This window comes from Myotis nattereri (genome assembly GCF_964212035.1).
Source record: "Myotis nattereri genome assembly, chromosome: 5".
In the NCBI taxonomy this organism is placed as follows: domain Eukaryota; kingdom Metazoa; phylum Chordata; class Mammalia; order Chiroptera; family Vespertilionidae; genus Myotis; species Myotis nattereri.
In genome coordinates this window covers 90027034-90091658 of record NC_138080.1, presented here as the reverse complement: position 1 = coordinate 90091658, position 64625 = coordinate 90027034, and the positions used below count along the sequence as shown (strand labels likewise).

Below are 64625 nucleotides of genomic sequence, written 5' to 3'. Positions count from 1 at the left end.
TCCTATTTGGTGACCATCAGATTTTTCTGTAGCTATGAGTTTGTTTTGTTTTGTTTGTCCATTTACTTTGTTTTTTTTAGATTCCACACATAAGTGAAATCATCTGGTATTTGTCTTTGTCTGTCTGATTTATTTCACTTAGCTTGGGTCGATCCACCCATTGTTGCAAATGGCAAGATTTCCTTCTTTTTTTATGGCTGAATAATATTCTGTTGTATATATGCACCACCTCTTTATTCACTTCTCTATTGATGGACACTTAGGTTGTTTCCATATCTTGGCTATTGTAAATAATGCTGCAGTGAACATAAAGTTGCATATATCTTTTTTTTAAAATATTTTATTGATTTTTACAGAGAGGAAGGGAGAGGGATAGAGAGTCAGAAACATCAATGAGAGAGAAACATCGATCAGCTGCCTCCTGCACACTCCCCACTGGGGATGTGCCCGCAACCAAGGCACATGCCCTCGACCGGAATCGAACCCGGGACCCTTGAGTCCGCAGGCTGACGCTCTATCCACTGAGCCAAACCGGTCAGGGCTGCATATATCTTTTTGAATTTGTGTTTTGGATTTCTTTGGATATATACCCAAGAAGTGGAATTGCTGGATTAAACGGTAGTTCTATTTTTAATTGAGGAGCCTCCATACTACTTTCCAAAGTGTCTCTACCATTTTATAATTTCACCAACAGTGTATGAGAGTAGAACACATTTCTTTTTAAAAAAATATATCTTTATTGATTTCAGGGAGAGAGAGAAACATCAATGATGAGAGAGAATGATTGGTCAGCCGCCTATTGCACGCCTCCCACCGAGGATTGAGTCTGCAACGCAGGCATGTGTCCTGACCGGGAATAGTACCATGACCTCCTGGTTCATAGGTCGACGCTCAACCACTGAGCACAATTGGCTGGATAGAACACATTTCTTTGGGATTGTATTGGACTGATTTATCCTTTTCCACTTCTTTATTTTATTTCTGTGTTATGTTTTTAGGAGTGCTGCTTGTGAACAGCATGGAGCTGGAATTACTTATTATCTGATCTGTGAATCTGTCTTTAAACTGGTGAGTCCTATACATCTATATCTGTTGTGATAACTGATATGGTCGAATGTATTTATATCACTTTATTTTATTTGTCTTTGCTTCTTTTGCATCCTTTCTGCTGCCTGTGGAATTGATTTCTCTGCTTACTGTTGCTTCTTAAATTCTATGCTTTCTTTCTGGATCCTCCCCAAAATAAGGTTCTTTTGTAGTTCTTACAGGGGTAACTGGAAAACTCTTTAATATTTATTTGTCTGAAAATTTATTTATTTGGCTCTTCTTGAAGATTTTGTTTTCATCTAAGTGTTGTTCTTTTGTAGGTAATCTAACTTTTTTGTCTGGTGCCTTTGTCATTTCTCTGTGACTTTGGAGTTGTATAATTTTAGTATAGTGTTTCTGAAATACGGATTTAATTTATCCTCCTCATACAGGGTGAGGACTATGTGAGTTTATGTTTTTCATCAAGTCTGAGAAACCCTCAGTCATTTTTACAGTTCTTCTGGAACTCCTGGTGGTAGTGTTGAACATTTTAATTTTATTTTCCATGTCTTTTAACTTTTTTCTCTCATGTTTTCCATTTCTTTACTTCTCTGTGATACATTATGGGCACTTTTATTTTTTTATTTTTTAAAATCTTTATTGTTGAAAGTATGACATATGTCCCCTTTTTCCCCCATTGACCCCACTTATCCCACTCTGCCCCAGGCCTTCACCACCCTATTGGCTGTGTCCATGGGTTATGCATATATGCATACAAGTTCAGATGTATCATTGCCAAATATGTTCTACCATACTGTGGGCTCCCTTTTCATTTTCTTTTTCTGTGCAGAAGCTTTTTATTTTGATGTAGTCCCATTTGTTTATTTTCTCCTTAGTTTTCTTTGCCCTAGGAGATAGATCCATAAACATATTGCTACAAGAGATGCCTGAGATTTTGTTGCCTATGGTTTCTTCTGGGATTTTTATGGTTTCACCACTTACATTTAAGTCTTTTATCCATTTTGAGTTTACTCTTGTGTATAGTGTTAGTTGGTGATCTAGTTTCATTTTTTTTGCATGTGTCTGTTCAATTTTCCCAACACCATTTATTGAAGAGACTATCTTGACTCCATTGTATGTTCTTGTCTCCTTTGTCAAATATTAATTGAGTGTAATGCCTTGGGTTGATTTCTGGGGTCTCTCCAGGGGGGAGCAGGCCTAAGCCGGCAGGCGGACATCCCTCTCGCAGTCTGGGACCCCTCGCTCCTTACTGCCCGCCTGCTTGCTGCTCCTTACTGCTTGGCTCACTGCTCCTTAGTGCTGCTGTGGAGGCTGGAGAGGCTCCTGCCTCCGCCACAGTGAGCTGGCTTCTGGCTGAGCAGCGCTCCCCCTGTGGGAGCACACTGACCACCATAGTGACCGGTTGTTCTGGTTGTTCCGCCGTAAGGGTTGCTTAGGCTTTTATTATATAGACTATAGGCCTGGTGCACAAAAATTTGTGCACTCGGGGGGGGGAGGGTCCCTCAGCCCGGCCTGTGCCCTCTTGCAGTCTGGGACCCCTCGGGGGATGACCACCTGCTGGCTTAGGCCTGCTCCCCAGGGGATTGGGCCTAAGCTGGCAGTCAGACATCCTTCTGGCAGCCCGGCAACCCTCGGGGGATGTCCACTTGCCAGCAGGGAGCAGGCCTAAGCTGCAGTCGGACTTCCTTAGCACTGCTGAGGAGGCGGGAGAGGCTCCCACCACCACCACTGTACTGGCAGCCATCAGCCTGGTTTGTGGCTGAGTAGAGCTCCCCCTGTAGGAGCTCACTGACCACTAGGGGGCAGCTCCTGCATTGAGCGTCTGGGCCCTGGTGGTCAGTGTGTCATAGTGACCAGTCATTCCCAGTCACTCTGCTGTTAGGGTCAATTTGCATATTACTCTTTTATTATATAGGATAGAGGCCTGGTGCACGGGTGGGGGCCGGCTGGTTTGCCCTAAAGTGTGTCCCGGATCAGGGTGGGGTATCCCGCTGGGGTGCCTGGCCAGCCTGGGTGAGGGGCTGATGGGTGTTTGCAGGCTGGTCACACCCCCTTCAGGGTGGGGGTCCCCACTGGGGTGCCTGGCCAGCCTGGGTGAGGGGCTGATGGGTGTTTGCAGGCTGGTCACACCCCCTTCAGGGAGGGGGTCCCTACTGGCGTGCCTGGCCAGCCTGGGTGAGGGACTGATAGCTGTTTGCAGGTTGGCCACACTTTTAGGATGGGGGTCACCACTGGGGTGCCTGGCCAGTTTGGGTGAGGGGCTGAGGGCTGTTTTCAGGCTGGCCAAGCCCTCCCGGCAATGGAAGCTCCCAGCCTCTCCTTTTTTTCTTTTTTATTCTGGGATTTATTTACCTTCTATAATTGAAACTTTGTAGCCTGAAGTGGAGCTCAGAACTGGCCAGGGCAGGCAGGAGGGAAGCTTGGCTTCCTCCATCGCCAGGGGCAACCCAAGGCTCCAGCTCCGTGGCCACGACCCGCTGAAAGCAGGTATCTGGGGTTTATTTATCTTCTATAATTGAAACTTTGTTGCTTTGAGTGGAGCTCAGAGCTGGCAGAGGCAGGTGGGAAGCTTGGCTTCCTACATCATCGGGGCAACCAAGCCTCCTGCTTGCTCCAGCTCCGTGGCTGCTGGCCGCCATCTTGGTTGGGTTAATTTGCATATAGTTGCTCTGATTTGCTGGTGGGCGTGGCTTAAGGTGTAGTGAAGGTATGGTCAATTTGCATGTTTGTCTTTTATTAGTGTAGATATGCCTGTCCTTGTGCCAGTACCAGGCTGTTTTGATTATGGTGGCTTTGTAGTAAAACTTGATTATCTGGTATTGTGATTCCTCCAACTTTGTTCTTTCTCAAGATTGCTGCAGCTATTCAGGGTCTTTTTTGGTTCCATATAAATTTTTGGAGTATTTGTTCTAGCAAATATGTTGTTTGTATTTTAATGGGGATTACATATAATCTGTAGATTGCCTTGGGTAGTATGGATACTTTAATGATGTCAATTCTACCAATCCATGAACACCATAAATTCTTACACTTGTTTATATCTTCCTCTATCTCTTTTTCAACAAAGTCCTGTAGTTTTTCAAGTACAAGTCTTTTACCTCCTTGGTTAAGTTTATTTCTAAGTATCTTAATTTTTTTTTTTTTTTGCAATGGTAAATGGGATTGTTTGTTTAGCTTCTCTTTCTGAGAATTCATTATTGGTGTATAAAAAAAAACTATCAATTTTTGGGTGTTGATTTTGTATCCTGCTACATTGGCGAATTCATTTCTTAAATCTAGTAGTTTTTTGGTGGAGTCTTTGGGGTTTTCTATATACAATATCATGTCATTGGCGAATAATGAGAGTTTTACTTCCTCCTTTCCAATTTGGATGCCTTTTATTTCTTCTTCTTATCTGATCGTTGTGGCTAGAACTTCTAGTACTATGTTGAATAAGAGTGGTGAAGCAGACATCCCTGTCTTGTTCTTGTTCTTAGGGGAAATGGTTTTAGTTTTTGCCCATGATGTTGGCTGTAGTTTTGTCATATATGGCCTTTATTATGATGAGATATGTTCCCTCTGTTCCCACTTTGCTGAGCGTTTTTATCAAAATGGGTGTTGGATTTTGTCAAATGCTTTTTTTGCATCTATTGATATGATCATGTGATTTTTGTCTTTCAGTTTGTTCATGTGATGTATCACCTTTATTGATTTTCGAATATTGTACCAGCCTTGCATCCTGGAATAAATCCCCTTTGGTCCTGGTGTATGATCTTTTTAATATATTGCTGGATCCAATTTGCTAATATTTTGTTGAGGATTTTAGCATCTATGTTCATCAGGGATATTGGCCTGTAATTCTCTTTCTTTGTGTAGTGTTTTTATCTGGTTTTGAAAGTAGGATAATGCTGGCTTCATAAAAAGCTTGGAAGTGTTCCCCCCTCTTGGATTTTTTGGAATAGTTTGAGGAGGATAGGTGTTAGTTCTTTGAATGTTTGGTAAAACTCCTCTGTGAATGCATCCAGACCAGGGCTTTTGTTTGCTGGGACTTTTTTGATTACTGCTTCTATTTCATCAGTTGTTATTGGCATATTCAGGTTTTCTGATTCTTCCTGATTTGATTTGGGAGATTGTATTTTTCTAAGAATTTGTCCATTTCATCCCATTGTGGGGGTTTGCAAATTCTTCAAGTATATTTAATGCTGATTTTAGTTCACTAATTCTTCGTGTTCATCTAATCTGCTACTAATCTACTAACTTTTTTAAAAGGAGGGATTATTTTAGTAAAATATAACATATGTACAGAAAAGTGCACAAAACACAAATTTACAACTAAATTAAGTATTTTAAAGTCAATGTCTGTGTCACAATAACAGAAATAGAAAATGTCCAGCTCTCCCAGAAGTTTGTCCTCTCACAAGCACAACCCTTTCTTTCTCCCAAAGTTACCTCTACCCTGACTTTATTTAACACTGCCTTGCATCACTAAACATATGCATATGGACCTGTCTCCCTTTGCTTACTACTTTGTTTCTGAGATGCCTCTGTATTGCTGCATGGAACTGTAGTTCATTCATGTTCAGGGCTGCTATGTCTAATGTCAGGTTCCCAATGCTTTGGCTGTTCTCGGTCCTTTTCATTTCCATATCACTATGATTTCATTTACATAAAGAACAAAACAGGCAAAAGTATAGAGTTTTATATGAAGGGTTTTGGGCCCTTAAATTACATGAAAGGTTAATGACATGGCTTTTTCAGGATCCACATTTTACTTATTGTTGAATAAAGAAGCAAAATACAATATAATACAGTATGATCCCATGAAAACAAAAACATGTCTGTGCACTTACGCAGCTATACACTGTACATATTTATCTCTTCAAATAATCCTAGAATTCTAGAAGCACCAAGCTGCTACCAGTGGTTACCTATGGTATGTGGGAATGGGGCAGAGTGCAGGAAGGCGGGAAGGTCTGTGTTGAAGGGGAGGAGCTATGTGGGCAGATACCTTCACATTTTACTTTTCCCTTTATTTGTTTGTATATAAATCTTTACAGTAAGAATTCTTTCTTTTTTTTTAAACAACATCAGTGAAAGTCATATTAACCAAAGAAGGAAGGAATGAGCATTTGCTTTGGGTGTAGCAGGCTCCCCAGGCTCTTGTCAGCTGTGCTGTGGTAGCTGCCATTACCCTCCAGAGCACGGCAGAGCCAACCTAAGGTGGTCGTAATGCTCTTCTTTGTTTAGGACACTTTAATGGTTGGTTTTCAGCACATGGAAACATGGCTTTAAACAGCAGTGCCCAAATTCAAGACACATTGATTGCAAACAATTCTCAGAGTCAGGCTGCTGCCCCTTGAGACTGTGTGGGACACAGGGAAAGTCCAGAGCAGAAGGAAAAGGTAACCGCTATCCCACATGCCCTGGGAACCAGATGGATTCCTGGCCTTCTCATCTCCTCAAGAGAAATGGGGTCAGGGAAGAGGCGGGTGGAAGCAAGGGAAAGAGGTGATTCATGGGTCAAGGGAGCCCTGCAGTGATCAGAGGCTTGCTTCCCTTCAGGCTTCAGCTCTACTGATCTCCAGTCTCATCCTAGGCCTGCTTCTCAAGCTGCATCCACTGCAAGATCATCTCTTCAGTTCAGAGCAGTAGTTGCATGAAGTCTAATGATCTAGCGCTCATTATGTATGTGTCCATCATTGTGCTCGCAACAACCCCTTACAGGGGCTACTATTCTTGTCCTCATCTTACAGGTGAGAAACAGAGGCCCACAGGGGAGAAATGGCTGGAAGTGGCAATTAGAACCATCCCATTCAGTCTGACTTCCCAGCCTGCACTCTTAACCTCTAAACTCTAAGGCAGGGCACTATTAAGAGGTGATTCCAGAGTGAGCAGGCAATGGGTTGGCCACCCAGTACAAAAAGACATTCACTGGAATAGGACAGTATCTATTTTGGCTCTGTCCCTGGACAAGCCCTTTTCTTCTTTTGAGCCTGGATATTCACATCTGTAAAATGGGACAATACTTTTTTTTTAGGGTTGTACTGAATTTTAGAAATTGGATGTATAGAGAACCTCCTAGCAGCTGAAGCACTAAGGCATCCAATAAAAAGCTGCCATCATCATCACCACATCCTCATTACCACTTGAATTAAGGCATTCCTTTCTCTCCTCTTCCTAGTGAGCCAGAGTAGAGCCCTGAATGACTCCTATAGGAAACTAGGCAAGATCTACCCAAGGCCTGCTCAGAGTGGTGAGCAGAAAGAAGTGGGAAGGAGTCTTTACAGGTACTCCACTTTGCACCTGTCCTGCAAGGTGCCCAGGGAGGTGTCCCTTCTTCCCATCCCCATGGCCACCTCCCTAGTTCAGGCCTTGCTCCTGGAAGGCTTCCTGACTCCAATCTGTGCCCACATAGCAACCACTGAGACCCCAGACTCCCAGCTTAAGAACCTTCCCCATTTTCTTACTGCAGCTTACCCCAACCTGGCCTTCTAAGGCAGCAGTCACCAACCTTTCGGACCTCACGGACCACCAGTGGTCCACGGACCATCGGTTGGCGACACTGTTCCAAAGGTTTGCTTAAACCAGCAGTCACCAACCTTTTGGACCTCGCAGACCACCGGTTGGCGACCACTGTTCCAAGGAGTCACCGACTGCTTAAACACAGCCCTCTCCCTGCTCCGGAACACCCTGCCCTGTGGCAGGTCTCCACCTTTCCAGCTTACCCTGGTCCACTGGCCAAGAGCGCCTCCCCTGGAGTCACACCCTCTTCCCTTCATTGACTCTTCCTCTTCCTCTGAAGTCCTGTTCAGATCTCCTGGAATTGACCCCTCCTCCCCCACCCACACACACCCAGGGTTCGAGATGCCCTCCGCTGCCTCTCTACATTTTGTTTTGCAGGTGCTTTAGGAAAAATTAAGATAACTTACTGCTTTACAATTCTGTCTTCCCTACTATCTTTTCCTACTCTAGGTCAGGGACCAGACTCCTCTGCATGGAGCTGTCACAATGTCTAGCACATGGTAGGTGCTTAGTAAATGTTAGAGCATGAATAAAGACAACTGCATCTCAGTAAAAGGAAAAACTTTCTAAACCCCATTATCTGTGAACTACCGAACTTTGTGACCTTTGAGGCCATTTGCAATAGGTTTTGTGTGTGAAGGCCCTTTGTAAACTGTGAAGTGCAGTCCACAAATCTCGGCTCCTGGTATTCCCCAAACTCTGAGACCGGGGACTGAAGGCTGGGCTACAGGTCCTCAGACTCTGGGAGGTTGCGGACCCAGCCCTGGGCCACTCTGTTGAAATTGGGTCTGAGGCGGAGGAGTTCCAAGCCACTGGTGAGCTCTGGGAGGAAGGGGGTGCCTGTCCTGGACGTGGTCTCCCCCACCAGGGGTCCTCCAAACGGCACGGGGGTCCTAGGGGAAGAAGAGCAGCAGGAGAGGTGGGCTGGGAAGGAACAAGATGGCAGCACACTGACATGCGGGTCTATGTGGGGCCTCTCCCTGCCTCTCCAGGACTCAGTTTTCCCTTCTGTACAGCAAGGTTTTGCACTGCCTTCAACAGGTTTCTCTAGCTCTGCCCCTAGTCGGGATGGCTTGTTGCTTAGAAATTGGAGCCAGGTTTTCAGAGTTGGGATTGGCTTGTCCTAAGCAGAACTCTAGGTTCCCCATAAGCAAGCTCCAGAAGGCAGCAGAGTTGGAACAGGGTGTTCCCTTTGTCTTTTCATCTCCCCTCAGAGAAACATGCCACAAACTGAAGTAAAAGGGGAGGACGAGAAAGAGCATTGAGAATCAGGGAAGTGCAGATGACAACAGACCTGCGTTTCTAACCATAAGACTGGCAAGAAGAAATGATTGGATAACGGGGCAGAGCTTCACTCATATACTACTGTGTGGAGGGCACACTGGTGCCGCTCCCTTGGAGGATAGTTTAGCAGGATCATTGTAACCTGAAAATATGCAAATTCTGCCATCCAGCAACTCTGCCTGTAAGCATATGGCTTCGGGAAGCGCATGCACATACGCACAAGGAAGCAGATACGAGCAGGGATTAGTGACAAGCCAGAAACAACCCAGGTCCATTGGCAGAGGAACGGACACAACAGAAGTAGTGTAGTCACATGATGGAATATTATACAGTAGCTCAAAAGGAATGAAAAGGTCAATATAAAGTAGGGTAGATTTTAAAAGCGTCATGTTGAGTGAAAAAAGCAAGCAAGTTACAAAAAGATGCAAAGTATTAAAACACATGCATACACACAAAACAATGCTATATCCCCTATAGGTATGTGGCTGCTCTTAGAAAATGTTCTGAAAACTTACACACCAACCTGACAACAGTGTTACCTTTGGAAAGGAAACTGGGATTGAGGACAAAGAAACCGTTCTTTTGTAGTTGCATAGTTAGTTTGTTTTTAAGAGAATGTAAGTATGTGACTTTAAAACTATTCTTTAATTTTAAGAGAAATAAAAAGCATTGATCATGTGCTGTTTTCTCCACAAGCTGGGCCCAATGGGAAGAGGAGAGTGCTTGCCCCTGGGGTGGAAAGGCAAGACTTGGGCCAGGGCCTGGGTTCCAGCCGAGACAGGGTTTCTGCTTGGACTACCCCAGCTGTGGCAGCAACAGCCAGGCCCCCTAGGGACAGGCTGGGATGTTTCCAAGCCAATGCAAGCCTCACAATTGGACCCTTGACTAGGAGCCCAGAGACCTGGCTCCTGGGCACAGCTTGGCCACCAACACTGCTGTTCCTCCTCAGTCTGCCTCAGTTGGCCCTTCTGCCCCAGAAGGATCTAGGTTCAGGGCTCCCTAAGACCCTTCTGCTGGTGAGAATGTGCCTGTCTGTCATACCTGAGGTTTAGATGGATGGGGCTGCAACCTGAGCTGGCCAGCCTGGAAGCTGGCTGTCAGGACTGAATGTCTGCTGAGGGTTTTAAATAGCTGGGCAGGCAGGGTCTGACGGCCCCAGGAGGTGAGAGAGCACAGGCCTGGCTGGCAAGAGACCCCAGAACATCTGCCAATGGCTCATGGCTCACACAACACCCGTTGGGTTTAATTCTTTCCATCAAGGCCCTCCCTGACTTTGAGGGCAGTCACATGCCGCCTCAGCAGTCTCCTCTCAAAGCTCATCACCCCCAGTTCCTTCAGCTCTTCCTCAGGGGGCCTGGTCTCCAGGCCCTGGCGCCACCCATCAATTTTTGTGAGACAGACATAGTCTCCACGTGTGGTCTGAGCAGATGCCAGAAGAGCTGGACTGTGGCCTCCTCTCCACGGACCCTCCACTTTCACACTTACTGTGGTCCACGCCAGAGGAGCATTTTTCAGAAATAGCATCAGTCTGAGGAAGCCAATTGCAATTGAAATCTATCCCCCAGCCCAAGGTCTTCCTCCAGTGCCAAGCTCCTGTCTTGATCCCTATGATTTGTTTCTGAGCCCTCAGGGCAGAATGTTAAATATATCCTTTTATTCCCCATTAGCTTTTCCAACTATCATTTCAACCTGTAAATAATAATGATAATAATAGCAGCTCTTGTTTATTGAGAGCTTATTGCTTGCCAGAAACTTTGGCTATGGCTTCTTATGTGATCCTCACAACAATCTTATGAAGTAGGTACAATAATAGTTTCATTTTACAGATAGGGAAATGGAGGCTCAGAGAGGTTAAGTCACTTTCCCACGGTCACACAGGTAAGGAATCTGCATTTAAGCCCACATTGAGGCCCCATGCTGTAAACAGTATAAACCACTCCTCTGTGACCCTCATCTCCAGTATTTGTCTCACTGCTACTCCCTGCTTTGGTGCAGCCTCAGAGCCACTTCCTAGGCATTGATGGAAATGAGGAACAGGCTGTGCTATCCAGGACAGGTCAGATCTGGGGGGTCCCACCCAGGAAGGATGCATACCTCTATGGGCATCAAAGAGGGGGCACACAATAGTGATGGAGAACAAGAAACTAAGCTCTGGAGTCAGACAGCCCAGACTTGGACCCCAGCCCTGCCCTGCACGTTCTTGTTTTGGGACTTTGGGCAGGTTGCTGATATTTCTGAACAGGTCTCTTCACAGGCAGAATAGGGAAAACTAGCACCAGCCTCACCCTGTTGTGAGGAGGATCCAATGAGATGTGTGGCACAGTCCCTGTACATTTATTGAGGACCTACTATGTGCTGAGGCCAAGAGCTCAATAAATGTTTATGGCGTGTTCAGATACAGCCTGGCATGTAGAAAGTGCTCAGGAAATTCAGCTACTGCTGTAGTTATGATTGGCACCTGTGCACCCTCCCGCTCTCTCCCCAAGCTGCCCACCCTGCCTTACTTGTTGAAATTTCGATACTGTGCAGGGCTGGGGGTGTGACTTCGGCCATTGCTCTGGTAGTCCCGGTAGCTGACAAACTCCTGCCACGGGCAGTGGTAGCCCTTGGGGATGACCGTGTGGTTGAACTTCTCTGGCGGGATGCTCTTGAGTGGCTCGGCATAGCCTGGAGGTGAGCAGGGCATGTGGATTCCTTTCTCCCTGGGCCCCCACACCCACACCCACCTCAGAAAGGGGTTGGGGGAGGGAAGACCAAAGGTGGGAAAGGGGAGTGTATATGGGGTGTGGCAGGGAGGGTGATGCCAAAAGTTGTTCCCTCAAAAGGTAACCTTCCCCATCCCTGGGAACAAGGAGGATTGGAGTAGGGAAATTACCAGTTGAGGTTCAGCTTCTAATCTTGACTTGCTGTGTGATCTGGGGTGCGTTGCTGCTCCTCTTGGGTTAGGCCCATGGAGGGGTGTGTGTGTTTGGGTAGGGAAGGGGGTGGACTAGATGCTCTGGGCTCTCTTCCTGCCCCACTGTGGAGCAGCGTGCCCACACTCTGATCCCTACCCCATAACCCTGCCCTTGCTCTTTGGTCCAGATTGGGGAGGCCACTCACCTGGTGCCAGGGCGCTGGGGCTAGGGGCGCGCTTCACCCGGGAAGCTTCAGGCTGGGCATCCTCAGGGTCCCCGGCTGGGAGGATGTGGAGCTCTGAGTGGCAGTTCTGCAACTCCAGGCTGTTGGCAACCTGGGCAACGGATAGCCTTGATATTGCAGACCCCATCACCCAGCGTCCCCTCTTGTGGGATCTCCCTCCACACTCACTGTCCCTGGTTTTCCTGTTCCAAGTCACCGTCCCCTAGGTGCTCCTCCCGCCACCGTCTGGGAGTGGGAGTGAGGGGCGGGCAAGGGGCCAGGGATGACCCTCCACAAAAAAGAGGGGCACACAATCCTAGCACCTACCTCCTGGAGATGTTGCAGGGGGATTATGAGTGAATTGTGCAGTGCCCTAAACCCAGTGCCTAGGACAGAGAGATACTTTGTATATAGTTGCTACTATAATATTAACCCTGGGCAAATAACCTCCCTGAACCTCAGTTTCCCTCTCTGTGAAATGGAGATGATGATAATCTCACTTCTTGAGTGAAAAATGAGCTGATAACATTTAAGTTCTTAGCTACCTGTGTCTTAGATACATAGCAAAGGTAAGTGTTTGTTATCTTCATTATTCTGCCATAAAACTCAGTTGCCTCCTGTCTCACCCAGAAATTGGGTGGAGTACGGATGAGATGCCCCTGCGTTCATTAGGGTGGCCGAAACTGCCTGCTGCCTTTTTGAAGCCTGAGGATGAGCATCCTTGCCTCCTTTCTCTACCAGCTGACTGGTCTGTGGTCTTGTCCTTCTCCCAGTGGGAAGCAGAGAAAGGGGCATTCTGTGTTTTCCATCTTAGATCAGGTCGAGTCTAAATTTAGCTTGCTGCAAATTCAGCCCAGCGCACATGACCATTTTTCAGCACTATCGGTAGGAGCTGGAGCCCCTTCACTCTGAGCTCCCCCTGCCCACTCCATGTTATATTTTGTCTTGGGAGAGAGATGTGCATTGAAGACAAAACTTCTAGGCTCACACAGCAAGGCAGGGGGTCAGTCTGACGGGAATGTCACAGCCCTCTCTAGCTGGAGCTTGAGGGACTGCCCAGGTGCCAGAGGTCCTCGCCTGGCTCTTTGGTTTTAGGCAAACCACTGGCCTCTCTGGGCCTCAGTTTCCCTATGAGCACAATGGGGTCTTACCTCCCGCTGGCTGGCAGCAAGCTCAAAGGTGAATTTCTGCACACGGCGCTGTCTCTTCTGGAAGAGGAGGGATCCTCGGTTGTTGCGTAGCGATAGCTCCTCCATCATTAAGTCCTGGGGCGTGCTCAGCTTCTTGCCCAGGTCCAGCAAAGGGACTGCAGGGAGAGGCCAGGCCACTCAGAGACACTTCTAAGGAGATCTCCTCATGGCACTGTCCGTGGTGTGAGAATGCCGGCTTCTCCCCACACTTGCCAACACTGAGTGCCATCATTCAGTGGACTCTGTCCCCCTGGTGGGCAGAGGTGACACCTCAGAGTTTAGTTTGCATGTGTCTAACAGTGAAATGAGCATGGTTTCAGATGTCCTTGGCCATTTGTATTCACTTATTCCATGGATTTCCTGTGCAGCTCTTTGCCCACAGCGGTGGAGGTAGTGAGAAATGGCCAGGTCCTCGATATCTTTAAAGGTAAGCCCTGGGTAAGGGATACGGAAGAGAGAGGGTAGAGTGGAGGGCGACTGCAGGCTTTCTGGCCTGAGTCACTGGAAGGTTGGAGCGGCCACTCCCTGAGATGTGGAAGGTCTGGAGGAGGAGAAACTGGGGAGAGTTGGGAATTCAGTTTAAGATCTCCACCTTTCCAAGTGAGCAAATTTCTGTTCTATATAATGCTTATTCCATATTTAAGGTCCCCTAATTTCTTCAAAATTGGGCATATAAGGTTTAAAGAGACTTGTATGTATCCATGTGGAGAGACTCGAGTTCATGGGAGGTAACTGACCTGAGATAAAGATTAGGGCATAAGAAGAGAAATAAGTGTGATGTTTTCAATGAAGAACATCACACTTATTTCTCCTCTTATAGTTAAGACAATAGCCAGTTTATAGCCTGGGGCTCCAACATTTAGACGGAGGAATGACACAGCCCTGGAGCCCGGGAGGAGCACCCAGTGAAACAGGAGGAAATCTAGAGCATGGTGTCCTAGATGATTAAACCAAATGATTAAAGCATTTCAAGGAAGATGGGCTGATCAACAGAGGCAGATACTGCTGATGAGTCAAGTAAGATGAGGGCTAAATTGACGATGATATTTAGTAATGTGCCATTACTATTGGTGATCTTCACAGAAGCAGTTGCTGGGAAGTATTGGGTGTCAAAGCCTTATTGGAGAGGGTTCAAGAGAAAATGGACAGAGGAACCGTTGGGCCACACCACGAGGAAGCAATGAGCCAAATCTAGGACGTGGAACATTCTACAGGGCAACTGGCCTGGTTTCTTCAAAAGAGTGAGTGACATGGGAAAAATAAGTCGGGGTTGTTTTAGATGAAAGGAGATTTAAGGGACATAGCAACCAAATAGAAACAATGGCCCTTATTTGAATCCTCATTATAACAAAGTAGAAGATTGGAGAAAGTTGACTAAGACTGGCTATTAGACAGTATTGCTAATTTTGTTTTGTGTGCTGATAACTTTGTGGTGTGTAAGGAAATCATTTTTATGATTTTTATGCATTCGGAAGTATTTAGAGCATGAGATGACATACTCTTTGGGATTTGCTTTGGATTCCAGGAATGAAAGGAGGGCCATGGGGATTTGCACTCTCCTTTTATGTGTGTTTGGAAATTGGCTTGGTAAAATGTTAGAAGAAGAGAAGGGGAAGAAAATAGAGACAACTGCTTTGAGGGGCTGTGCTCTAGACCAGCGGTCGCCAACCTTTCCGACCTCACGGACCACCGGTTAGCGACCACTGCTCTAGACCATGGTGAAGGCAGCTGTGCAATCAGGAGGGGTTGCTTGTTTATTTGTTTGTTTCTAAAGAGGGAGAAATGATAGCATGTTTGTTAGCTGATGGGAAAATTTGACAGTGCAATGAGAGAGTGGAGAATTACTGAAGGAATATCTGTCCTTGAGTAAGAGAGAGGGAGGGAGGGCACCCAGTGCCCAACTAGAAGGGTTGGCTTCAGACTGGCAAGGAGAGTTCATCTATCACATCAGGAAGGAAAACTGAGAACGTGGACATGAGGCCAAGCAATGAACAGCTGTGAGGGGGCAGCTTGCAGATGTTCTCTTCTGGTGACTTCACTTTTCTCAGTGAAATAAGAAGGTCATTAACTGAGAATGAAGATGGGGGAGGAGGCATTGGAGGGTTGAGGAGAGAGGTTGCCAAAGTTGTCTGAGAGTAGCATGGGTGGGTGAACAGGCCGGGGAGATGGACATGGTCACCAGGCAGCACTGAGTCCAGTCAGGGGCTGTGACTCATTCCATTCAAAGGACTCCTACAGAGCCTTTTTAAAAAGGAGGTTGGTGTTGTTTTCATTCTTTCAGCAGATATAGAGAGAGCACCTTCTACATGTTAGGGGCATAAAGAAATCCGCTGTAGGTTAGAAGGGGAAAAAGCACGTTTCAGAAGAATTTATATTCTAAGGTCCCACTTGTATATTTAAAAAAATAAATATATGTTCATACATGCATTGAAAAATCTGCAAGGAACATGCCTAATATTAGCAGTGATGACTTATGGGACATAGGCAGAAGGAAGGCTAGAAATTGTAATTGTTTTTCACTGTTATTTTTTTTAAAAAACAAGAAAATGTATTGCACACTTAAAAATACAAAAAAAAGAAAGAAACAAAAACATAAAAAACAAATACATAACAAAAAGTCTCCTGGCATTATATTCTCAAATATTATCCAGACGAACAGAGCTTAATATTTTTTAAAAAAAGAAAAAAAGCTACAGACCAAAAGCTATTTGACTAAGCAATTCTGACTTTCATTCTTGGGGAGAAAAATGGAATAAACATGCCCGAAGATATAAGTACAAGAATGTTTATTACAGTGAGGTTTCAAATTACAAAACCTGGGATCAGCCTGTGGTGGATGCTGCCAAGGTGCCCTTTATCAGTGGTTGACAGCCCACAACTGCCACCTTCTGCAGAGAACTGCCCAGGTGAACAGAAGGGGTCATGGTCCTTGCTGAAGATGGGATGAATTCTGTGGCACCCCCAGGGTCAGACTGAATCTGGGCTACAGCTGAGCCCACATCCTTGCTCAGCAATTTCCCCTGCCCTGTCCTACTTCACTTCCCTTCTCCTGAGAGTGCAACCTCAATAAGTCACTTGCTCAAGAATCCTCAGGCTCTGCTCCTAAGGGTTCCACCCTGAGACGAGCCTTCATGACACCATTTGAAGGTTTGTATGAGTATAAATATATATAACATATGACATGCTAGGGAAGCAGGGGGAGGTGGTGAGGATGGAAAAGAGTCTGTGGTATGCTGCTAAGTGAAAAGAAATTTAAGTTGAAGAACACAGTCTTTAGCCCACGCGTGTGTATTTGCACTTATATAAACATGTTTATATATGAACAGAAAAAGGATTGACACAAATATTAGAACACTGGCTATCTCCAAATGGTTCTACTAGAAGGAACTTTCACTTTCAAAGTCCTTCATGTCTGTTTTATCTGAATATTTTCTAAAATGACTAGAGGCCTGGTGCATGGTTGTGTGCACCAGTGGGGTCCCTCAGCCTGGCCTGCGGGTATCAGGCCAAAACTGGCTCCCTGACATCCCCCAAGGGGTCCCAGATTGCGAGAGGTGGTTCTCGGGTGACACAGCCCAGAATCGGGCTCCCTCCTCTCTGGTTCCGGTGCATCACCTGAGAACCACAGCTGCCAAGTTACCTCAACTCAGCAGCTCCTGCGTTGAGCGTCTGCCCCTGGTAGTCAGTGTGTGTCATAGCTACCAGCCAGTCGGCTGGTCAGCCAGTCGGCCGGTCACTTAGGCTTTTACATGTATAGATGTGTTATTTGTATAACCATTAGTAAAGAAGCAGATCTGGAGTGAAATCGCGATTATATCACCTACTAGGATGTGTGACCACCTAGCTCCTCTGGGCCTCAGTTTCTCATCTGCTAAATGGTGATAATAATGTCTAATTGACAGAGTTGTTGTGGAGGTTATGTAACATAAAGCATCAAAGCTCTTAGCACAGCACACAGTAATGGTATTTTCTTTATTCTTACTCTGCAGTGGGTGTCTTTTGGTAGCAAAACCATGAGGTAGTTTTGGTTTTGTTTTTTTACTTTATATTTTTCTTTAGTTTCAAAATTGTCTTTAAGTAATAACCTAGCAATAGTCAACATTTTACATATTTCCAGTCTGGCATAAATGATATGTGCCAATATTTTGGGATCAAATTAATTGCTTAGAAGAGAGAATGCATGGCCCTATTCTTCTGGTTAGAGCACCAACCAACACTTCACAAAGTTTGTGTGTTTCAGCACATGAAATCATGGAATAAAAGAAAAAACTTGACTCACACAAAAGGAGGCAAGAACACATAAAACAGGTTAAGAGGATGACTCACATATGCTTAAGTACTTCTTAGGCAAAACCTAGCAGTGGCCTTAGGCTAGGGTTTATCAGAGCTCGGCTCACTGTCCATCTGTGTCGTAATAACCCAGGTGCTGGTCTACAAGGCAGTGCCTGGCCCCCTCCCCAGGCCCACTGAGTCAGAACCCTTGGGGTGGATGCTGGCAGTCTGCATTTTAACCAACACCATGTCACTGTGATGGACATGAAAGTCTGAGAGGCCTGACTTAGTTGAATTTGCTTTTTTAAAATTTTTGAAATGCTCTAAAGTAGGCCAAGTAAATAGATTCCAAAATTATGCCAAGAGTTCCGGGAGGTCTTATAAAGTTGATAAACGTGTATTTTAGATGATTTATGCATTAGGATGAGTCGGTTTTTAAGTGAAATGGTTTGAGTCCAACTGGGTAGCCTGTTCTTGCCACCTGCCCACTTTCCCCCCAACCCCTGTCTCTTGCCATGGGGATTCGGTGAGACGCAGTTTCAACAAGCAAGGACAAGCGTGTGGGGAGCTTGGGGCTGCAGTTAAGGCTGGTTCTGGGATCAGAGCCCGCCGAGTTCCGTTTGAGACTGAGGCAAGGACTTAGCTGGGGCCAGGCTTGGTCTAAGGCACACAACTGCAGCTTCTGGATGTGAGGACAACAGGGCAACGCCCTTCCCAATGCTTTGGGGAGCTTCTAGCCCAGGTGGCAGATTCCACAGGCACTCCCTTGGGGCTGTCCTGGAACTCACACCTGTTTTTGTAGGCCTGGGGCCAGCAGACCCAAGTGACTGCAATCTGGGACCAAAAAAGGATGGGGTCTGCGGAATGCACACAGGCTGGGTCCACCTTACCTGGTCCAGCTTGGTCCCCCATGGCAGCCATCACTGGCTCCTTCTGCTCCTTGGGGATCATCCTGTAGATGAGATGATCCACACATGGGCCAGGCCGCCTCCATTGCCCTCCCAGGCCTCCTTCAAGTCCCTGGCCCACTCAACTCCAGCCCACCCCAAGGTCTCAAGCAAGGGCTGTCTGAGCTGGGTGGACCTTTGGGGTCTCTACATACAGAGGAGGAGGCTGAGTCCAGGGAGAGTGAGGGAGATGCTCAGTGCTTCCATCAGCTAGAGGAGCACTCTCTCTTTAGGGGGTAAACTCTGGGACATTACGGGTGGGAGGTGGGGGTCTCAAACTATTTTCATCCACTGACGTAGGTGAGCTCTGATCAGTGGCTGAAAGAAGTTGGAGGTTTACATCAGGGGGAGAAGGGGTATAGGTGGATAGGCATGGGTGACACCGGGGTCTGCAAGGCTGGCCCTCCCTTACTTTCCCTAGTACTTGGCCCTAAGACTTGAGGTCACAGGCTGGTCCAAGGAAGCTGAGAAAACCATCATCCCCTCCTATATCCTCACCCCAGAACTGACTTTCATGATGCTCCCTTTTATTTTAATAATGTTTTTATTTTAAAATTACAGTTGACACACAAAATTATATAAGTTTTAGGTGTATGGCATAGTGATTAGATAGTTATACAACTTACGAAGCAATCACCCCAATAAGTCTAGTACCCCATGGTGCTCTCTTCTTTCTCACCCTTCTCTTTCTCCTCCTCCATCCCCCCCCATTTGTATCTCATGACACTTTCTAGGAAATTTGCAAATAAAATGAGGTTCAGAACCTCCCCCAAGCCCCTGCATGTCCCCAGTCCAAATCCCCAAACTTGCCCCCCAAAAGAGGAGGCAGATCCTTTGAACCCCCAACAGATTACACACCCCTGTTACACACCTCTGCTTTTTTCCAGATTTTCCTATATTCCTTCCTACCATCTGTACCCCCACACTCACTCCCAGCCTAGGTCAGTGGGCACTGAGCTGGGTGGGTTGGCAGCTAATCGGTGTCTCTGACTTCCTCTATAACTGAGCAAGTTGCTCTCCAGCTCTGTGACTCAGTTTCCCCCTCTGTAAATAAAGGGTTGGGCTAGATCATGGGGATCCATGGATGGGCTTCAAAAGCATCCATGAGCCCCCTAAAATGATGCAAACATGAGCACGTCTGCATGCATTTGGGTGAGGGTCATGAGATGATTGAGAGAGCTCCGGCTGTGACCCCTGAGGACGCCACAGTCTGCAGACCCGTTTCTCGATAATCACCCCCTTTTCAGAAATTCACAGACATTGGGAAGGGCCCCTCATTTTCCAGACAGGCACCCTTCTTCCCTCTACTCCCTAAAAATCTTGGAATCCTGAGCAGAGCCATTAGCTAACCCCCACCATGAATCCTAGCCACCCCTTCCGCATTTAACCTAGAGTAACCTAGGCTTAGAATCCCTCCCTTCCCTACTCAGGATTCAGGCTTCGATGAGGCCCCACACTCCCCAGACTCTGCAGTCCCTTCCCCTTCTTGGACAGGAAGGGGCTCTGGGAATTGGCTCATCTCCTCCACCCACTCCCCACAGCTCCTCAAATTCCCCTAGGATCCTGGTACCTGAGCGCTGGGACCACCGTGGGCAGAGAGAATATCAGACCCTCAAGATTAACACCTCTGTTGGGGAGCTGAGAGTTGGGTGGTCAGTGTCCGTGCAGCCGTCGGGCAGTCAGAGAGCTGAGTGTGCCCTGCAGCCAGCTCTGGCTTCAGCTGACGAGAATTGTTCCTGCCTTGTTGTGGCTCACAGCCTTATTTCGGGCTGCAACAGGATCCAGGGACAGATGCTAAAAGCACCAGGCCCCAGGGAAGACAGGTGCCCCAGCAGCAGGCCCTTGCCGACAGAAGGCTTTGCACACACGAACACACAAACGTTCATATGCACACACCAAAGTCACCTGGAAATGCTGAGAGTCAGTCTCCGGTCACTTGAGCTTGCTAATTGTATCCTTAGTGCCTAGAATGGAGCCTGATAGGATTACCATAGATATTTGTTGGATGGATGGATGCATGGATGCATGGATGGATGGATGGATAGGTAGATGGATGGGTGGATGGATGAATTGTCCTTCAGTATCTTTGTTTGACTTATTCTTTCTTTCCTGCCTTCTCTTCTTCTTTCTGCCTCCTTCCTTCTTCTCTCCCTCCACCTTCTCACATTCTCTGAGCCTCTATGGACTGTAAATAACTAAGGCAGGACTCCGTGCTCAAGGAGCTCAGCCAGGCCCAAGTCAGGCCCGTAAATAAGCCTTTGAGACGCATCATGGGAAATGCTCTGGGAGGACCCAGGGGAGGGTGCCATCAGCTCAGCCTGGGGGTGGGGAAGGCTTCCCAGAGGAAGAGACATTTGAGCTGGGCCTTGAAGGCTGAGTGGGAGTTCACTGGGCAGAGAGAGGACACAGGAATTGCAGGCAGAGGCCGGGTCATGTATAAAGATGGTAGGAGGTCGGCAAGTAGAGCCAGAACTGGGGGGTGGGGCAGTGCTGAGAGATGAGGCCAGACAGGTGGGCAGGGGCCAGATCACAGCAAGCTTTTCAACAGGCAAGTGTGCTTTATAAAGAGCCGTGAAGAGTTTAAAGTGGTCAGATTGGCATTTTTCCAAAGATGTCTCTGGCTGCCATATGGAAAATGGGGCAGGGGGGCAGGGAAGGGGTCATACTGGAAGCAGGCCTTCACTATGGTTAGGGGAGGGATGGGTGGCTTAATGGGCAGTGACAGAAGGCATCCATAGGAGGAGACGGATTTGAGGGGTATTTGGTGAATCACTAGGTCCTTGTGAGAGATTGAATGTGGGAGGTGAGGAGAGGGCCACTCCGGTGTCTGGCTTAGGTGACTAAGGAAGGTAACAGGAGGAGCAGATTGGGCAGGGGGATACTGCATTCCAGCTAAAAATAAAGATTGGGGGAGAGGCATACCAACTACTCCCATGGAAGGGTGGGAGCAGCAAGGTTGCACAGGGTCTGGGCAGGGAGATCTGTACCTGTGTGACAGACACTGTCTAAGGACGTATTTCTGACAACCTTAGGAAGAGCCTGGACTTTGCTGTGGATGGCCTGGGCGCGGCTTCCTTCCACTTGGGTTCCTCTGCTCAGCCTCTGCAGGGCCTGAGCATCCAGATAGGAAGGTGAGGAATGTTCCTAGGGCAAGCATGGCCTCACCTGGGAGTGGGGCCACAGTTCCCTTCTTCGGGCAAAGGATGACCCCATCAGGAGAGGAGCACTCCTAATGGTTTGTCCTGCTCTCACTAGATTGTCTGGACTTGAACATTACCTCCTGCTCTTGCCTGGAGCTCTGACCTGCTTCTGAGGAAGCAGCCCAGAGCACTGAGCCCTGCCCAGCTTGGCCCTGCACACTCCAGTGACAGTGCCTTGTGGTCAGGGCCTGGGCCATACCACCCTGAGACATCAGCTAGCCCAGCTCACTCATTACACAGATAGGGAAGCTGAGGCCTAAAGAGAAAAGGAGTGGGTTTACCCTGGGTCACCTAGCTAGTAGATGATAGAGCCAGGACTTCAGCTCAGTGACATCTCCTATGGCCTGGAGTTTTTATGTTGTTCCCTATCTCTCATGGTTGCTACTTCTCAAGCTCCCATCCCATGTGTATCAAACATTCTCATCCACCCTAAGTCCCATGGACTGTCCCATGGTTGGGGAGAAAGAAGGGCTTTAGACACAGTCGAAAATGACCTAGGAGGCAAAAGGATTCAGGAAGCATTTATTTAGGGCCAGAGCTGAATTCTATAGGAGACAAGAGACAGGAGACAGGCAATCTCTAGTGGGTTAGAGGAGAAGATAGGGAGAAGGCAGTGAAGCAAGGGAATAGCCAGACAGAACTGCAGCTTTCCAAGGCTGCCTCCTGCTGGCTCTTTGTGTAAATGCAGGTAGAAGTAGATGTTCTATGCCACTGCCTCAGCCAGTGGCCTAATAATGTCTCTTCTTTGAAACAGGCCTTAGCTTGGCTTCTATGTTACAAGGGACCCTGAAGCAGGTGAGGACTTTGGTAAATGTGGTCACTCATCATTGACCCCCTCATCTTCCCACCAACAGAGCCTGTGTTCCCAATCCTTATGCCCCAGGAACCCTCTGGGATCACTTCTTTATTCCAAAGCACCCCAGTCACATCCTGATCCTCAGCTTCTCCTAGCTTCATTTAAGGGTTCCAGGTCTAACAAGTGAGTTTGGGTTAGGGTAAGTCTACCCCTAATCCAAAATCACACTCTATCCTTCATCTTTAGCAACATCCTGGTATCCTTTTACCTACACACCTCTGATCTTCAGCCAGTTCTAACACCACCACCCCCACCTGCACCCCTGCACTTAATATCCTAAAGTAAATATTCTGAACTTCTAGAGGGCATCACAGCCAACTCTGGAAACTGTGGAACTTAGCCAATTCCTCCCCATGTCCCTCTGGGAATTGGAGTCAGAGCCACCAGGATTTAAAGGACATGCTAAAGCCTGCTACCAGGCTCCCCAAGGTCACTACCTGGGTACTGGGTACTAGCTAGGCCAGAGTGCAATGGGAAGGAGATAGATAGTGCCCACTCATCGGGGTATGATATGGATGCTGGGGCCTGGAACTGAAGAGTGGGTGCTTCCTAAGAAACCAGAAACATAGGTTGGCTCTGGGCTAACTTCTAGCTCACCTGCCCCTGAATTTTGCCCATCCAATTCTCCACCAGTACTCTCCTTCCCTTCCCTTACTGTGGAATGCATTTCAGGACTGGAAGAGCCCTCAGGTCATCTGAGCCAATCTATTTTCTACTAGAATATCTTCCGTGCATCTGGCCACTGCTTGCGTACATCCGATAACAAGGAAATCTTTGCTTCCCTCTTTCCATATGGTCAACCTCAAACTCAGGGCCATCAGGTAAAGCCACAGGCTAGCAGAGAGCTCCATGTCAACTCTGAAAGGGCTCAGCTTTGAAAGAGCTGCTATGAAAGGGCCTAGAAGGGATAGACGGGTTGGAGGCACCTATAGCATTCCTGCGGTAGAGCTCTCTTCTTGGGCTACAGTTAAGATGCCCTGGGCAGTTTGAGCTGGGATGGAGAAAAGTATAAGAGGGATCTGGGAGGAGGAATCTTCCTGCCTCTTCTCTCCAGAGGAGCGGGGCACCTTGAGCTGGCCTGGGAGACCTCACTAAAGGTCACGGTGGTAAAAATAGAGCTTGTCTGGGCAGGGATGGAAAACAGCTGCTACTGCCTGGCACTTGGAGCCAGGAAGGAGGATGGTTGAGCCAGGACCTGGACAGGGAACTTAGGCCTAGGATCTTCTGAACATACCCCTCATTTGCCAGACTCTAGAGAGGAGAGCCTGGAAGGGAGGGAGTATGGAACCCTGGAATGCATCAACTCTTCCAAGGCGGGCGGGGGGGGGGGGGGGGGGGGGGGGGGGGGGAGGCATTTAGACTTTTGGAGATTGCTTTGGCCAAAGCCTCATTGGAAAAGCTGAGGGTCAGAGGAAGGGTCTTTCCCAGGTTCACACAAGGACTCCTTTTAGCCTTCTCAGACTGAATCATATCGTTAGAGCTAGAACCCAAGCTTGGATCACTACTCCATGCCCAGAGCTCTGGCCCTTAACCCCTTTTCTCTGGGGCTGTCCAAACGGGCCAGACCCTTTGGGGATGTGGTGCTGAGATATCCCAAGGTTGATCTCTGCCAAGATCTCTTCCAGCTCGGCCTTCCGGGGATGGGAAGGGGGAAGTTTTAGGTGGTGCAGGAAGCCTCGGTGGGGAGGCTGCCACGCTTGAGCCTCAGGCTCCCATTCCACCCGCGGGGACAAATGTTGTAGCCCAGGATGCCAGGCGACTTCGCCCCGGAGTCCTCAGAGTCGAGGGACACATCGGAGTCCGTGGGCGAGCGGCGATAGGGGAAGGGCCTGGACGGTGCGGGCGGCGGGCTGCGGGGGCTGGCGCAGGGCGAGGGCCCAGCCAGCAGCGGGCTCCGCGGGATTGGGGCGAACGTGGCCCCCGGGGTGGCTGCCGGGCCGGGGCGGGCAGGCTGCGGCGAGCGCATGCGCGGTGGCGGTGGCGGTGGCAGCGGTGCCCTGGGCGGGGAGAAGGGCCGCAGGCTCTCGGCGCCCGCCGGCCTCGGGGAGGCGCTCTTGCGCCGGGCCGCGTTGATTATGTTTCGGGCCAGCAGAGCCTGCAGCTGGCGGCTAGGGGGCCGCACCTCCGTCTCAGGTCGTAGTGGGGATACCGAGCGCTCGCTCCACGAAGGAGACATGGGTGGCGGCGGAGGCAGCGGCGGGGGGCTGCTCATGCTGCCCCCGCGGGCGGGCTCCCATGGCCGTGGGCTCACCCAGCCGTCCAGGCTGCTGGGGGGCCGGGACGCGCCTGGCGTCCAGGGCGGGGAGGTGGGCCGGCTCTCGCGGCGGTCCTGTGGAGAGAGCAGAGAGGGTGGGGGGGGGGGGGGCAAGCGTTAGTGTTGGGGTGCTCCACGCCGGGGTTTTGGAAGGTGCCGAGTTTGATTTGTCCGTTGTACAGTCAGGAAAGCCAGCGACTAAAGTCAGGTAGTGCCTGCAATAAAACGTAGATGCCCCCATGCTCAGCCCAGATGCTTGAAAAAGCCCACGCTGGCCCTAGCTGGTTTGGCGCAGTGGATAGAGCGCCAGCCTGCGGACTGAAGGGTCCCAGGTTTGAATCAGGTCAAGAGCACATTCCTGGGTTGCTGGCTCAATCCCCAGTGGGGGGCGTGCAGGAGGCAGCCAATCAATCATTATCCTTGATGTTTCTCTCTCTCTCTCCCTCTCCTTTTTTCTCTGAAATCAATAAAAATATATTTATTTAAAAGAAAAGAAAAAGCCCACATGCCTGCCCCTGCACTTACCAGGGAGGCAGGTGACTAGTGGTCACGAACTCTCACTTTGGAGACAGACCCCTATATTTACTGAATGAACTTGGGCAAGTTGCTTCAGCAGCAGAAGCAACTGGAAACTTCTGGACTTCAGTTTCCTCCTCTGTAAAATGGGGGTCTCATGTCAGCACGTACCCCATGGGGCTGTTGTGAGAATTGAATGAGATAACTAATGTAAAGAGTGTTACATGTATTAGATGATTTCCTGGGAGAAAGAAAGTGCTCACTAGATGTCATTCATCATAAAGAAATACTGGAGGGATTCACGTGAAACTAACTGAAGTGGTTCCTTAGGAAATGGGGTGAGTGGGGCAAGGCACACAGGCACAGGGGTGGGAATAAGGCTTTCTGTATTACTTTTTATGTAAGTTTAGATTTTTGAACCAAATGGATGTATTATCTATTCTAAAATTAAAACATTTTTATCATTATTACTAAGGTTGGGCTGAGGCAAAGACTCCTCAGCCCCGGTTCCACTGCCCTGTTGCCACGGTCGCCTTCTAATTTTCCCTTGAATGTCTTGCGCAGGAAGGACGTTCCCACTGACAGATGGAAACACAAAAGGAAGTTGTGTCATTCCTCTCTAGACAGCACGCTCCCCTCACTGGACTTCTTTTGGCATGAGGTGGGTAGTATGGACATCTTTAAGCTTATAAATACTCTATCATATTTATTTCCTGCCTACTTGGGACTTTCTAGTCTACAAGGCTCGGTCTCATTTGTCTCTCATTAGATCCTCACAACAGACTGGTGACATAGCTGGCATTATCACACCCATTTTCCAATGGTGAAGATGAAGTTCAGAGATGTAAGTAACTATCCAGTATGTTCTGCTCACCAGAGTGTGTGTGTGTGTGTGTGTGTGTGTGTGTATGAAAGTATGAGAGGGGGAGAGAGAAAGAGAAACCGTCTGCTGCTTGAAGGCTACATCATGCTTAAACAGTCTGAACTGGTATGAAAGTGTAGGGAGTGGGGATCCTTCCCCAGCATGGATCTGCTAAACCAGTTGTTCATCCAATCAGATCCCAGCAACAAACCAGTCCACTCAGCCTTCAATCCAATCCAAATTCACCACCAGTCATCCCTCAGAGTCCAGAACTAGCCAGTCCGTTCAGTGCTTCCTGCTCAGTCGGTATCTCATAACATCCATTCTCTAATTCAGTCAGGGATCAGCCACAGCCAAGCCCTTCAGCCTCTCATCTGATCAGAATCTAAAAGCAAGCAGTGGACCTAAGTATCTGTTTTCTCCCATGTAGTGGCTACTAGATGAGTCCAGACACAGAATTGGAACCTTCTGCATGGAAGGAGAAACAGGCCCAGAGGTGGGAAGGGGTTGTCTAAGGTCACATAGGAGTCAGGTGCAGATACGGGACAAGAATCCAGTTCTTACTCTTGATGGCAGTTTGTACAGCAGTCTGAACAGTTCTTCATGGGATGGTAATGCTGGAGTGACCCTGGGCCTCAATCACCAAGTAAGAAAGTTAAAGCTTGGCATGGGATCCACCCCTTATACTCCCAGGATCAGAGTTGTTTATACGTGAGCCAGAGACTCTGGGAGCTGCTCTGTCTGTGCAACATCCCAGGAAGCTTGCTGTCAGCCCAGCTGAGGGAAGTGGGGCCAAGAGTTCATGATCAAAGCCCATCAACACGCATTGAGGCAGAGCAACCAGGGCTCTTTAGCCAGAAGAGTAGTCTGAGGCAGGGGGAGCTGAGGTAATTGTCTGAAATCTCTAAGGGTTGTCTCTGCCTTTGGTGGCCACAAGGGGAAAGCTAGGGCCAGCAAGTGGAAGGAATAACAGCTTGTATTGGAATGTTGGGGGCAGTGGTGAACAGCTCCTCATCATTTGGAGGTGGGCCAGAGCCTGACCTCATCGGAATTGCCATGGCTGGATACTGACTCTCTGTGTGTGTGTATGGGGGGGCTAGTGGGGGGTGCACAATACAAAAAGGCTGCAGGAAATCAGAGCTGTTCACTCTCTGGCAAAGATCTCAGTGCACCCTGAATTTCTGTATATACCAGAACTGTGAAAGACACATGAGTGGAAATTCACAAAGTGCATCACTTAACGCAGCACCAGCCCCAAAGCAGGGCACATGTGTGGGGTGAAGGCATGAGGAGAGCAAAGTCAGACAGGAACTGCTAGAGACCAGACCTAGTCCCAAACTGCCTTCTGAGGTTCTTCCATTGCAATGGAAGGGGGAACTGAGGCCCAGAGGTAGGAAGGGGTTGTCTAAGGTCACATAGAAGTCAGGTGCAGATCTGGGACTGGAGTCCAGTCTGACTTGATGGCAGTGTGTTCCTCTCCACCAGGGGCAGAAATTCAGTGTTTTCTGGAGGCAGGTGGTGATGAGCATGGGAAATGGCCAGATTTACATTGTAGGGCAGAGGTTCTCAACCTTCTGGCCATTTAAATACAGTTCCTCATGTTGTGACCCAACCGTAAAATTATTTTCGTTGCTACTTCATCACTGTAATGTTGCTACTGTTGTGAATTGTAAGGTAAATATCTGATATGCAGGATGGTCTTAGGCGACCCCTGTGAAAGGGTCGTTCGACCGCCAAAGGGGTCTCGACCCACAGGTTGAGAACCGCTGTTGTAGGGAGAGGAGAAGGGAACAGGAAAATGTATGCGCTGGCATTTAAATTCCACTTTTAAAGAACTCAAACCAACCTGAACTCTAAGAGGTGCGTTTTCCCTAGGTTCTACAGCCTTTTTTTAGCCAAACTCTGAGGAAGGAGAAAGCAGAGGAACGTGCTTTCCATTGGGTCTGGCTTCTGGGGAAGAGGGCACCTTGCTTCCAAGCCAGCACACATCTGTGCCCCTGGCTGATCCAGACACAGCAGATGCAGGCAGCAAGGAGACACACCACACATTCACACCGAACTGAACAGTCCCGCCCCACTTCCCAGGCCAGAATCAGGGAGGAGGGAGACGGCCCTGACCGCCAGCCAGCGAGCACGGAAGAAAGAAAGCAAGACAGGTTTGAGGCAGAGTGTATTGAGAACAGGAGAGAAAACAGAGTGGGAAGAGCTTGGCCAGCCTGGCCGCAGGCGTTGCCGGATGGAGGGTGGGCTCTTCCAGGAGTCAAGGGAGCAGGTCTAGGGCGGGGGCTTCACTCTGTCCTGAGAGGGGGCTGCATGGATCTGCTGAGCTCACTCAAGGCTTCCCCATACATGCCCCTGCATTCTGGGCAGAATGAACTCACTGGGAAGGCACCCCGTTCCCATGGAGATGAGCCCGGAGCTCAGGAGAACTGCAGGCTCAGCCCAGCATGGGCACCGCCTCCACCACCCCTCTCCCCACTGGGGAGCCCAGAAATAGGGCTGGAAAAGAGTAAGTGGGTGGTGCTCGGGCCCCAGCCTTGGGAATCTTCCATCTGAATTCTGCCTCTTGCCTCTGTATTTCACCCCCCACAAAGCCTGGTGTTGGGGGGCTGCAGCACATAAAACTTTCAGAGGTGGTAAAGTGCTCATACTACCTGACTGAGCACCCCCACTGTACTATGAATGGGGAAACTGAGACCCAAAGATACACATGGAGTCAACTCTTACGTCCCAGGCTTTTCCTCAGAACCTTAAGGTCTCCTCCGTCCCATCTCCCTGAGCTGCTCTGCTCCCACTGCCCCAGCAGTCCTGCACCTGAGCCATCCCAGTCTAGGCTTCCAATCCCTCGACTCCTCCAGCAGCTCATTCCAGCCACACCCTCCCCAGAACAACCTTGCAGACATCTCATCTCCATCTGTCCTACAGCAACTGCCCATCTCCTTCTCCTCCTCCCAGGGGACTGTCAGCACTTACAAGGCCTTTCTCCCAAAGCACCAGCCTATCTTCTCACCCTCACAGACTGTCACAGCTGGTGGAGCCTTCACTGTCTAAATGGCCAAGGAGGGGAAAGTGACTCGGCCAAAGTCACTCAGCAAATGAGAGGCTGAGGGACCAGACCCTCCTCTCCTGCCCCTCCCCCTTCCACTGCGTGGAGATGGCTGCTTTCAGTCCGGCAGATCTTGGCTGAGGTTGCAGCCAGAGCAGCCATTGGATACATTGCCAGGGGACTCTCCTCGCTGCACAGCCTTCTACAGGGCTGTCTCTCAGGGGTCCCTGGGACCTCCCCTACCCCAGAGCAGTGGGGGCAAGCCAGGTGGAACCAGGGTAGAGGTCTGGGATGAGCTGCTTTAGCTGTCCCGTAAGCGGAGCCAGGTGTTTGGAGAAGGCATGGAGGCAGCTGACAGAGGGCAGGAGAAAAGCATCAGACAGCAGTAGGCTAAGTCTTCATCCAGCAGGAGGAAATGTGGAGGCCGAGGCAAAGCTCTCTGAAGCAGCGGAGAGGAAACGGTGTCCAGAAGGCAGAGGTGGAAGAGACAGACCCGTGGAGGTGAGAATCCAGCAACAGGCAGAAAGGTGCCAGGAGTCGGGCCACATGAGGGTGGTCCCGCTGTTCCACAGGCTCTGGCAGGATGTTTGCTCCAGAAGCCCGTGCGGAGGTCCCCTTCCAGGCCATTCCCCAGCAAGACGCTGGCATCCTAATAGCTCACAAAGGCCAGAGGAAGCCCCAGCCTCATTGGCGCCTGCCTCCATGACCCTCCTCCCGCCCAGTAGCAAGCTTTCTATCCCTGACATGGAGTCCAGCCACCCTCAGAGCAGGGAACTGGCAGCTGCAACTCAGAGAGGGGAGGTGACTTGCCCAGCGTCAGTCAAAAAGCTAGCTGGCAGCAGCATCAGCCCGTGAGCCCTGAGTCCCCATACGCTTGACTCTCAGCCCTGTGCCATTTCCTGCCACATCTGCTTTCCATCCTGCCCTCAGAGATGGGGCCCTGACAGGCAGTGGGATCCCTGTGGGTCCGTTACTTGAAGCAGAAGGAAGGCTTCCACACCTGAGCCTCGATCCCGGCATTCCGGGTGTTGAAGGAGGGCCTGGGGGCCTGCTTGGCTCGGGGAGACCAGGCTCTGGAGGGAGACACTGGGGAGATGTCGCTGCTGTAGGTGGGGCTCACGGCAGTGGGCTGGAGGCCGTCCTGGCCTGGGGCTGTGTAGAGGCCTGGCGAGGAGCGGGAGGGCCGAGGCAGGGAGGGTGACCGTGGGAGGGTCGCCTTGGGCAGGCTGGGCACCAGGTCCAGAGAGCTCGGCTTGGCGGGTGAGGCGGCTCTTGGTGAGGCCTTGGTTGGCTCCTTGATGGGGGAGAGGACAAAGAGCGAGGGCCGCAGCTGGTAGGGCGGCTGCTTGGTGGGCTCTGGGCGCAGGACCCCATTCTCAGGCAGGTAGCCATGGTAGAGGGAGGCAGGTGGGGTCCGAGCTGGGCTTCGGGATGCCACTCGGAGGCTGCCGGAGGAGTACTTCCAGGACGAAGGCAGGGACATAGTGGGTGAAGGGCAGCGGGCCAGCTCGGCGTGGCCCGAAGACTCTATGACATACTTCTCCATGCGGGACTGGCGGCGGGCATAGAGCTCAGCCCCTTTCCCAGAGGCTTCTGACAGGTTCTGGTTGGGTTTGGGCTTCGGTTTGGCCTGTATGCGCGGGGACTTGAGGCAGGAGGCCCACTCGGGGACAGCATTCTCGGCTGCGGTGGGGCTGTCCCTGTCCCTGTCCCTGGGTGCTGGCTCCTGCTGGAAGTTGGAGGCCTCAGCCCCCAGCGCAAAGGGCTCCTCCTCCCCTCCAGCTTCCCCCTGGTCCCTCTGCCTCCGCTTCTCATCAGCTGTCTGTACCAGATCCAGCAGGTCTGGATTTGGCGTCACCTTGGGCTTCTCCACGAAGGTGAACATGGATTTCCGGCTGCCCCTTCGGGCCATAGACTCCTCCAAAATTCCGGTCTTGCCGGTGGGAACCGCCTGGCCCTTCAGATGGGAAGGCTTGGAGTCAGAGCTGGGGTACAAGGCGGAGTAAGAGGGGGGAGACCTAACCCGGGACGCCTGGGGAGCGGTGGACAAGGTCTCAGCGTAAGTGGGGGGTGGGGCGAAGTTCCCCAAGGGGCGTCTCTCCAAGGCGGGGCTGCGCTGTGCCATGGGCCTCCTCTCCACCATGGGGCTGTGAGACAGAACATGTCTCTGTGGCCGAGGGCTCCTGTCGGCCATGCTGGGGGGCTGGGAAGCCGGGGCCTTCCCCCCGAGATGTCTTCTCTCTACCATGGGGCTCCGCTCCATCGGGCCAGTGCTCCCTGGTGCCTGGATCCCAAAGGGCCTGGCCGTCCTGTTGACCACGGATGGGGGTTTGGCCAGCGTGAGGTGGACCTCGCTGTACAGCTTGGTGGGCGTGGTGGGCGTGGTGGCCACTGCCCGCCCTGATGTCTCTTGTTCTGCTGACACCGCTGGGGCGCTGGGCTGGACATCGACGAGCAGGGAGCTGGACATGAAGTCTGGGGCTGGGGACCCGGAGCTGGGAGCCGCTTCTCTGGGGAAGGTGCTGCTGGTGGTTGATGGAGCTGATGCCTTGTCAGTTAGGAGTGTGCTGGGTCTCACCTGCTCCTGGGGTTGCCCGCCAGCACACTGGGTGCTGGGTGTAGCATCTGGCACTGTGCCGGGCGGTGGGAGCTGAGCCTCCGAGGAGTTCTGCTGGAGGCTAGAACACGGCAGGCTCTGAGGGGTGACCGCCGCCGCTGGGTTCTGATTGACATCTGTGGCTGGCAGGTGGTGGCTGCCATTAGCAGCTGGTGTGATGAGAGCGGCACCGGGGGAGGCAAGGTTTTGGTTGACATCTGGAGCTGGGCTGTGGACCTCAGCTGGAGGCGGGGTGGGTGGACTCTTCTGGGTCTCTCTGTTCTGGGACAGGTGGAGCCCATTGGCCGTCAGCAAGGCTGCGTTCTCCTTTAAATAAACCACCAGGGGCACCTCTTCCTCCTCACTGGCCACTTTCTCCAGGTGCCGCAGCAAGCTGGCCTCCTCTGAGCACCCCTCCATGCTGTGCCCAGGGACCCCTAGGTCGGAGCTCTCACCGTGGGGGTGCCTCGGAGGGCCTGGCTCGTGAAGTGAGGCAGGACTCAGGCTGAGCCCTGGGGCATGGCCTGCGGGGCTGCCCGGGGGCCCTCTCGAGGACTCCTGGCTTGGCGTCTGTCCCCTCCGGCCGTGGCTCTCCAAGGTGAACTCGTTCACCCTCTGCCGGCGCCTGTTGAAGAGCTGGACGCCTCGGGAGTTGGAGCTGGGAGGGGTGGTCAGCTGGGCTGCGATCTGCTGGCTCCGCGCCTTGGCCTCTTTCAGATCCTTCTCGGTGAGGCTCGTGCTCCGGCCCAACGCTGCAGGGAGGGACAGAGGCCGGGTTAGCAAACAGGGATGCAGAGCCACAGGGGTCCACCGACAGACAGACAGACCGACAGACAATCACCCGTGACCCTCCTACAGGTGACCTTTTCCTCTAGCATCTTGATCTCGACTCCCTGTTTTCTGGAATGCCGTCTGCTCATAAAGAATCCTGACCCAGCCATTTCTGGCTCAACTCCAATGCACCAGCTGTGTAAACCTGCCCAGATGACCATTTCAGCGTTAGCCAGCCCCTCATTGGAGCCCACAGGTTGCTGATACAGCAGTCAACCGAACTCAGGAAGAACACCTCACGCTAGCAGTCCTGGCCCCGCTATATCCTGACTCGTTTCCCTTCTCCTCTCTCACTAGGCTCTGCCTTGCTGGCTTTCTTTCTAATTCTTGAAAATGCCGTTTGTTCCTGCCCCAGGGCCTTTGCACTTGCTGTTCCCTCTGCTTAGAATGATCTCCCAGGCGGCATTCCAGGTCAGCTCCTTCTTGCTATTCAGGACTTGAGTGCCACCTCTCTGGAGGGGCCTTTCTCTGTAATCAGCCCTCTCCTTTTCTATCCCATCTCTTTGTTGATTTTCTTCATGGCATTCACCACAACTCACAACTATCTTCTTTATCTGTTTCCTTGTTCATTATCTGCCCGCCCCCCATACACTCTAGGGGGACAGTGACCTTGCTTGGCTTGTTCAGTCCTCTAAGCCTGGCCCCTAGCACAGAGCCTGGCGCTCAGCAAGCAGGACTGAGTGCACGAAGGAGCTTTTCCTAGGGCCCTTCACACTCCCAAGCCCATAGTATAGCCATTAGCACAAACACTAACACTTCTCTTCTTAGAACAGGCAGTACATTCACATGATCTAAAAAAATTAAAAACAAAGTACACAGTGTTCAAAGACAAAAAGAAAGCATACAGTGAGAAGTGTCCCTCCACCCTGAGTGTCCTCATCATAATCAGGTAACAACTGTCATTACTTTCTTCTATGTCCGTGCACAGTTTCTTCCCATTTTTATTTAAATATTTAAAAATTCTCATATTTTAATATCAAAGCAATAAATTGGGCTAATTTCAGCTAGAACATTGCATTGCTTCATGTTATCCTCACAAGAACACCAGGCGACAAGCATTCCTGGCCCCTGTTCTACAGAGGCGGAAAGTGAGGTCTGGAGACGTGTAAATAGCTCACCCAAAGTCACAGCAAAGGGTGGCGGAGCTGGAGGCAGAACCAGGTCCCTTTGGGTCCACAGCCCATTCTTCTTTCAAAAGATCCCTTTGGGACGTAGGGGGAACACAGCAGGGATCGGGGTTCAGTCTAGAGCTGAAGTCCAGGCCTGAGGTCAGGGATCAGGCTGCAGTCAGACTCCTATTAAGCTAAGTTCATGGCAGCAACCGTTTCTCTGTATATCCCCAGCGCCCACCTGGCACACAGTCGGTGCTCACTTTATGCTGTTGAGCAATGCCTAAACAAATGGGTGCACGAACAAATGGACCGATGGACAGGTGGATGGGACAGGCTGTGGCAGGATCAGCAGCTCACTCAGTGGCTGAGAAAATTCCTCCCCCACCCCACCCCACACCGCTGTGGGAAGCTAATTAGTTCTTGAGGAATCTGACCTTGCCCTTCCTCTCCCTTGCCCTCATTAGTACTGGCCATGACATGCTGAGTGAGTGGCCAGGGACAGTGTGTCTAGGTATCCTGCCAGCGGAGCTCAGAATTCAGGGACTCTCAGAGCTAGAAGGGCCCTTACAGAGGCGCAGTTTCACCACCACCCCCATGTTATAGACGAGGAAACAGGTCCAGAGAGGGGTGCAGGGAGAGCTCCCAGCAGGGAGGCCACACAGAGCAGCGTGGCTGCAGACAGCCATTTCACTGGGACCAGGCCCAGCAGCCACAGGCTGGCCCCAACCTCCTTTCCTCTTCCCATCAGGATCTGGCTACCCCCTCCCCCCTCCACACACACACACACACACACACACACACACACACAGACACCTGTGCCCACCTGGGGGAGATGAGGAGGCCCTGAGAGGTTGCTCAGCTCATGCAGTGCCCATCTCCTCTGCTCTGCTTAGAAACCAGGCCTCATGCCCAAATCCAGGCTCTGCCACTTGCTGGCAAGTTACTGCACCTCTCGGAGCCATTCCTTAACTGAGAAGGGGATGCAAGCACTGACGTTAGGGTCGGGAGGCTGCCATGCGGTCATGAATGCCTGGGGAGAGGGCTCATGCTACCCTGGATGGAGTGGAATTGGGGACCCACTCTTCTCCTGAGAGGGGTCAGAGGTTCTTCTAGCAAAGGAAAATCACTCCACAGATCAGGGTCCTGAGAGAGGAGGCGACCTAAGGCCACACAGCAGGGGATTCCAGCATTCTCAGGGCAGGGGGCTGGGATTATTGCTCCAAATTACAGAACCTCAGAGTCTCCGAGATGGCTGTCACCGAGTCCAATGCCTGCATCCCTAGAACCATGCCCCTGAGGGTACACACCTCTCTTTACACACTTGATCGACATGGAGCTCACTACCTGCACAGGTGCCTTCCACTAACGGACACTCCTCAGCGGAGAGCTGCTCCTCACATTAACTTCTGCCCCCGAACGCCCCCAGAGAAAACGCCGCCTCCTCCCAACCTGACAGCCCTGCAGGGAGTCACAGACAGCACATCCCACACGGCGTGGTCAGGACGCACGTGCCCAGTCCCCTCACACTTCTCAGGACACAGCTGCAACAATCGTAGCTGACACTGGCTCTTACTGTGGACCCACACCCGTGCTCTCCACGCACTGACTTGTTTCATTCCCACGGCAACCCTGTGAAGCACAAACTATTGTTACCCACTTTTCAGTGATGAGAGAACCAAGGCTCAGAGAGGTAAAGTGAGCCGCCCGAGGTCACAGAGCTGGAAAGGAGTGGAGCTGGCTCTCCCCTGGCTCCGCATGACTCCCGAGAGCACCAACCTTCCTGGCTGGCATGTTCCCTCAGCACGAGGCTCCTAGAAAGCGTTTCAATTTGAATAACCAGGGCTCCAAACAACCCTGCACCCCCCCACCCCCCACTTGCCTGCTTCAGTCCTGTCCCCAGGCTGTTCTAAAGGCCATGGATTTAGAAAGTTCTCAAATGGTGGGACATGAAGGCCCTCAGTGGGATAAGCTGGCCTGGGAGGCTTAGAGAGGGAAGGGCTGCAGAGAAGGCGGTGGGCCAGGACCTGGTGGGCTGACCCCAGCGAGACCAAGAGCCTCCCCCACTGCTGTTTGGGGACAAGAGGAACATGGCAGACAAGGCCAGGGGCCGAGAAAGCCCAGCCTCTGGTGAAGCTCCCGTGCCCTCCACGCCAGCCCACAGTGACTCCATGGAAAAGGAATTTAGCAGAAGGCTTGAACCAGACCCAGCTAGCAATCTACCCTGCCACCCTGCATAAACAAAGCTGAAAGAAGGGGCCAGGCCAGCCCCCAGCACCAGAGTCCCCATGGCAGGGCACCAGGGAGGCAGTTCCATCCAAAATTCCTCAGACCAGGGAACCCACCCCTGGCAGTGCCCAGCCACTGGGTCTGAGACTGGGCTCCCTGGTGTCAGAAAGGCAGGAACAGGCACCTCACTGAGCTCCCAATCTGCCTGGTACAGCCTGCACCTGTGCAAGTCACAACAGCGCCTCCCTGCCCCCCTTCTCTGTGCCTCTGTACAGCCAGGTTGGGAGCTGGCCCCTGAAAGACCCACCCTGGACAATGGATCAGAAGCTCTGAAGACAGGCCTTAGGAGAGGACGGGGTGATGGCAGGTGCAAGGAAGGGCTGCCGGAGGGAGGCAGGGGGCAGAGGGCCAGGGTCCACCAGGGTCCTCCCAAGCTGGGGAGGCGGACAGGAAGCCCTGAGCACACATTAGAATGAGGATGCAATGGGGCTGTAATTACTGAGCCCTCACTGCAGCCCAGGTGCTGTGCCAGGCCCTTTATACTCATCATCTTTTCAATCTTTCTGACAATCCCCAGAGAGAAGACTGTTATTCTTCCCAATTTGCAGATGAAGTCAGAGGTCAGAGAGACCTGCCCAGGGTCATACAACTTGTAAGTAGTAGAGCTGGGGTTCAGAACTCACAGTCTGGCTGCTGAGTCTCATTTCTTAACCACACTGCCTTCCAGACCCTGACTCTGGGCGGGGGTGGAGGGCGGGGAGCGGGTAGAGGCTTTCACATCTCACGATCAGTGCCCCGCAGTGCCCTCTCCCCAGCATGGTCAGCTGCCAGGAACAACCCAGGGTTTCTCCCCTTCCTCCTCTTGGGAGAAGAGTTCTCACTAAGGCAGAAATGATTGCTGGGACATGAGAGCTCATTTGGGAAGAACGCGTTGGGGTCAGGGTCCTGAGTTGTAGCTGTGTACAGGCGATGCCCTTCCTCCCCCCAGCAGCTCTGCAGGCAGCAGCCTGCTCTGCCCACCGGCAGGCCTGTCTGGACGAAGGAGGGAGGTGGGGCAGGGGAAGGGAGGCCAGAGCAGAAGGTCAGGACAGCGAGAGAATTCAAGGAAATGTTCTTCATACGGCTGCCGTCAATGGGAGTATCCACCCCGCTGGGGCGGAGTGGGACAGGGGGCAAGAGGTAGGAACAGAGACTGGCTAAAGGCAGCCCACTCTGGCTGCCGGGGAGGCTTGGCAACAGGACAGGTAAACAGGCTGGGTAAACTGCCCCCCTGGTGGAGTCAGGAAGGAGCCAATGGCTGGCCGCTGCACAACCTCTGGCTCAGCTGGGGGCAGGAAGATGAACTGGGCTGAGTAATGGTCTGGCTACCTTGCCAGCCCCTGCCCCATATCCTCCCCGCTGGAAAGAGGAAATGACACAGCCCTCATTCTCTGGAGAGTTCTCCATCCATGCCAAAGTCCTGGTGAGTGCAACCTGACAGTCCCGGCAGACGGCCAGACCTCGCAGGAGGAGAATAATTCATACTACGGTGGGAAGGACTGCCAGGACAGAAGAGATGCCTAGGAACAAGAGTGGGGAGCCTCAGACCTAGCTCCAGCCTTGCCACTGAAAGAAGTCACCATCCGCCTCTCCCTGGAGGCCCAGAGGGGAACTGAGACCAGAGAGGGATGCCACATGCCCTAAGCTGCACACCCCAAACGACAAAGGCACCTCTGAGTGCTCATCTTACTCACTGTGGCCCGGTCTTCCCTGCTGCCCAGTTCCCCTTCTGTGCTGAGCCGGCCTTGGTTCTCAAAGCCTCTGGGAAAGGCAGCCAATCGCCTCGCCGACAGAGAGAAAATCCCACATCGCCAGCAACGCGGAGGAGCTGGATGTGACTTCTCTCCTCCACAGATGACTCAGCCCAGCTCTTTATCAGGAAAACTGATTTTGCAACCGCCTTTTAAATGGCCTCTCCACCCCCAATCTCTTCCCCCGTCAATCTACCCACTGCACTCCACGCGGCCAGATTCATCGTCCTCCCGCTGGCTCCCCTCATGTCCTTCTCCTGCCTCCCCAGGACGTGGGGGAGCCAGTAGCAAGCCCTCACGGTGGCATTCAGAGCCCCTGACGTCAGGGCTGCCTGAGAGCTTGTACCTCGCTCTCGGTGCACTCGCAATGGCCAGAGCGGTCCAATGGCTGTGGCTCCCACACCTGCACTGGGAGTTCCTGCCTCTGCTGTGGGGTTTGCACAGACACCTCCCCGGGGAGCCCTTCTCTGGCTCACATCCTCGCTACATCCCCAGCCTTCGCACCGATCTCCAATGCCACCAGCCCTCCCGAAACCCTCCCCCGGCCCCCCCGTGCTTTATCTGCAGCACTTGATGACCTCATCGCTTTGCGCGTTACTCATTTTACTGAAAGTTGCTCCTCAGGGTGTGCTCACCGCATGCCAGGCCCTCGCTTCATTTCCAGCTGCCCATGGGGTCCCCGCACCCATCCCTGTGCAGGAGGAGAAACGGCTCAGGGGTGAGTGGCTTGCTCCAGCTGGCATAGCTAGTCAGAGGCAAGGTTGGGATTCAAACCCAGGCTGGCCCAGGGTCAAGTCCAGGGCCCATCCTGCGGGCCAGGCTGCTTCCTTCCAATGTCTGGCTTTGCAGCGATCTGGGCCTGAATCTAGTTTTGCCCCCACAGACTTCAGGAGCTGGGGGCAGGGGCCCCCACTGCGTCACAGCTGTTCCTTCCTCGCCCCCCACCTTCCGTGGTGCTCACAGAGTAAGGATGACAGTGATGAGGATGATGACAGCCAACCCGTGAGGAGCACCAGCTGCTGCCAAGCTAAGGGTTTAGCATGTGTGTTCTCATCGAATCCTCACAGCAGGCCATAAGGGAAGTTCCCTCACTCCATTGGACAGAGGGAAAACGGGGTCCGGAAAATTAGCGAGCTCACCCAGGTCCTGCAGCCAGCGAGGGGCAGGCAGAGGGGAGCTGGAGCGGGGATCTGACTGATCCCGAGCCTGGACACCTCCTCCTGAAGAGCTCTGCCCACAAAGCACACTCACTTTCCTCACCCACTGCCCCAGGTCCAGGTCAATGCCACTTCCTCCAGGAAGCCCTTGTCAATCCATTCAGGTTCCTAGATCAGTCCTTTTCTGCTCAACCTGGCCTACGGGCCTCAGAGCAGGAAGACTCAATGGCAGAAACAACAGGCTGAGAAAGCTCAAAACCAAGGCTGAGGGGAAGGAGGCTGTGGCCCAGCTCCCAATATCTCTCTGCTGACAGTGAGTTGGGATCAGGCAGAGCAGGATGGGTGGTTTGAGGGGGAACTTAAGACAAGGGCTCCCAAGTTGGCTGCAGCCTTGGCTGGCAGCTATCCCCACGGGCCACACGCACTGTTCCCCGCTGGCTGACCAGGACCCTGCTGTGGGGTCCACCTCTGCCAGGGGCCGGGAGCCACCGTCGCCCTCCTGCCTGCCCTACTGGCCTAAACATTAATCAACAATTAGATTTTCAGGGACTTGGAAATAGTGCCGCAGAGAGAGGCAGGCTCAGCCCCAGGTGCACAGCAAACTGGAAAGGGCTGGTTCACCCAGAGCCCAACCCAGGCCCCCGCCTCCCAGTCCAGCCCTGCTGAGCCTGCCCGGGCCTCCCTCACAGAGGAAACACTTAATCCAGGAGACAAAAGAGGTGGTGAGCTGGCGAGGGGTGGCGGTGGTGGGAAGTGACGGTTTCCCTTAAATTCTGCCTCTGCCAGGGGCAGAGCTGGGCCTAGGCCATTTCTGGGTCCATGGCCCCCAGCCCAGGCCTGGCACACTCTGGGCTCTCTATAGCTCCTCTTCCGGGCCCTGGGGCAGCCTGGGCGGCAGCTGGTCTCCATCTTCTCTAAATGCCCCACACTCAGACGAGGCCGCCCCCCAGCAAGGGTTTAATAGCCAAGTGTTGACTAGATAAATGACTGGAGGACGAGCACTCCCATAGCCCAAATCCACTCAACCAGGGAGATGAATTCTAGATTCATCTGGATCCCAGATTGTCTAGAGTCCACATCAGAGAGCTAGAGGGTGGTTCATGGGGAAAGCGGAGGGGCTGGGAGAGTAACAAGCCTGTGGGTGAAGAGGGAGATGAGACCTTAAACCACAGTGTTAGACCTAAGAGGCAGAATATTCCACCAAGTGCTGGGAGAATCTAGAGCAGCCGTGGGCAAACTATGGCCCGCGGGCCGGATCCGGCCCGTTTGAAATGAATAAAACTAAAAAAAAAAAAAAAAAGACCGTACCCTTTTATGTAATGATGTTTACTTTGAATTTATATTAGTTCACACAAACACTCCATCCATGCTTTTGTTCCGGCCCTCCGGTCCAGTTTAAGAACCCATTGTGGCCCTCGAGTCAAAAAGTTTGCCCACCCCTGATCTAGAGCCTCAGAGTGAGATGAGTGAGGATGAAGCAACCTGGGAAGTCTTCCTGGAGGAGGTGGCATATGCCCTAAGTTTTGAAAGATGGAGATGTAGAAGCATTCCAAGTAACGAGGCAGCTTAGCAGAGGCTGGAAGGCTCAAGGCAATCTCCACCCCACTCCACCCCCCACCCACCCCCCAAATCAAGACCAGGTGCACAGAAAGGCAGCTTGCAGAGGAACACACCATGGGCTTTCCCGGAGGCTGAGGGTGAATGGGTTGGTCCACGCAGAGTTCCATGGGAGCTCTGACATTAGGGCTCATCGTGCCCAGAGGCCAGAAGCACTGTGCTGGCTGCCTCGAGGCTCTGGGTGGGTTGCATAACCTCCCCACTGCCCGGAGCCACTGATTCAGCTGGGACCCTCCGCCGCCTCCGCTTCCACCTCCTCGGCCTGAGCCATCTGTCTCGGCTGCTTCCCTCTTAGGGAAGAGCTGCCCAGCAGCCAAAAGCGGAGGCCAGCGCCCTGTGGTAAATTCCCCACATTCCTTCCTCGCAGAAAAATAAATAACCCGGAGAAAAAACGCAGGAGGAATGGCAATGACGTCCCAGCCCCAGGCTCACTGGCTGGCTGGAGTCGCAGTGCCCAGCGCGCAGAGCCCGGCGCAGGGTAAACAGTGGAGGGAACCCGTCCTGGGCTGAGGCTGTGTCTCTGCTGCTTTTGCACAGGAGGTGTCCTCACCAGCGCGCCCACCCCCCCCCCCCCCAGCCCCTGGAGGCTCCTCCAGGCTGTGCTCACTCTCTTGGGGTCTCAGCTCACTGGCACCTGCCAAAGAAGGCCTGGGAATCCGCCCTCCACCATGGCAGTGGCCTTGGTAGGCGCCCTTGTCAGGCGCCAGGCAAACTTCACTTCTGTTACTCAGGATGCTATGTTCAGGCATTTCGTTTCAGCACTGTCATTATTGTAGTATGTTGTTTGCCTCACAATTTGTGAAGTGGGGGGGACTGTTATACTCGCTGCACAGGTGAGAAAACCAGGGCTCAGACAGGTTTTGGGATTCACCAAGGCTATCTGCCCAGCGAGTGGTTTGCAGTTTCCACCCCCATTCCTCCCTTCCATGTTCATGCAGCTGGCCTGCCCTCCCCACAGTCCTCATTTACCAAATCCAAACCGAGGTGCAGCCTGTTCCCAAGGCATGCTGGGCAACCTTTAGTAAATCACTTCCCCTCTCTGAGTCCCAGCCTCCTCATCAGTAACACAGGCACGCCGGTCTCTGCTTGGCAGAGCCACTGCTGAGTAAATTAAACGAAGAAATAGTTTCTACAGTGAATAGCACTGTGCACTCCTGAGAGGGGTGTAACCTCAGCCTTTTGCACAAACCCACCCCTGTATAACTCTGTACCAGGGTAGGGCTCTGTCTGTCTCCCTCCAGCCCTCTCTGGGTCTGGTCTCTCTTTCCTGCTCAGCCCAGGCAGGCACAGCACAACTACCCTCACCCTCATCCCTTCACCCCCAGAATCCCCTCTGCAAGGGACCCCAGCATCACCGTCTACCCAATATGTGTAGCAGAGAGGACAGGGTTTGAACACCAGGTCTACCTCTCGCTAGATGTGAGGGCCTAGGCCTCCTTGGAGCAGTCCCAGGTCCAAGACTCCTGGGAGGGAAGGTGCGGCCAAGGTCAGCTCCCATCACTGGGTACGCAGCCCTGCAGCCAGGAGGGCGCTGAGGCCCTGGGCGTGCCAGAGGCTGCTGACCCTGCCATGCCCCCATGCCATTTACTAATTACCAGGCATGTCTGGCTCCCCTCCAGCAGGAGAAGTCTGTGCCAGAGGAGAGGCTGACTCATCCAGCCCCACCGTCCCCTCCCCTCGTCCCTCAACTGCAAAAGGAAAGCAGACTGGAGGTCAGGAGATTTGGTTCCAGTGTGTGTCCTGTCATAGCCTGGGTGCGACCCTGGACTGATTCCTGAGCCTTTGGGCTTCGTTTGTTCGAGTGTTCTGAGAAGGGACTGGCCTGGACCAGTGATTCCTAGAGTTGGGTGCCCCCACACCTCCAGTGGAAGCAAAGGGATTGAGGTGGTACCTGATCATGAAAACCTTACTAGTTATGTAAATTTCACATGTGTATTAGGAAAGGAGCATAATGAACACAGCGATCCTGTGAAAGGTAGATTACTGCTTAGGGAGAGGTAAACGTGGATATTTCAGTAACAAAAGTTAGTCAAATTAGCCCCAGCTGGTTTGGCCCACTGGATAGAGCGTCGGCCTGGAGACTGAAGGGTCCCAGGTTCAATTCCGGTCAAGGGCATGTACCTTGGTTGCAGGCACATCCCCAGTAGGGGGTGTGCAGGAGGCAGCTGATGGATGTTTCACTCTCATCGATGTTTCTCTCTATCCCTCTCCCTTCCTCTCTGTAAAATATCAATAAAATATATTTAAAAACAAGTTAGACAAATTAAAGACAATTAGTAAGTTAGGTGGTGCACGGACTCATTCACTCGACCACTATTTATTGCACACCAGCTGGGCACTGTTCACAGCCATGAGGAGAGACAGACAATCCCTGCTTGCATTCTATGAGGGGAGCAAGATAAATATGTGAGTAACTAGACACGTAAGTCCAGTGGTAAGTGCTATAGAGAAAAATGAAGCAGGGACGGAGATAAATAGGGGAGTGGCGTGCAACACATCACTGAGAAGTCACATCTGAGGAAAGAAGTGAAGAAAGTGCGAGTGAGCCAAGCATATGCACGTCTAGGGAAGGAGACCTGGCAGAGGGAACAGCTGGTGCTAAGGTCCTGGGGCAGGCTCACACCTGGCAGGTTTGAGGATGGTGCACGGAATGTGGAGGTGGGACACGGGTGAGGAAAACAGGTTCTCTAATGGCCCTTCTGCCTCTGCCCTTTGGGATCTCAGGGATCCCCTGCATTGCTGCCATTTGTGTACACACACACACACACACACACCGTGTAGCACAAGTATTCTCAGTGCTGGTGTGAGCTAGCCAGCAGCAGCACATGCTCCCCTGCACACGCCCGTGCACGGAGGTGCTGCTTGCTTCACCCCTGCACTACACGAAGCAGAGCATGCATGCACACACACACACACACACACACACACAGAACATAACCCACACATGATGTGTGCACACTGAGCACCCACAGGTGTGCACATGGGGACACACAGGTGCTCAGGTGGCAGACTGGCATGGATGCACATGCAGCAGGTGCACACCTTGTAGGAGGGCACAGGTGTCCCCCTCCTGCCGGACTGCCGTGTCCCCAGGTAAATGAGTTACCGGACAACCCCTGCCTGGAGGGCACATGCTACTGGAGATGGTGAGTGCTCCATGGGTGGTTTCAAATTCGATTCTCCAGCATGTCTGCGCCTCAACCGTGGTTTCCCTTTTCCAGGGGTGCACTAAAATCTGCCACCTCATGCTCAAACGTCCCTGTTGCTGTGGAGAATATCCCCTTTTCTAACACTACTGCAATCTAACGGACAAGCCATGTAACAAGCCTAGCACAGCACTGTAAATGTTACCAGCTGCTCCCAGCGTCATTGCTCATTGCACTCATCCCTGGCTTCCTCCCTTTAGGATGCTTGGGCAGCTGAAGAGGAGGAAAGGGCTGGACTGGGAGCTGCAGGCCTGGATTTAAGTCTCCAACTCATTGTGAGGCCTCAGGCAAGTGCCGTTCCCGACCCAGGCCAAATCAGAAGCCTGCAGAATCCATCAGGGAGTGTGCCCCAAATGCAGATTCCTCGGCTCCGCCCCAGACCCAGCACCACAGAACACGCATGTGAACAGCCTCCCTGAGGGGTTCTGACGTAGTCAGGTGGGGGACCACTGGGCTTTAGCGCCCACGATTTTATAAATGTGCTTGTAACAACACACTGGAAAATGCATAATGTTAACAAAAAATGCACTTGAGAAAATAGATTTTGTACATAACTATATCCACTAATTATATACTAGCCCTTCAACACGCACGACATTTTTATAGTTTTATAGCCCCGACACATCCGTCAGAGACGGAAGCAGAGCAGGAACTGTTCCAGTACTTCACAGACCAGAAAACTGACGCAGAGCAGGCCAAGGGCGCCTTGCAGAACGAAGGTCTCTGGCTCGGCCACGTGAGGTGTGCCCCCTCTGGCCTTATCACCTCATCCCGTGTGGTTCTGACTTCCTGCCCTGAGTGTATCTGCCCTTTCACTCCAGGCTTACACTGCACACACATGACTTCAACAACTCAAGGGTCTCGGAGAATGGGGCCACCTCACCCAGCTAACGTCCTTCCAGTCCTAAGGGCCTCCTCAGTGGGCAGTGCAGGGAGTTCCCAAAGCCCCAACTCCACACCTGCTGTTTGATCCAAAATGGTCCTTCTGTTCCAGCCAACCTGAGTTCCAGTCCAGGCGGAGCCGATCACTGGCTACGGTGAGTGTTAGCGAGCCTCGATATGCTGAGCCTCGGATTCCTCTTCTGTAAACGGGTCTCCTAATTCCTACCCTGCAGGGTGAGTGGGAGGACCGGGTCTCATATGTGCAAAGCACCCACGCTTCTGTGACGATGGAACTCCGCTAACTCACAGGCTAGTGCAGCGGTTCTCAACCTGTGGGTCGCGACCCCTTTGGGGGTCAAACGACCCTTACACAGGGGTCGCCTAAGACCATCGGAAAACACATATATAATTACATATTGTTTTTGTGATTAATCACTATGCTTTAATTATGTTCAATTTGTAACAATGAAAATACATCCTGCATATCAGATATTTACATGAAGATTCATAACAGTAGCAAAATTACAGTTATGAAGTAGCAACGAAAATAATTTTATGGTTGGGGGTCACCACAACAGGAGGAACTGTATTAAAGGGTCGCAGCATTAGGAAGGTTGAGAACCACTGGGCTAGTGTGAGCTGCTGGGAGGCAGGATTCTCTCTCATTCATCAGTGTGCCCACACCTACCATGTGTAATACACGCTCAATAAAAATGTGCTGATGCACGAAGACATGATATCGCCAAAGCCACTCTCTGCTAGTCCTAGCTTACCTCTCAGCTTGGGGGCTGGAGGCACAGCGCAGGGATGGTCAGGGCAGAAGGGAGGGGCTGTGGCTCCTGGGAAGTGCCCTGCACCTGCCAAGGCCCTGACGAGGGGAGGCCATGTCCGGGGAGCTCTGAACGTAATCCTGTTGACTCAGAGGCATAAATAATGCACCAGCATGTTCTCCTCCTGCCACTTGTTACGCTAAGAATAGCACCGGCTACCCTTTCAGGGATTCCACAGCGAAGAGAGCAGGACATCCAGTCGGGGACAAGCAGGGAAAGAGGTCGCCAGGCTGTGGACGGCCAAGCACCCTCCCTCCAAGCACCTTCCCTCCAAGCACCTCTTTCCACACCCGTGAGATGGAGGACCCCGAGGTCAGAGCTGAAAGGCTCCTAGAGGCTGGTGGTGAGGAGCGCTCAAGGGACGAGGGTGAGGCCTGAGGAGATGGAGCACCCCTCCCCCTTCTTCCACCAGAGCTGTTTTATCTTCCCCTCCCTCCCTCCCTCCCTCCCTCCCTCCTTCCCTCCCTCCCTCCCTCCCGGCTCCCATTCTAAAAAAGCCCAATCCTCTAACCTGCCCGCCACCTCCTCCCGTGCTCTGTGTTTCATAAGTAAAACTTTGGAGAGAGGAGAAGAGTCTATAGCTTTCAATGCTATTTTCTTTTCTGTTTAAATGACCGACCTAGCGTACACAGTAATTACTCAGGGGTGTTGTTAAATTGCGGATTCTGATTCGGGAGGTCTGGGGTGGGGCCTGACAGTCTGCGTTGCTAAGAAGCTTCTGGGTGATGCTGATACTACATCCATGGGCCAAACACTGAGTTAGAAAAACTAGAGTATTTCTCTTTAGAACAGATGGAGAAACTGAGGCCCAGGGAGGAAAAGGGATGTACCAAGAGCGCAGAGCAGAGCTGGGCTCAGAACACAGGCCTCCTGACGCCTCCTAGGGTTTTGTCCTAGTGCAGTGGTCGGCAAACTACGGCCCCTTGAGTGTGGCTCTTCCACAAAATACCAGGTGCTGGTGCGATTGGAACTTCATGGCCACACTCAAGGGGCCAAAGAGCCGCATGTGGCTCGCGAGCTGTGGTTTGCTGAACGCTGTTCTAGGGGGACTTTGGGGTTGAATGGGGGTGTCTGGAGTGGAATAAGGGACAGGCAGCAATTACAGGCAGCAGGAGTCGGTCAGGGACAGGCCTTCATTCCGCCAAAAGCTGAACCTCTGGGTCCACAGGCTCCCACACGAGTAAAAGGAAATAAGACTACAGCTCCGCCCAGGAGCAAACCCACGCCAGCCACCGGGCATTTGATGGACCAAACCCTCCAGGAAGGCAGGATGCAGCAGGTGGCCGTTAAAGTGCAAACCAGATCAATGGAGAGAAGAGCTGGGCCGAGCGAGCACTCCGCATGCAGTCGCGGGTGAAGGCTGGGGGGTGCAGAGGGGCACTCGGCAGCTCTATCAGGATGGGACGGACATCAAAGGAAAGAAGAAAAGAAAGGAGGCAAGACCAGCCTCCAGCCTCCCAAACCAGCACAAGGAGCAGCCCCTCCTTCCTAGGACGGCCTCAAACCCCTTCGCAGGCGCCAGGCCCGTTGTGGCAGCCCACTGCCCCCCTTCCTCCCCCCGCCGCTCCTCTCGGGGTGCTTCACCCTCCAGCCACACTGGCCCTCCTTCCAGTGCTCAGACGGGGACCAAGTATCTCTCACCCCAGGGCCTTTGCACTGGCTGCTGCTCTTGCCTGGACCCCTTTCTCCCCTCACCCTCTGTTGTCCCTTTCTGGTCTGTTTCCAGGTCTAGGGAGGGCTTGTCTGCCCTCGGAGGTCACATTCCTCTGCCACAGCACCCTCTGCCTCTCCTCCAAACTCCCACCAGGGTGGTAATTCCATCATTATTTGTTTTAGCATCAGTCTGCCTCGTCTGATCCTAAGCAGCCCCCATAGGGCAGGGACCTTGGGCGTCATTCTCTGATATGCCTCTGCCCCCACGCCATAGCTGGGGCTCAATAAATACTTGTTGACTGAATAAGGGAATAAATGAATAAAAACACTGCTCATATTACCACTGCAAAACCTTCACCTCTGTGGTTTCAAGTGACCTCGCTTACCCAGGAGAAGTTGTTCAGGACCTGGATTTGCAAGATTATCTGGGTACACAGCCCTCTGCCCGGCCACACTGCCGCTGAGCGGCCCGAGGTCACGTGGCCTCTCTGAAGGGGTCTCCAGCTCTGCTGGTGGGTCTGTGTGAGAGGCGGAATCGGAGAAAGCTGCTGAAAGCTGTAAACAGCTTTAGCTGGTGGCGTTACTCTGTCCTTGTTTGAGGCTTAGAGAGGGAAAGGGCCTCATTCAAGGCCAGACAGCCAGTGTGTGGTGATGCCAGGCCCCCCTGGCACAGCTTAAAGCCAACAGCTGAGATTCGGGCCCACCCAGGCTCGGTGAGGGCACCATCTGCCTGGAGGCTGGGCAGGGGTGGAGGAGGCAGAGGAGAGGGTGGCTGGGAGCATTCAGCCTCAGGCCCAGAGCCAGGGTGGGGTGGGTGCGGCCCCAGCGGGAACCCTGAGTGGGACCTGGCAGCTGGGCATGGGGGAGCCAACTGGCACAGGCTGGGTGGTAGCATGCTTGCTCTCCATGCGCGTGACAGTCTATTTTTTAATCAGCACCCTTCCCATCCCCCAACTCCATGTGCCCTCCCAACGGGCCCATAGCAGGAATCTTGGCTGAGACCAGGCCCCCCTTGGCGATGGGTGGTAGGGTCCCCACGTTCCACACCCCATAGCGCCCTTAAGTATTACGCAGCCAGGGTCAGGACAGAGACGCAGAGAATAAGGGCGCCTCCTGCTTATGACCTTGGGCCTGTCCCTGGACTCTCTGACCTCAGTTTCCCCCATGTGTACAGTGATGGGAGGCAGTCAGACTCCATGGGATCCAGCTTCACAGCACTAACGACGCCCACTCATCAGGCCCTGGCAGGGCCTCCCCTGCCCACATCCCTCCCAGGCGCACCTCACTCTCCCTGGCCTGCTCCTGAGGGAGGAGGGAAGGGGAGAGAGGCTGAGCGAGCTCAAGGGCCAAGCTCAGGCCCCAGACCTCAGACCCAGTGAGGCTTCTGCTAGGACCCGAGGGACAGAGGTGGTGAGGATCGAGGAGGAGTGCTGTGTGTTCTTAAGCAGGTAGCTTGGCCCCATGAGCCTCTGACACGTCATCTAAAGCAGGAGAGACTATGGGTGCAGTAGTAGCATATGGGCTCTGGGGCCAGGCTGCCTGGGTTTGAATCTGGCCACTTACCAGCTGTGTGACTTTGGGAGCTCCCTTACTCTCTCTGTGCCTCAGTTTCCCGTCTGTAAAAGGCTGATAATAATAGTACTTCACGCAGTTGTTGGCATGTAAAGAAATTGGAACACCCCTGGCACATAGTCAATGACCATAAACATGACAGCACTGGCCTTGTCTTCTGAACACTCTTCTTCTCTGAGATGTTATTCCAGAGGATAAATGCAAGTCTCGGCTCAGCCCGCTCTCCTGCCTGTGGGGCTCATCAGCCTGCCCCTTCGATAGCCCCTCCTGCTGACCCCATGTTTCTGGAGTCTGTCGAGCTCTTCCACCCCCACAGCCCCCACATATCCTTCTTAGCCCGTTTCATGGCAGCTCAGAACAGAGGCCTGAGTCTCAGAGGAAGCACAATAACTTGTCCAAGACCGCAAGCCAGTTAGCAAAGACGCGAGGTTCAGGCAGCCATTCCTGAAGCGCAGGTCAGGCCCTTTCCACTGGGCTGTGCCCATCCTCCCACCCTCAAAACCTGTTCCTGGCCAAACACCAAGGAGTAATTTAAACTGAGATATGAGTCCTGAGTGAGTGTCCATCTCCCCAAGGGCTTCCTATTTTAACAGAGATCAAGAGATGATAATACTACTATTTAATAAGTAATAGGGTGTGGTTTTTTAAGCAGTATTAGCTCATTTAATTTTCAGAGCAACAGTACAAGATAAGATCTATGATTGTTTCCATCTTATAGACAGAAAACAGAAGCCTGGAGAGGTTATATAACATGCTCCAGCTCTCCCAGCGACTCGGCTGGGAACCCAGGGCTCCAGCCACAGCATCTGCATCTGTGCGTTAGCCTCGCGGGAAGCCGGCAGTATGGGAGCAGATTGAATCTGGTCCGTCGGTAGCAGCCCTGGGCCGCAGGCAGGGTAGTGCAGGGTCACCCACTGGTATGCAATACTGCCTCACCAAGTGGAAAAGATGAAGCGAGGATGGTGGAATTTCAGGCAGTGGCCAGTTGGTAAAGATTTCATTCTGGAGAGAGAGGGCTTTTGTAAGCCTCTGGAATTACAGGGCCGGGAGGCTGTCCCCACACTGACTCCTCCTCCGGGACAGTTCACAAAGGACTCTGAGCTCACACACACACTGGGCGAACTCAGCAGAGCCCAGCCACCCGTCTGACCAGGTCACAGGTCCCAGGCTCCTTCGGGCGGGTCTGCAGTCCGAAGCCCCGAAGCCCGGAGCGATGAAGGCATTTTCACAGCCATAGCCGTTGTCCCGCCCCCTCATACCTGCAGTTCCTGCTTCGACCTTTCACCATCCTCAGAAACACTTTCCTCCCGACCAAATCCCTCCCATTCTTCTAGACCTGAGTTCTGGTCATGAGCCAGCCATGACCACACCTTCAGATAACATTCAGGCCTCTGCTCCAATGCCCCTCCAGAGAGAGCCCTTCCCTAACCACCGACACAACGTAGCCCCTCTCCATCTTAGCGGCATCGCCTACAGTTCACGGTGCCACTTGTATCTCTCTGGAATCACCTTGCTGATGTCTTTGCTTCGCTTTTTCTTAACTATCTACCCAATTAACATGTAGCTTCTTGAGGGCAGGGGCCTGACTGCAACTCCAATGCCTGCCTAAAGGTCCCCCCTCCTCCCCTGCAACCCCAGAAGCCAGGGACACTGAGCTCCATAGAGAGCAAGGGATTCACCCAAGGTCACACAGCAAGCAAGTGGCTAGCACCTAGGTTGCTGCACTGCAGCCTGTCCCCATCCCCACCCCAGTCGACTCTGCGGGCTTATCTTGTCCCTGCTGCCACACTACCTTGGGGGCCAGGGCCGGCAAGTCCTCCACAACAGCACCCCTCCACTTCCCCAGGGGCCCACAGTGCCCCAGTCTGGGCCCTGCCTGCTTCCCCCTCAGTCCCTCCCTTCCTGGCATCAGCCGCTCCGATGAGCTCATGTCTGGAAGCCTGGGAGCTGCTCTGAAGGAAAAGGTGCCTCCCAGGCCAGGCCCCGAGGCCTGGAGGTGTGTTGGGCCTGTGGGATGACAGCCCTGGCAGGTGGAGGGAGCGTGCTGACCCTGCCCAGCCTACCTCCCAGAGCTGTGACGTGGGCTCAGGGGGATACAGGCTCAGGGGGATGGATGCCAGGTCTGGGGGATGCATGTCAACCATGGAGCCAGTCCGGTGGGGGGGGGGGGGGGGGGGTGGGGGGTGAAGAGGAGATAGAGAGAAGGCTCCTCTGCCATGTGTGCCCCCTCCCACTTATCAAGAAGCAGCTCTGGCCTGGCAAGTGGCTCAGTTGGTTGGAGCATCATCCTTTGCACCAAAAGGTCACAGGTCCGATTCCTGGTCAGAGCACATGCCCAGGTTCTGGTTCCATCCCGCATCAGGGTGCATGCAGGAGACAACAAATAAATGTTTCTCTCTCCCATTGATGTTTCTCTCTCTCTCCCTCTCCTTTCCTCTCTCTCTAAAATCAATAAAAACATTTGTTTAAAAAGAGTAATTAAAAAAAAAAAAGCAGCAACTCTGTTCCAAGGAAAGGCAGCTCTGCTGCCTTCTACTCACAGAATCACCCTGGGCAAATCTCTTCCCCTCTCCAGCCTCAGTCTCCGCAACTCTAAAATGGGGAGATTAGGTAAAATGATGACTGAAGGGGCTAGGGATCAGTTGGGAACCAGGCACCTTGATTGTCACAGGGTCTTTTTCTTTCTTTTTTTAAAAAATATTTTTATTGATTTTCAGGGAGGAAGGGAGAGGGAGAGAGAAATAGAAACATCAATGATGAGAGACAATCATTGATCCGATGCCTCCTGCACGCCCCCTACTGAGGATCAAGCCCACAACCTGGGCATGTGCCCTTGACCGGAATCAGATCCAGGACCTCAGTCCTCAGGCTGGCGATCTAGCCACTGAGCCAAACCAGCTAGGGCAGGGTCTTTTTCCTTTTGTTCACCTTAGGGCAGTGGTTCTCAACCTCGGCTGCACATTAGAATCACCTGGGAATCTTTTTAAAATCCTGATTTCTGGGCCTCATCCTCCGGAAATTCTGTTTCTTTGTTACTAATGTTGTGGCCCCACCCCATAGCAAAGAAACAGAATTTCCGGAGGATGGGGCCCAGAAATCAGGATTTTAAAAAGATTCCCAGGTGATTCTAATGTGCAGCCAACGTTGAGAACCACTGCCTTAGGGGAAGGGCAACAGCTAACAAGGGAGGGAAGGAGTGAAAGGCTTATTTTAACCATGTAAATGCTGATTCCAACCACAGCTTAATTTGGGTACTAGTCTGGGAGATGGGGTGGCTGGCCTAGGGCCTGCAAAGTGGGGGTCGGCCTGAAAAGTGGTGAGTGGGAGCCAGGTGGGAAGTTCTCTGAGCATCAAATTAAGTGATCCTAGTCCATTCCCCTCACTGGGGAAACTGAGGCCGAGAGGAGGACGAGCCAGCCCAAGATCTCACACGGAGACAGAGGCAGGGGACCCGCCTCAAGCAGCAGGCCATCTTCACTCCCCTAAGGGGCCAGTCCACTGCCTGAGGTACAGGGTACATAGTTTGTGGGGGGGCTCTGGCCCAGCACAGGATGGGGGCCAGGCCTCGGGTTGGTGACAGGCAGGCTGGCACCAGTAAAGACTCCAGTCCCTCACCCCAGCGTCCCCTTGTCCCTCTGGCCAGCATCCTGTCTCAGCCGACTCCTTGCAACACGGCAGGGGTGGGGCACGCTCCGACCACCCCTACAGCCACCACCAGCACTGCAGTTGTCCCCTTGGGGCCCCCTTCCCACCCTCTCCCTGGGAGCCAGCGGGGGCAGGGGTCTCGCCCCAAGATCACACAGCAAGTGGGTTCATTCCAGTGCCACCTGCCACTCGGGACAGGGTGGGAGCGGGGCGGGTGCTGCTTCCCTGCTCACTCCTGTCCCTGTGGACAACCCGGACAGCGAGCACGGCGGGTGGGGGTGTCTTGTCAGGGCCCTGAATGGGGCCCCGCGAGGGCCCCCGTGTTCGCGTGGCAAATGGAGCAAGAGTCGTGATGTTGTGAGCATTAGACGTGGAGCCATAGGACAGTCCCCGCTCTCCCCTAGGAGCTCAGGATAGGCCTCGATTTCCCCGATTTCCCGGGTGGGGCTCGGGCCGGGGTCCCCGCCGTCAGACAACTCAGTCCTGCGTGCCTCGCCCGCACAGCCCGAAGCCCGCGCCAGCTGCCCCGCCCGCGGGAAGGGGGGCCGCGGCTGAGCACACGCCGTTCCGCGGCCCCGCAGGCGCCCATGTCAACCCCGGGCAGAGTCCAGCCTTCCCCGAGCGGCTGGGGCGCGCAGACCTCCGGCGGCGGCCCACCCGTGGGACCGGGGCGCGGGCTGGGGCTGGAGGGCTGGGCGCCCACGCTGCCCGGGGAGAGGCTTCCCGGAGCTGCTCCGGAGCCTGGAGGTCCTCCGGCCCGCCCTCCGCCGCACGTGCAGACGGGGAAACTGAGGCCCCGAGTGCAGCAGCCCCTTGGCCAGGTCGCCCCGCTGGGGAGCCTGGAGCCGAGAGGTGCCACCTCCATCCGGGCGGCGCCCGACCGCACAGGTGGGAAGGGCGAGGTGCGCTGGGTGCGCGCACCCCTGCCAGCCGGCTCCCCTCACTCACCTCCAGCCTCCGCGTCCCCGGCTCACGGGCGCCTCCACTCTGCGCACCTGGCCGCGTCCGTCAGGCCGCCCCGCCCCGAGACCCTCGCCCCTCCCGCCCGGGCGCCCCTTCCCCGGCCGCCGCCGCCGCAGCCACCGCCACCGACTAGCGGGCGGCTCGGGACCGGAGCCGGAGGGCTGGACGGGCGGGGAGCCGCGCTCCTGCAGGCCGCTCCCCCGGGCCCTAGCGCCGCCCCTCGCCCGCCCGCCCCGCCCTCCGAGGTGCGACGTTCCCCCACCCCCACCCCCACGGGGTCCGGTCCCGGGTCCCCCAATCTCTCCATCTTTCCTCCCCCTTTGCCTCACTCTCTGCGTCTGGTTGTCTGCCTCCGTTTCCTCCTCCTGTTCACATCTCTAGGTCACCCCTTCTGCTTTCTGTTCCACTAGTTTCTTCAAGACTTTCCACCTATCTCCACCTTTTCTCTCTGTCCTCGCCATACCCCCACCCCCACTTAAATCTGTCTGTGATTCTCTCCCCATAACTAGCGCCGCCGCCCTCTCCCCCACGTTCAGACCGGGTGCAGGACCCTCTGCAGCCACCTCCTCCCCTCAGCCCCAGTGACTAGACTAGAACGTAGGGAGATGAGAACCGAGGGAGGCTGTCAACCCCCCCCCCCCTTCCCTGCAGCCTGGGGCTGTCCCCTGACTTAACCAGTGGGCTGTGCCTCTTGGGCTTCAGCTCCCCATCTTCTCTTGAACTAAACTCCACTGGGACTGAGCCCAGCAGAGCCCGGCAGGCAGCGGTCAGTGCGATGGGAATCACATGGGATGCTGCTAAAAGTCCAGAGTCCCACATTCTGGTGGCCCTGCCCAGGGAAGGGGAGACGTGCTACGGGGCTGGGAAACAGGCCTGAGAGCAAGCACCCTTCACTCTCCCAACAATTTTGACACAAAACCACACGTGGAAAGATGCTGGCCTGGGTTTCCACCGAAGTTTCCCTGGGTTCCAAGTACCCCAGCCCTTCAACCAGGGTGGTTCCACTTTCATTTGTCTTTTATGTCCAGTTCTTTCTGTGCTTAGATTTCTGCTAAAGGAAGTCAGAAACGAGCTGCTGGGTACCCAAACACGGAGCTGCAGGTGGCCTGCTTTGGGGACGTTCCCTGGCCCCAGGGGGCGGGCTCAGAGTGCTGGTCAGGTGACAGATGACAAGCCCTCCCTGGCCGCTCTGCCTCCTGGGTCACAGAGAATCCCCCCAACACCGTGGGTGCTCTTGTGCTGGGCCTGCCCCAGGTGGGGGTGGGAGGCACAGAGGGGCCCTGGAGATTGGCATGAGGCAGGGTGTGTTGCCTGCCCTGTGAGTGTGTGTGCGAAGAAAGTGGCTACAGCCCAGCCTGTGGGAAACCAGGAAACAAACTGTGTGGGTGAGAGAGAGAGGAGAGAAAGGCTAGGATTACTGTGTGGGTGGGTATGAAAGAGAAAGAGATGGGGAAAGGAAGGAGGGCAGAAAGTGGTTCGTTCTGTACGTAGGTGTGTGACAGTGGGCGTGCAAGAGTGGATATGCCTGTAAAAGAAAATGTGTGCATATGTAAGAGAGATTTCAAAGTGTAGGTGTGTGAGCAAGAGAAAATGGAGAAAAGACCATGATTTCACCTGTATCTAAGGGAGGGAATCTGTGTGCTTATATGTTTCAGGTGGCACTATAGTTATGTATGCAAATCTGATACGTGTGAAAGGCATGTATGGGTCAGGGGGGGTTGTGGGAGGGTGTTTATGGATGTATACCCCATGCATGGGTGTGTGGGTGCCTGAGGGCATGCACGTATGCACATGTGTGCATGTGTGTGCAGATGTGAGTATACACACGTTTGCATAACAACGTGATGTGTATACACTATGCATGTTTACATGCATGTTTGTGTGTGTGTGTACATGTGAGGTATACATGAACCAGTGAGCCCTGCTCCTACACCATCACCCTCCTATTACTGTCCCTGTAGAGTTGGGGAGTAGGAGGAGCAGTGGGTGGCGCCCTGCCTCTCTGACTGCCCTCTCTCTCCAGGACTGAGGAGCAGGGGCCATGTCCTTGGCCAGTGACCACCGTCAGCTCTTATCATGGGCACGGATTCCTCTGCCTCCTCTAGATAGACATGGCCAGGGGCCGGGCTCATCTGACAACCCAGATCCACCCCAGAAGCTCAGGCAGTGTCCCTCCAGATACCCCAAACCCCCAATACCAAGCGGCCTGGAGAGGAGGGGAAGTCACCTTCCCAAAGCCACGAGTGAGGTCAGCGTGAATCCTACGCCTTCCTGAGTGTCTCCATGGGGGAAGAAGATGGCTTCACAGAACCCCCTGCCACCCGCCGAGCCTGAGCAACCTTTTCCCAGCCCCAGTGGGTGGAAGAACTCAGCCTGCTGCCTCAGCTCCATGGAGACAAGGCAGTACAGAGGGTAGTGGAAAGCATGGACCACACCTCCCAGGGTTCAACTCTTAGCTCCTCCAGCCTCAGGCCTGAGACTTGGCTTTAGTTTCCTTATCTATGAAGCAGAAATAAGAAACGTATGAACTTCTTAGGGTTATTTAGAGGATGAAATGAAGTAAGCCATACACTCGTTTTGCCTTGGTTTCCTCATCTGTGAAACAGATTTAAAAAAAAAGTATGAATTTTCTAGGGTTAATTAGAGGATGAAATGAAGTAACCCATGCAAAGCATTTAGCACAGAGCCTGGCGGCTGAGCTGGGAGGAGGAAGCCCTGGGTTCTAGCTCTAGCTTTGCCACCGACTTACTGTGTGACTTTGAACAAGTTGACTGCCATCTCTGGGCTTCAGAGTCTCCACAGTGATCTCAATGAGTCCTTCCTGTTATGACCAGCTGAGACTTTGCAGAGAGGACATTCTCTGGGCCTCATGGGGCTCTCTTGGTGAGCTGTGGACTAAGGAGTGCGGGCTGAGGCCTAATAATGAGCCCCATGACACTTTCCTTCCCTCGTATATTCTCCCCAGTTGGCAGCAGCTGGTGGCAGGGAACTTGAACTGCTGCCCACCTCATCTGTCTGTACCCCCTGACTCTCCAGCCGGCCAAGGACCCCATTCTGCCCTGCTCAGCTGGTACTCAGGCCTTAGAGCAATGGCACTGGTACCCACCCATCCAAGTGGTGGGTACCCGAGGCAGAAGATGTCATGACCCATACTTAAAGCTGTCAAGAGAGGCAGTTATAATTGTGGAAGGACGGGTGTAATTGTCTGAAGATGCTTACAGTCCTCTAGGGGGACGGGAGGAAGCTTTAAAAGGAAGCCCTAATCCACTAATAACCTGGCAGGTCCATTGGCCTCTTCCCTCCGGCTCTCCGGGCAGAGAGGAGGGACTCTGACCACTCCCCTCCCCAAGGGAGCAGAAGGCCAGTGTGGCTCTGGCCCCAGAGCACCCGATTTCTACTCTCCTGCAAGAGCCAGCCCCCTTCCTGCCTCCACCTCTGAGAAGTCTTCCCTGCCATTCCATCCTCCTGAGGTCACTCTGCCTCCTGTCTCTAGAAATGTTCAGGGCAGAACTGGAGGACCATCTGGCTGGGTGTTTAAGAGAGGAATGAACTAGACTGTGAGGCAAGAGCACGCTCTTGGTCTCAGCTCCAACACGGATTTGGTGACCTTGAGCAGAGGACCTCAGTCTCCGAGCCTCAGTTGCCTCACCTGTACAATGGGAACATTCGTACATTCGTGCCCTGAGAGGCTGTAGTGAGATCAATGAGGAGGAGACACTAAAGATCTAGCTCCATACGAGAAGACGATCTGTCTGCGCAGGGAGAGGAAACAGCACATGAGGCAGCTCGCTGGCCGCCCCGGCTGCGTTCGTGAGACCTGTCCCCTTAGGTCGCCCTGAGAACTGGCTGGGGGTCCAGGTCCCACAGACATCCATGGGAAGGTGCCAAGCTCCAGGATTCATTAATATAGTCCCTTCTTCTCCCTTCTCCTTCTACGGTCTCTTCCACTCCAGGTGTCAGCAGACCACACTTCTCCCTTATAAATCCAGAATACAGTGGTGGCCCCGGCCAAAGCCCCTTATTAAAAAAAAAAAAAAAAAAAAAGCTGTGATTGGATCATGGCTTAGCGGCTTGCTAGCCATGAATCGAGGACAAACCACATATGTTCTCTGATCCTCAGCCTTCTCACGTGTGTCTGGGAGAGAATAACAGAAGGTCCCTCCTGGGATCCTTATGAGAAGAAATGAAATGACATGTGTAAAGCTCTTAGCACCGTGGGCCTGGCACAGAGGGCTTAACAAGTAATGGCTGTTGTATTGTTGAGCAGATGATGGGCATTTTAACGATTAACATCTTTACATGCTTTTCTAGGTTACTCTAACATTTCTAGAACCTTGCCCCATCTGAGATCACTGTCGCTCACAACCGCTCTATGAAGTAGATAGGGCTCATATTTTTATTCACTTTCACAGATGAAGAACCCGAGGCTCACCCAGGGGCAGGGATTGGCTGGGGTTTGGCTAGTCGGTCCCAGAACCAGCACCCGTGTCTCCTGGCCCCCAGCCCTGGTCTGTGAGAGGGAAGGAAGCAAGTCCCGGGCTTGCAGGCTTCAGGGGGACTGAATGTGGGCTGACGCTGGTGTGAGGGCCCACCTGCAAGTTCAAGGCTGCGGGGCCCTCCTCCTTCCTGCCCCGGATGCATTGACAGCCCCTCGCTGTGGACCCAAGTGTGGGAGGTGGTGGGGGGTGGCCATGGGGGTGGGTGATCAGAGCCCGGAAAGAATTATTTCAGAAAAAAGAGTGGGCAGGATGGCTGGTGAGATGCCAACCGGGGCGTCAGCAACGCCCGCAGAGAAATGAAGTGTTCTTTCAGTTTTCTGACGCACAAGCCCTCCTGGGCCTGAGCGAGCGCGGCCCAGTTTGCGTCCTCCCCATCTGGACCCACTTCAGCGTTTCCATGGGCCAGCGGGCGGTGGAGGTGATTCAGTGTCGATTTCCCTGACCCGCCCTGCTCTGAGGATGCCTGCCGCCTGGTATCGCCCTTCCTGCCTTCCTTCCTTCTGTGCGGGCAGCTCGCACGCACGGAGCTCTCCCCCACCCCTGTGGTTGGGTCCTCACCACAGCCCAGGTGATGCGGGTGCTGCCTCTGACCTCTCTACCAGAGGGACAACGGAGGCCTGGGTGAGGAGTGTGCGTCCGGCTGGGCCACCGACAGGCTGAGTGACCTGGTCCTTAGCTTCCTCACTCTGGGCCTCAGGTGTCCCCCACCCCCCACCCCCACCCTCCGTAAGATTAGGAGGTCAGACTAGATCAGTCTTCAGTCTCCACCTCATAAGCTCCGTGAGGGGCAGCAACCACACCTGTTTTGCCCAGTGCTGGGTCCCCAGCACCCTTGGGTAGCCGGCACTCAGTACCTTCAACCAGGCAGTCCCGCCCCATCCGCTGTTCACACTCCCCAGTCATTTATTAGCACCAACGACTAAAGGGCAGACAAAGGTTTTCAACCAAGCGCGCTAGCACAGCTTTCTCTCACCGCCTTTTCGCGGGCCCCCTTTAGCAGAGAGATGGCCCTAGATGTGGGACAGCTGGAGTTGCACGCAGCTCACAGCCTCCCCGTGGTCTCCACAGCCGTCAATCTGGGCGTGCCCGTGGCCTGTGATGGGCTGTAATGCATCATGGGAAAATATGGTCAAAAGCCCCTGTGTTAAGTCCTGAGCTTACCTGGTTTCTGGGGAATCCTGGGCCCAGGGCTGGGGCTGGGGCTGGCTGTCATCACTTGCCGGGCCTTCACCACGTCCCAGTCCTGGCTGGCCCTGTCGTCATGCTGGGGGTCCCTGTGTGCCTCCCTGGAGAAGCTGGGTGGCTGGAGGCCCAGGGCCTTGGGCAGCTCCGGTGCCCCTGGGGTGGCTCTGTAGATGGAGTTGTCCCCATGCCTGCTGGCCACCCTGTCCTCTTCCAAGTCCGCGAGCCCTGCCTCTCCCTGCAGGCTCTCCTCGCCACCGCTCTCCTCAGCCTCCAAGGCCAGGCACCTGTAGCTCCCATCCGGGATCCGGAAGGCGCAGGGGGCAGGCCGGCTTTCGCTGGGTCCGAGGGGTGGGGGTGGCAGGTGGGGGCCCAGCATGGTGCCGCCTCCGCAGTGATGCAGGCCACCTGTGGGAGCCTCTCCGGGCCTCCTCTGCAGCTTTAACTTCCTCCAGCCACGCACCGAGCTGGGCGGGGTCCCACGGCCGGCCTTCCTGGGCTGGGTGGGGTGGTGGGCCCCGCGCTCTCCTTCTTAACCCGTCTCTGGTCAGGGAGGCCCCCACTTCAAGATGATCTGTCTGCGCAGGGAGAGGAAACAGCACATGAGGCGCTCGCTGGCCGCTCCGGCTGAGGTCGTGAGCCTGTCCCCCTGGGTCGCCCTGAGAACGGGCTGGGGGTCCAGCTCCCACACACGTCCATGGGAAAGTGCCAAGCTCCAGGCACTCCACATCCCCACTTGTTGCCATATCCTTCTGCCATTTGACACTTTATTTGCTTAATGTTTTTCTGTAAATCAACTTTATATAACTTCTATTACTTTGGACTTAAGCAATCATTGCAGGAAAACCACAAGTATGTTGGGCTAAGTCATTTCCCCCCATACACATTAAATAAATATCTAGTTATTTAACAATACTTAGCTGGGCACCCCCGAGAAAGAATTCTCTCACGTCCACCAAAGGTACCTATGCCACAGGAATCACAGAAACGGTGGACAGAGGGCGCAAGGCTGGGGACAGGGACCCCTGAGAAGGCTGTGCACCAAGGGAGACGGTGCAGTGATGTGCTTACATGACAGGCTTTCAGCTGGAACCCCAGCTCTGCCACTTGCTCACATGATGGGCAGCAAGTCACTTGACCTCTCTGAGCCTCAGCTTCCCCATCTGTGAAATGGGAACTATCATATCTCCAACATAGTGTTGCATGAAAGATTAAGTGAGCCCAGCCGGTGTGGCTCAGTAGTTGAGCATCGACCTATGAACCAGGAGGTCACGATTCGATTCCCAGTCAGGGCACATGCTTGGGTTGCGAGTTCTATACCCAGTAGGGGGGCATGCAGGAGGCAGCCGATCAATGATTCTCTCTCATCATTGATGTTTCTATCTTGCTCCCTCTTCCTTCCTCTCTGAAATCAATAAAAATATATTTTTAAAAAATATTAAGTGAGAAAATGCATGCGGAGGACTTAGCACAGTTTCTGAGATGCAACTTAATACATGTTGGCTAGTTCTTCATCCCACAAAAGATTTCTTGAGTTCCTATCACATTTCAGACACTATAAAAGGTCTGGGGGATACGGTGGAGATAAAAAAGATATGGTAGTCTGGCTCATGAAGCCTTAAAATCCGGTGGTGGTGGGAGCTGTGGATGATAATAGGGAATAATAATAACAGCACGATGATTTAGAAATGTTAACTATGATGATTACACAGGAGAGAGGGGATGGAGGCTGCCTGTAGGGATGCGAGGGGGGAATGGATGGGAGAGAAACTTGGGTGGAAGAATTGGCCGGGCTGGGAGACAGATGGAGTGTGGGTGTGGAGGAAGGGGGAGGAGCCTAGGATGCAGCTCTGGTGACAGTGTGGTTTCGTGATTTTCATCAATAGAGATCAGGAATAAACGGGAAGGAGCCGAGGAGCAGGTGTTCAGGGGAGCAGGGAGATGCATTCGATTTGGGATTTCCGGGGGAGATGAGCGCAGTCACGCCACACGAGGGCCTGGAGAGCAGGGGGAGTTCCAGGCTGGAGACAAAGGTTTGCAAGTCATTTGTGGAGGCACCGAGTGGAGGTGAACAAGATGCTCCAAGATGGGCAGGGAGACCTAAGCCCAGGCCCGTGGAGGAAAGCTTGGAATTTGCGGATCTCGGTTAACAGATCTTGATTCCACCACTTAGCCGTGTGAACTCCGCGAGTGCGAACATCTGAATCTCGCCCTTTGCAAACAGGGAGAGGAGAACCCTACACACACCCTGGCTGCCCCAGGGGCAGGGAGAGTCCTGCGAATTGTGAAAGTCTGTGCACATTGGTGACCTCAGGGCCTGGACTGGCCTCAGCTGCTGTGGTACTTGACCTGGAGGCCAGGCCTCGGTCCCTAGGCACCCCCACCCCCACCCCAGCAGGCTGGACCAGGGCCTCCACTTCTGGTTGGAGCTGTGCCAGGGAGAGTGTGGTAGGCAAGAGGAAAGGTAGCACATTACCAGGCCTTGGGGAAAATCAATGCCAAACCGGGGAAGGCAAACAAGTATCGGGATCAGAAAGATAACGGGCACCTGTTACAGCTGCCTCGCTGACAGAGACGTCAGCGCCACGAAGCCAGCCTCTGTCGAGAGAGGAATGGGTGCTCACAAGATTGAACACCTGCTGGGTGCGGGGCTCTTCACCTAGGCCAGTGGTTCTCAACCTTCTGGCCCTTTAAATACAGTTCCTCATGTTGGGACCCAACCATAAAATTATTTTCGTTGCTACTTCATAACTGTAATGTTGCTACTGTTATGAATCGTAATGTAAATATCTGATATGCAGGATGGTCTTAGGCGACCCCTGTGAAAGGGTCGTTCGACCGCCAAAGGGGTCGCGACCCACAGGTTGAGAACCGCTGACCTAGGCACTCGAAGTAAACCCTCACAACAACCCCGAGGGAGGGACGGTTACTATTATCCCCTTGCAGAGGTGAGGAAACTGAGGCTCAGATGGGCAAAGTGACTTCTCGCCCAAGTCACAGAGCTCAGGCCAAGATCTGACCCCAGCTCTGACACCTGGCCCGCGATGTGGGCCCGGAGACACAGCAGAGAGAGCTCCAGGGCCTTGTTCTTCTCCGAATTCATTCTCACGCTTCAGCTGCTGCCAGATTTCTGCCATTAGAATTTCAAAGAATCTTAAAATCTCATAAAAGGCCAGTAGACTTCTGAAGAGCCCTAACTGGCTGTGTGACCTTGGGCAGGTGCCTTCTGGAGTCATTTTGCTCAAAGGCACAATGGTGGGGTTGGGACAAAGGATGTTGGGGAGGGGGTGTCTGTCTAGCCCTGGCATCGCAGGATGCCATGATTCTAAGCACTTGGAGCCCCCACCCGCCGCCTACACCACCATAGGGCCAGATGGCTGGAGGCAGGAGGAGTGGGCATGGGGGGCCGGGTTCCTTCTGACGCCCCACAGGGGCCTCTCCTCGCTCTATCCCTGCTTCTGTTTTGCTGTATTTGACGGTGGCCACGGTTTCCAGGAAAGAAGAGAGAGGCGGAAAAGTTAACTTTCCGCCACCCACACAAATATTTTTGGCCAGCGTTGTCTTCACATTGCCAAGCCTGGAGGGAGGGGTTGGCAGGAGCACTCCAAAGCAAGTTTCCCTTCCCAGGAGGAGGGCTCCCAACCCAGCCGGGGGCCTGGGCAGGCCCCATGTAGGCCTGAGACCTGGAACACCCACCCTGCTCCAGAGCCCCAGGCAAGGTGGAGGGAGGGAGGTTGGGACCCATAACTACAATGGCAGCTGCCATTTTCCTTTTTTCTTTTAATATATTTTTATTGATTTCAGAGAGGAAGGGAGAGGGAGAGAGAGAAATAGAAACATCAATGATGGGAGAGAATTATTGAGTGGCTGCCTCCTGCACGCTGCCCCCCGCCCCCCGCCCCCCAACCCCAGACTGGGGATCGAGCCTGCAACCCGGGCATGTGCTCTGACCAGGAATCCAACCATGACCTCCTGGTTCATAGGTCGATGCTCAACCACTGAGCCACACCGTCTGGACTGCTGCCACTTGCTAGTGCTGGTGGGGTGGGCATGTGAGTGCTGTCTACAGATGGGGAAACAGAGGCATGGAAAAGCAATTCCGTATCCAGAGCCACACGGATGGTGAGTGTAGCGCAGGGCCCATTGCTCTCAGCGGCTGCAGACTGGCTCTGGGACCGCCACAGCCCCTGCGGTTGCAAGCTCACGCACAGCACACCGGTCCCCGTGGGCACATTTCACAGTGGGCCACAGCGGGTCTACTCTAGCCTCAGCAGAAATGAGAGGGGGGTCCTCTGATGCCAGCTCCCCCAAATCCACGTCTCTCATCTGGCCACAGGCTCTAGACGCCAAGTCTCGGCAGGCAGGGATGACAGAGCCCAGCCAACCCACTGTCCTCATCTCAGGCGTGGAAGGGGTCACCCCCGTTGCACAGCAGGCCTGAACCCAGGAGCCCAGACACATGCTCCAGCTCCTCACAGCCCTGCTCCCCTGAGCCATCAGCTTCCCCTTCTTGCCCCCCTGAGCTTCCATGAGTCCAAGCAGAGTCCCTAGGACCGGAGGCCGGGCTGAGGGGCCGGAGGAGGAAGACCAGGGTGGAAAGAGGCGGACTGAGACATGCAGGATCCCCGTGAGGGAGTGCTTGACAGCAATTTCCTCCGTGCCTGGCACCGTGCCAGGCACATCATAACAATGATAATAGCTAATGTTTGTGAAGTGTTTACTATGTCAGGTGCTATTCCAGACACTTAGCCGGCATCATTCGATCCTCATCACAACCCTACAAGGAAGGTGCTATTATTATCACCATTTTACAGATAGGAAATCAAGCTTACATGACTTGCCAAGTTCACACGGCCAGTAAGTGACTGAGTCAGGGTTCATATCCTGATAGTCTAGCTCCAAATATTGCTGCCGCCCATAAAGCTGTGCTGCCTCAATGGTTTAAGTAGTTACTGAATGAATGAGTGAATGAATGAATGAATGAATGAATGAAGAATGAGCAGGAAGGAAAGGAGGGTAGGAGGATGGGAGGAAGAGAGGGAGGAAACTATTTCCAGTGCCTGGTACATTGCCTGGCACATAGTAGTCACTCAATAAATCTTTATCAAGTGGAATAATGAATGCGGTGTGGCTGAGACATTCACTGTACATATACCTGGGGAGTCACCCTGGGGGAAAGGGTAACTCAGAACGGGTCCAGGTGGCTCAAGGTGCCCCTACCGGCCCCACGACTCCCCACCCCACTCCAGGCATCAGGAGTGGGTAGGGAGTCGGGTCTGGCCGGTCCAGAGCTGAGTTTTCCCTGCCACTAGGCAGAGAGCTTCCGTTGCCCCCAAGAATCTGAGCAAGGAGTATGTTCCTGCCTTAGTGCTTCTCTCCCAAGGAGGGAGGGACCAAGGTGGGTCTCTTCTCCCCGCCTCTAAAGGGGGCATCCCAGGCTCCTCCAACCTCCAGGCTGGCGAGCACGAGGAAGCCTGGCATTTGTGTCCTTGCGACGTGTTCTTAGAAGAGTCACTTCCTTTCCCTGGGCCTGTCTCCCCAGCTGAAAAAGGCCTTGGGCAGAGGGGTTGGTGGGACTGACAGTAACCACGATGGAATCCTCTTGGACCCGCCCTGTCCCAGCATTTCCCAGAATCAGTTCCAGAGGACGTGCAAGCGCGACCCCACATCACCCACCCTCCTTCCCGTCGCAGGACACGCTGACCAATCCTGGCCTCCTTCCTTCCTGCCTCAGCCTCCAGCCAACACTGCCCAGGCAGCCCAGCCTGC

At 53.1% G+C, this 64625-nt stretch overlaps 2 protein-coding genes across 3 annotated transcripts; both read right to left on the bottom strand.

Annotated features, from left to right (window-relative positions):
* Positions 1-8272: 8272 nt before the first annotated feature.
* MYOZ3 (myozenin 3) lies at positions 8273-18365 on the bottom strand (the record flags this gene model as incomplete). Its single annotated transcript, XM_081091019.1, has 5 exons — positions 8273-8441; positions 11337-11499; positions 11935-12064; positions 13104-13258; positions 18305-18365. The coding sequence occupies 5 exons, from the start codon at positions 18363-18365 to the stop codon at positions 8273-8275; spliced, it is 678 nt and encodes a 225-aa protein (XP_080947145.1).
* Positions 18366-24074: 5709 nt separating this feature from the next.
* On the bottom strand, positions 24075-59235 carry SYNPO (synaptopodin; the record flags this gene model as incomplete). Of its 2 annotated transcripts, XM_081091017.1 has the most annotated exons (3): positions 24075-24746; positions 30096-32443; positions 58836-59235. In XM_081091017.1, 3 exons carry the CDS (start codon positions 59233-59235, stop codon positions 24075-24077), a joined length of 3420 nt encoding a protein of 1139 aa, XP_080947143.1. The 2 variants fall into 2 exon arrangements, with proteins under 2 accessions (XP_080947143.1, XP_080947144.1); XM_081091018.1 differs by lacking the exons at positions 24075-24746; positions 58836-59235 and adding an exon at positions 37594-37709 and having other exon boundaries at positions 28203-32443.
* Positions 59236-64625: the final 5390 nt, after the last annotated feature.